We start from the raw sequence: 72,089 nt of genomic DNA, 5'->3' as shown, positions 1-72,089 counted from the left end.
CAATCAACGGCGACCAGCTAGCTAGCCAGTAGTACGGGCAGTGGTGCCGAGTGGTATTCGTGATCTCGAGCGCGAGAACAAGCTTTCACGCACGCACACGTGCATGTGGTGTCTGCATTATTTTCTCCATGAGAATCTCATTCCGTAATCACCGTATGAATGCATTGTGTCTTTATTAATTTCTGCTCTGTAGCGTTCAGTGAAATGTCAATGAATGTTTTGGGTGCGTCTCAAATTTTCATGGTTGGCGGTGTGTAACTTCAATAGTATTAACGTTATAACTTTCATAATGAATGAACATTTTGGAGACTTTTTTTTTCAGACAAACATTAATATTAACAAAGTAACACAAGATCCAAAGCCCTTTCTTTTCTGCCAATTTTGATAACAATTTGAAGTGGATTTTGAAAAGATTAGATAATCCTGAAAAGAGAAACCAGCAGCATACCACAATTGTAAGTCGATCTGAACTTTTACTTTTGATTTAAATTCTTTGTGTAACACCCCCTCCCCGTCTAGACTACTATAGGACAACAATATTATTAATTGCCAGGATGAGTGATTAATGCTGGTTGATGAGTCATGTTTATTGGAAATGTCTAGCAGAGAAGATGAGTAGCCAAACTATTGTCTGTTCGAAAATATTCTGTTAATCGATGCCAACGCTGTCTATGGGCACCTAGTCACCTCTAGATAAAGTTGTTGAATTTATGATTTAATTGTTTTAGTCTGCCTGTATACAGATTCCACCTTTCGTCTCCAGTTAAAATATTCAAAGTTAGTTACTGGAACTTTAACTTCTCGTAGAAAACCATGGATATGCCTTGTGAAAGTGAACTTGTAGGCCCTGCCATAATGCAATGACTCGGAAAACAACAACATGAATTCGCCAAGGAACCATTTACATGAATTAACTGCAAGTAAAGAGGCTAAGATGTCTTTAGACACAAAAGACAAAGGTTCTCTAGAACCATATTTTTCAAACCTTTAGGTTTGAAAATTATGGTTCTAAATCTTCCAATTTCCATATAGTATCAAAGTACAGTGTACCAATCTAAAGAATCCTGTTGATTGGTACACTGTACTTTGATACTATTATGGAAATTGGGAGATTATAGAACACAAGGCCAGAACGGCCACAATCGATCTACACACCACCACACACAATGACAAATATACAACTATAAAGCTCCAACAAACTGACCTTCACACGTATGCAGCAGTTGTAAAAACACAATTTTCTTAGACATCTCTTCATTCCAAGCAATTCAACAATAAAAGCACGTTTGAGTGCCTCTCATTTTGTACACAAGTGTACAATCATTTCAATTGTTAAAGAATAATATCAAGAGTAAGAACAGTACTTGCCTACTGATGGGGCTACCCTGTTGAAAAAAGACTGAATAAATAAATAAATAGATAAATAATATCATCAATGCAATGTCAAAACATAAAAAATAAGCAAATAAAATATCAACTTGAGAAAAACAAATTGTCCAGCCTTCAGTAAAACCATGCAAATTAAATTTCTATACATCATGCATACTGAAGAGCTGCTTACACATAACACTACGTCTAATATACTATAGATAGTCGTCAAGTATGTACAATTTAGTTATTACAGTAAAAATCCATGATCAATGACACATTTTAAAAAATCGCAAAAAAAATACGCTGATTAGTAATTTCCGTTTGATTGTTCATTGCAGGTGCTTTACAAAACCCAAACTGCCTTCTGTTTTACAACTAATGTACATATACTGCATTTTACCCTATTTTTCCTATGTATTTGTACGTGCTTTGTGGATACAAATACCCTTTTTTTCATAGACATTTGTGTAAATGCTCGTAGCTACAGAATAAGAATACACACAAGGTAAGCGATAACAATGACTACACACATGTGATTATCTCAAATGAGAGGGCTAATTTCTGGGGGCGTTTCATCAACGAGTTCGTCGGAGGTTTTCACCGACAAATTTGCTATCAGCCAATCAGACGCAAGGATTTCAGTAGCTTTTAACAGTTGTCAATGTATAAATCACTGACGAAAAGTTTCATGAAATGGTTCCCTGATCGACTCACCTACATATCTTCATAAGACTCAAGATACATCTCATATATCAAAGCAATCCATATTTGATATTTCCTATATGAGCTCCCTCGTGGAGACTTTATGAGCTCCTTCGAGGAGACATCATGGTCTATATAATGTTTTTGTTTAATGTCTATAAGATTTGTTACGTTTGTTTTAGATAGTATTGTCAGGGGCAAATCATTTGTTATATAGGGCCTCATTTTTTCCTCTCTTTTTCTTTCTTTACAACAACAACATAACAACACATTTGATTGGAACACTGAAAGTTTGACAGTATCACGTCAGAGAAACTGTTTAGAACAATGAACAGTATATAGCAGGTATGAACGTATACTTGAGTAATCAATTACATATCCATGCAATCTTCCAATCGTGACCTTGCACCATAAAACAACGCAAAGTCGCCACAAATGGCTTTTTAGTTAAGATCAGAGTTTGAAAGAGAAGACTCTCAGCTTTAGAATTGTCTACGACTCAATTCAAATGGACTCTCCTAATTCATCTAAATCTTGAAAAGAAAGCACATATATACTCTGGAAAAGTGTGAACTGAGAAAGAAAAAAGGGTCTGAAATGCAGGGTCTGTTTCAAGCGCTTAATTTTGATCAAGCCGAGCTAGCTGAGCGATGAATGGGGCAAAAACGGGATGTAAACCATCGTAGCAAGAACGAAGGGATTATCAGATTGCGTTGAAATTGAGCATGCTCTATCAACCTATTCCGTCCTTGATTCGATACCAACCTTCAAAGCAGCGGTGGCATTATCGTGTCAAAAAAGTTGATAGAGTTGAAAGTGGAGAGTGTATAAAGGATTCTCAAGAAATGAAAGGGGACCTGTATAAGACATACCTGATCACACATCTCTACCAAAAAAGGGTTGTAGAAAAACTGCTGAAAACCCACTTTCCCATACATCTTATTATCCCAAACTAGAAGAAAAGCTCTTTCAGAAAATACGGACAACTCAAAAACATGGTTGACCCATTTCACCCTTTTTTCTTTAGTTCTCACATAAAATCAAGGGGTGCGACTATTTCTTCGTTTTGTGATGCACGGTCACCTGTAAATAATTAATTTTGCTCATAGCAGGATGTAGAAAAGTCTAGATCAAGATTTTGTAAACTGTATAATTTCTAAAGAGCTGAGTGACTATATGGAGCCTATACCCTAAAATGTTCACTTTGGTTTGACTCCTTAAATCATATTCGTCTATGCAGAAGTGCATGAGAATCTATAAATGAAAACCAAAAAAAAAATACTCTGACGGAGCTTTTACTGATTCACTCACATTGAAAATGTAACACAGGAACAAGAATGACACAAATAATAATAAAAAAAAATGAAATCATTTATATTCACAAGTACAATATAATCGTATATCTGTACAAAAGCTTCATTCACAGTCCATCTGATCCTGACCGCCCCCTCTTTCCCTCGCTCTCTTGATTGCATATGCATTACAGCAAAGAAGTATGACCCACAAAATGGATTTGACTGGTATAGCACGTGTAATTAGTTAAATTTATTCTAAGTTCAAAATCCTATTCTTGTCCATGCGCAGCACAAGATGTACCATCCAGCAAAGCAACTTTAATACAACTTACTACATAGGCTATTATACAGCACTTGGCTTGGTACGTACATTCCGACAAAAAATCACAGTTTCCTTGCACTAACTTGAGACTGAAATACATGGATCACATACGCTTCACTTGAGCTATAATGTGGCTTAATTTCAGGAACATACGCTATAATGTACACGATTGTCAGAGACCAATGCAATATTTTCTTTGTCCTAATCAATATTTTCCGAGTAAGTCGACATGTTATTACTCATTTTCATTTACCAAAGATCACAGGCACGTATAGATTACTCGCTCAAATCGGATCAATTTAATTTAGGAAGGAAGTCTCATAATGTTTGATTTTTTTTGTTCAGTTTTCACTCAACCACTCCCTACAAACGAGTACCTGAGGCAAATTCGTTCTCGACTGCGCTGACCTTCATACAGCCGTAGTAGCATGATGCCATGAAATTCGAGATAGCCACGACAAAGGCACCTAGATCATGTAGATTGATGAAACAAAGAGAACAAAGATACTTTATACTCTGCAGTTTCTTAACTGTATATCAAGACCAAAAAATCAAGAACAGAACTGGCACTGATTTTAAACTGCTCACATAAAGTCACAGATACAGACACAAATACACAGAGACTGAGAAGCAAGAAGCAAGACACTTAACTTTGGACGAATGACCTATGAGAAAAAAAAAATATCACCAAGAAATGGGGGTATAAGACAGTCATAGACACACATACACAGATTAAGACATGGATAGTAACTACAGACACAGACACACAGATAGAGGCACGGACACACAGACACATGCATATATACAAACAAACAAACATGCATTCACAGACACAGATGATTAAGTCACAGATGTGGATATAGACACACACAGATCGTTGCAGTCACAAGGCATTTACACACATCCACATCTTGTCTCATACAGTCACAACTGGAATTTCTTGCTTGCAATGTTCTTCCTCTATACCCCATTTGCACTCATCTAAGCACATTTTGACGCATATGTACAAACAAGATCATCAAATAGAACAGAAGACATAGAGGCCATAGAACTGCATTACCGTATAACCGCTCATGTGACCACATATTGAGCAATATCTTGTCATGCTTTTTCATCATCCTTCAGATCATTCCTCTAAAATTGACCCTATTATGTGACGCCAAGCTCAAAATCCACTAAAAGTATGCCAAAATGATTTCCACTTTTCGACATAAAGAGTAAGCTCGTAAGCTTTAAAACGACATGTAACTTGTTAAAATTGGACCATCTCTACCCATTCAAAAAGTGCAAATGGAGAAAAGACAATCTAAAGATTAGAGTCACTTAGACATGCTTTGCAGATGTAGCAATGAAAAAACAATGAAAGGAGCACCTGTCCGAAAAATATGGTCTAGGAAGACTAATATCTCAATTTTGGTTTGTTTTAAGCCGCCCAATTTTGACAGCAGGTAAAGGGAAGATTCTCTTCCCGGGTCGGACAAACTTAAAAAAAAAATGAGTTGGTCATTCCAAATGACTTATTGTGTTAGAGAATCCTATAATCTGCAACTATTAATGAGGGTTTTGAGCTGGGAGGTCACATATTGTATTTGGTACAGCCAGCTCATTGGTATAACAATGCAGGTAACAGTCTAACAGGAAGGACATAGTGATACAATAGGGATTACTGGATTAGGTACCATAATCTCTATTTCCTGGCAATTTATTTTCAGACATCTCTGTGTAAGTTGGCAAAGAAGTGCTCTAGTGGACATGTCAATTGGTGAGCAAAGCACAGTAAAAGGATTGACACCATATCTCATCAAGAGTGGATGTACAAAGCAAGTAACTAGAAATCCTAGAAGCCAAAGGAAATGTTTATTTTCTTGATTATACTACTCAATATTAAGTCTATACTGCAGTAAGTCTTTTTCAGTATCTTTATACACAAAGGCCAAGCCAGTCTTGTACATCTCTCCAACACTTACATCCGCTGATAGCGAAGATAATTCTCACTTTAGGGGATAAGGACATTGCTCCAACCTAAATGATAAAATACAGACACAATATAATGTACTTAAGAAGTGACACTATTTTCCATGTAAACAAAAGCACAGCTGAGTTTTACAAGGAGTGACGAAGAAATCCAACAATTAATATAAACATAAAATGTACTAGAACTATTAGGGGTCCTATTATACTGAATACAGTATATGTGATACCAAAACCAAAACGGAGGGTGTTAGAACATTCCACAATCATATTTCTTGTATGTTTGTATTGAAAAATATGTTACCATGGCAATGATTGTTCAACATTGATTAAAGGTGTCTTTTGCTCATTTGAAAATTAGTCACATGTGCCAAATCTTAATTTAAATGCTCAAAACTAAGAAAGTGAGCAAAAATACACTGCTAATTTGTATAATTCTCATTTTAAAAATGATGTTATCATGGCAACACATTATTCGCCATTGACGAAAGTTGAAGTTTGCCTATCCACATAATAGTGAAGTAGTCACCTGCGTCAATTAAATCAATTTAGAATTAAATTAAATTAATCCTCATTTTTGTGGGATTTCTATAAAAGCTGCTGTTGCCATGGCAACAGGTTTCTTAGCACTCGTGAAAAAAAGATATTTTGCAAAATTACACACTACATTGATTACATGTGCCAAATTTCAGCTGAAGTGCCTTAAAACTGAGAGAGTAGTCGATCCACATTTTGTGATTTTTACGAAAATTTGCCGTTACCATGGCAATGCATTATGCGATCCTGACGAGAAAGGTGTTTTGTACATCTACCTATGACAGCAGTCACACTGTTACGATGCCAAATTTGGGGTCAGTTGCCCAAAAGCTGCGGAGTCGGGTCAATTTTCATGTACAATGGCTAAGAGAGTAGTTTGATCCACATCTGGTGATTTTTAACGAAATTTTGGCATTGATTGCCATGCAATGCATTATGCGATACTGATGAAAAAAACGGTGTCTTGCACATCTTCCTAAGATAGCGGTCACACACGCCAAATTTCAGGTCAATTGCTAAAAAATACGAAACTAAAGTATGCCCCTGTCACACTTTGCCGGACAAGGCTACCGTATGAGAAACATATGTCAATTTTTGGCGTTCAGATAAAATGCGTTTCATGTACTTCGTATCCTTTTGTCAATTTTTGGCGTTCCGTTAAAATGCGTTTCATGTACTTCTTATCCTTTTGATGGACATTTATCTTCCCGTGATTTCGTCAGAGCGGCCAGAAAATTTTGTGCAAGTTTTTTTCTCGCCAAAACCGAATAGCGCTATCCGACCCTTGTCCGGTAGTTGCACGTTCTCTCCTGTATCTGTAATGTACGTTGCCGTTTTCCACTCTTTTCCATCCGCTAGGCCTCCTTTAAAGTTCGTTGCTGCAAGAAATGGGACGGATGGAACGGCTAAGTAGAGCATATCAACGCATATTCACGGTATAACCACAGGACGACGAATGAGCAAAACGCGTAGTTACGGATGACACTAGAACGGACAGGACGGCCATTATAGTGATGGTTACAGCGTATCTACAGGATATCAACATCACATCCACAGAATATGAACAGGGCATATAGCTGATGTTTAACGAATACGTTCCGGCCTTGCTGCAACTGACTACTGCAAGGGCATGTAAAATGCCGTAGGAGCTATAGCCCTTCTCACTTAATGCCTCTCTTTCGCCATGAACTGTAATACATCGATACAGGGCAGCCTTACTGCAGGCAGTTCTAAATCTGCAGATTGCCTACATGGCCCTCAAGAAATAATTGTATTGCCTCCCTGGAGGAGACATTACAAGCAACAGAAAAGGCAGATGTGGTCCAAGAAGTGGCTTGGACCTGAGAGACGCAGGCAATTTGGTTTGTTGTCATAGACACAAGATTTGATTAAGGCGAAACAAGTTAAAACTACATTAAAATAAGTCTCGAATAAGCCATGCATATGTTGTGTTTTAGGTGAAAAGGTGAGATGCACATCAATGAGAAAGCAAAATGCATCATAATACAAAAAATGATAATATGTACTTTGACGAGGTCGGAAGGACAATGGATGAGGAAAGAACCTTCTCACCCCTCCGTGACAAGATAAAAAAAGTCTTTCGAAGAGCATGATTTTCTGTCAGTTTACTATCATGGCAGTTAGAAGAATGTTGTAAATAATGATGAACTGTAGAGATCTGAACAAGTTTTGGGAAGCATAATTATCACACAAATTGTACCACAAAAAGGGCAACCCTGATCAGATTCGTTATCATGGGGTGATGAAGCACATGAAGTGTGACTGGGCATCGACTTAGATAAACCGTTGGATAATCACAGGTGAAAGAAGTGGCGAACCTCCAGTTGAAAGTGAGACATTGAGTAGAAGATTTATGTCATCAAAATTAAAACCCATGCCGACTAGGTTCGAATAGCATTAGGAAACCTACAAGAGTCATCTTACTATGCTGCATTTGATTTGATGTTTCACAGAAACTATCTGAGAGAAAATAGAGAGTGCTTCTGAGTCCATGTCCAAAATTGAAAAATATATTCCTGACATTGATTCATTGTATTCTGAATGGAGTCACATGTTAATTTGACTTCAGAATCTTCCAATACCATGGCTGAGTTCAATAAAAAAATATATGCCTTTACTTGAGGTAATCAATGTCGATCTAGCTGCTAATCATCATAAAAAGCATCTGAAAAATATCAGAACTAGATATATCGCTACGGCTACTGATATGCCTCCGCCATAATGCATGGTTCTCCTAATAGGTCTATAGTACAATGTCTTGACAATGTGCGATGACAGTTTCACACAATTGGCAAAATATTAAAATGACAGGTTTGACACAAATGTGCTGAAAGTTCACTTTCCTAGAACTAGGTTCAATTGGATGAATGATTAAAATGTCAGAGTGCAGGTATTTGGGGAACTGATGATTTTTACTTGACTTTTGACCCTTTTATAAGTTTATGCATTGAGTAATTTTCAAGGTACTGAGAAAAAGTATAATTTCAGTATCAAATGGGAAAATAGCATTATCTAAACCTGGCCTTTGACCTTTGACCTCACAGTTCCAAAGAGAATCACTGTTAGGTTGAACATGCATAAATATGTAAGTTTCATGATGATACCTTGAGTTACTTTCGAGATATGGAGGAAAAAGTGCAATTTAGCACTTTCACTTGACCTTTTACCTTTTGACCTTTGACCTTTTGGCAAGAAACTTCCCCAAAAATATATATTGGGTAATACATGCCATACATCAAGTTAAAAAAAAAAAAAACTTTCAGGCATATTGCATTTTAAGGAAAGTAGTGATATTTTGAGGAGTTGACCTTGACCTTTGACCCCCTGACCTTTGACCCATGACCCCCAACTTCCCTAGATAATCACTGCCCATCGGTACAAGCATATATACTAAGTTCCATGAAGATACCTTGAACCATTTGTGAGATATGGAGAAAAACATGAAATTTCTTTTTTTTTTTCTTCACAAAATAACCTATGACCTTTGACCTTTGACCCTGTGACCCTAAAATCCACACAAAGTATTATCCCCCAAGGATATACCCTCATACCAAGTTTGATGTAAAACCACCACACGGTTCTTGAGATATCGACAAAAACAAAACGGGACGGACGGACGTACGGACGGACGTACGGACGGACGTACGGACGGACGTACGGACGTACGGACGGACGGACGGACGGACGGACGACCCGAAAACATAATGCCTCCGGCCACTTCGTTGCGGAGGCATAAAAAAGAGATAGCTAAATTTGTGAAGTAACACCGGGCATGTGTTAGAGTGACTTTGTGTAAAGCGAGAAACTTTTAGGTGAATCTACATGTAAGTGATATTTGGAACCAAAGTGAAGAAATTGGTGTCAAAGGTGTAACAAAAGTAGCCACCATATTTAGGAAAAAAATAAGTCTTGGCCTTCATCCCTTTGGCATATTGATGGAAGCCAATCAGCTGAAGTGAAGAGGTAATAGAGGCAGAACTGACAGAGTGGTGGACCCCCCCCCCCCCCCCAAGATGATGATGTCACGTGAACGGATCTCTGACGTTCGATGTATACGTCTCATGCGTCACCCATTTTTGTTCCTCGTGCCTTTTGTCCCTTGGGCATGCAGTTCATATTCGTTTCTCATGCGTTCGTGCACGTTCCACTGTCCTGTACACAATCACCCCAGGTGCGTTTTTTCTTCGTTTTGTTTGACCCCTAGACCGTGCATGACGCCCAGCTCAAACGGTACAACTTTACACTTTGTCCAGCTGATCGACGATTTAAACAACGGATAAGCAAAATATCGCCCGTTTCTTGTACGGTGGGCCTATCCGGCAAGGTGTGACAAGGGCTTAAATACTGTAAAACTAAGTGGAAATTTTCGCAGTTAAAACTTTCGCACATTTCTGCACGCAACCAGAAACCAGCACGAAAGTAAAATGACGCAAATATTTTTGCTCGCCACGTTCCAGTAAAAACATGCCAAACTCATCTTACTCGGCTGGGAGAAAAAAAAACCACGAAAATATCCACTTCTCCAGTACCTCCATACACACTTTGTGTGGGCGGAGGTATAGATGAAAAAAATAATGCAAAATAGACGTAAAATCATTGAATAATGTATCAGAGATAAAAGCCTGTAATATTTCCGTGAACTGAGCTTTTTTTACTATACAATAATGTAATGTATGAGCGTGTGTGTGTGTGTGTGTGCATGTATCACGGACATATCTCCTATGCTTCGCCACAATCTTAGCAAATGCAACCTTTCATATTCCCAACTGAAAAAAAAAAATTCTAAGTTATACTTTGAGCGGAAAGAGGATTATATATCAAAAGAATAAAATCCCAGAGTCACCATTCAATGATCTCTGGTTGATTGTAGGCCTACAGGGCTGGCATATTTTCTAGCATTGGAAGATCATCACAGATGTCTGCCAATAACAAATTACAGGAATTCTCGTTATTATACAAAGAATCCTTATTCAAACTCAAAGCTTCATGATTACATGGCTTATTGTAAAGGATAACAGTCATGATTCACTGCTTTGCCCCCTGAATAATAAACAATATTTGCAAGATGTTGGATATGAATTGGGTAAATTTAGGAAATGGTTTAAAGTCAATAAATTATTTGTGAATTATGATAAAACATATTTTGTTCCATTTCAAAATAGATGTAATAATATTTGTGATGTATCAGATGATGTTCTAACTGTTGATTTTAAGTTATTGAAGAAATATAATCATGTAATGTTCAAGAAGCAAGAAATCATTTTGAGTCTGAAACCGACAAGTTGCATTTCTGTAAACTACTCTCTCTTCAGCTTCATCTCAACTATCAAGAGCCCTATGAAATCAACTCGTCCTTTCAATGAAGAATCACTTCACAAAAAGCTATAAATTTTGTTTGGCTAGTTCGTGCAAATGCTTGTCTACTACATTCACATTTAAGGAGGGAATAAACTACTTTAAATGCACAAGAAGGAGTGTCTGTAGAATTTAACCACATGATCAAGATGCCAAACTTACGAAGACTCCAATGCCAGCGACCAGAAAGATGATTCCCACTACAGCGTGCACTTTGCGACGGTTTTTGGCGAAGCTGGGTCCATCCGCGTAACTATGTACAGATCTGGTGAAGAATATATAATTGATATGATAATATACTATGGACTGGCCTTACATCAAAACACAGAGACAAAATTCCCCAAAGAATAGGATACAAAAATGAAAAAGGGATAAGAATTATGGAAGATATGACCGTTTGAAATTTCCCTTTTTTTTCGGAAAACATATTTTCTTGACCAGTCCTTATGAATATGCAATTGAACGGGCTGATGATGTCATTCCGTGACAATTTTTTTATTTATGTTTTATTAAACTAAGAAAAATTGTGATTTTTAGCTAGTACAAGTGAAAGCATGTTCTCATACCAAATATATCAGAGATAATATTTGTCCTTATCTTTTGCGTGGTTTTAAGACAAGTTTTATATCTATGCAGCTGAAATATGAGATATTTATAGTTTCTGATGTATATGAAATAAATAAGAAATTGTGAGAGCATGACATCGTCAACTTGGTGATTTGAATACTCTAGAAACTGGTCAAGAAATCCTTTCCGAATAAAGAGAAATTTCAAAATGTCATATCTCTGGGGTTTTTTTATCCGATGTTTGTCATTTTTGTTTCTGTAGGGAATATTTTTCTCTTTCTTCTGAAGTTTATTTTTTGGGGATGGGTTTTCTCTTTTAAGTTAGGTTTGTATTGTGATCAGTCATATTCAGTCACGATGTCCATTTTCTTGTTGGTAATGATTAAATTAACATCACTATATGATTTGTATTTCTTTCATTTCATGGAGTTGATATTGATTATGACCGAAACTATTTTCATTTTTTACCTTCTTCTTTCAAAAGTTTAGCAATATGGACTTTCATGTCGACAACGAAATGGGCACTGATGAGGTCGACAAACTTAAAAGTCAACACATTTTTTTTGCAAGTTCTCATGCTAAAACATCTAGATATTCATTATTTGGGGGTTAATTCATTAAATGAATTTAAATCTATTCTAGATATTAGATAAATAGCCATCAAATGAATCAAACTCTACTCCAGATATTAGATAAATAGTCATCGTTAATCAATAAAAAAAGGCACTATTTTGATTTTGGCATCTTCCGTAGACATCAAAATCTAAAATTCAGCACATTTGTCTTTTTTATCTTAATTTGGGCATCTTCCGTAGACATGAAAATTTAAAATTCAGCACATTTGTCTTTTTCATTTTAATCAGCCAAGATGCCTTTGTATACAAAAATCACCCGGTGCACTTCACGAGTTCGACACTCGACAATCATACAGCCCATGAATCATAGAGCCCGCGAGTTATACAGCTCATGAGTTCGACACTAAGCAAATAATCCTCCTGAGTCTGGCACCAGACAAGTGAGTCCCACGAGTTCGACACTGAACAAACAAGACCAACGAGATCGACACATTTACGGCCCCGCGATGTAATGTCGAACTAGTGGATCGTTTTTGCCTAGTGTCGAACTCGTGAGTCTTTTTTGCTTAATGTCTAACTCGTGGGCCTTGTTTGCATACTATCGGACTCATGGGACTTATTTGCCTACTGTCGAAGTCAGGGGCTGTATGACTCGTGGACTGTATGATTCATGGGTGTCATGACCCCATATCACTTCGTTATCCTTTCAAAGTCTGACATTCATTTGCACATAAGCTCTGAATCAAATTCTGTAAAGTCACCATCATTGTCATTTTCTGAGTGTATCTGTTTGATGAATTTATTTTTAATCCTGCTCTTAATCCTGTCACTGTTGTTATGCCAGTATACTGTAGGGCTCTGATTCACCAGCCATAATGCCTTCCAGGATGTCCACAAGCTGACACGGCAGGACCTATCCTGGGTGAGGTCTACAGAGGTCGCATTAGATCTTCATCCTTCATCTATGTTCTTCATTTGGGTCAACCCAAGCAGTCCATTTTTTTCTGAGTTCATATTCTAAACTTAGCTCGCAGCATTTTGCAGCAACAAACCATGTCTTAAATATGAAAAGAAAAAATGGAAAATGGTTCGGCAAGTTATCGACAACATGGCCGTGTTGAAGGTTATGAACTATAAAACGTTAGAAGAAATCCTAAAACACGAATCTGCGGTCGTGCAAGCTGGCCTGATGATTTGACCACTTTCATTGACAAATCTGATCCATGCAGTGGAGATGTGCATTATTGCTTCACAATAACACGCAAATTTGGAAAAAGTGCAATTTGTCATTGTTGTCTTTAAAGTTCATGTGTTTAATCATAATAGTAATAACAAAGGACATTTATATTGCGCAGCTACTATAATAATATACTCTACTGCGCATTACAAAATGACATGCATACAAGAAATTCAAACAGAAAATACATTACTTCAAAAGATGACTTTTTAACCTGGCCTTAATCTCATGTATGATGTTTGTCAACATAATCAGGTATCAATGGAAAGAGGAAGAGTTCTCTTTTCTTCACAACCAATATTGCGCACTCCATAGCTGACAATTATAAATGAACAACCCTCCTGAAGTTGGATTACTTTTTTTTTGATACGCAATGTATAATTGGTACATGTTGACTGAGATACAAAGGCTAATTATATGTTCAAAGCTTCAGTTACGAAACCTGAGTAGACAAAAGAATACTCTTAAAAAAATAAAGGCTGTGGAAATTTGAGTATCTAAAATCAACCAACTTTAAGCAAAGAATGAACGTATTATATGCCTTATATAATCTATGAAATTTATCTTTATCTGCAGAATAAAAAACGTTTATACTGTGCATTTATTGATTACAAGAAAGCGTTTGACCTAATTGATAGATCATCTTTATGGTACAAAATGTTGAAGATGGGACTTACGGGTAAACTGTTTACAATCATGTGTGGCGGTTAGGGGGAGATGTCAGAGTTTTTTACTTGTAACACTGGTTTACGATAGGGTGAAAACCTTTCCCCGCTTTTATTTGCCATTTATCTGAATGATTTTCAAGAATACATTAGAAATTCATATGGTGGACTTTAATATTTGTAAAGTGAGATTTCTTACCACCTGGATTCTGATAATGTCAAAAACGCTTTAAATCTTTCTTGTTTACTTTATGCAGATGACACAATAATTTTAGCAGAAACTCCGGAGGAGTTACAAAAAGCTCTTGATGCTGTAGATAGTTATAGTCAGACATGGCGCTTGACTGTAAATGCAAGCAAGACTAAAATTATTATTTTCTCCCGTGGGAAGGTTAGAAGAATTCCTGAATTCGTTTATGCTGGTGATCCACTTGAGGTTGTAGATGACTTTGTGTACCTTGGAGTTGAATTCAATTATAATGGTAGTTTTAAAAAGGCAATTTCTAAACAAGTCACACAAGCTAGAAAAGCACTTTATAACATGTTGGTCAAGGCTAAAAAGTGCCATCTATTTGATCATCTTGTTTTACCTGTTTTACTCTATGGTTGTGAAGTCTGGGGTTATGACTACATAGTCCAAATTGAAATCTTCCACAGGAAATTCTTAAGAAAAAGTTTGCTTGTGAACAAAATGTACTCCTGATTGTATGGTTTATGGTGAAACTGGACGTGGAGTAATTTTGAACTATATTAAATGTCGAATGATTGGATTCTGGTTGAGATTAGTCAAGGGAAAAGAAACCAAACACTCATGTACAATTTTCAAATTTCTTCTGCATTTACAAGGAGACATACACTCCCCATCAAAATCACAATGGTTATTATTCATTGCAAATACTTTTCATTATGCAGGGCTAGGGAATGTGTGGTTAGCACAAGGGGGTGGATTTATAGTGCTGCATAGATTTCACACACCTCAAAAGTTAGACTTTGTGATATGTTTATTCAAGAGTGGAGAGCAGCAACATGGTCAAATAGAATCTGTACAAATTATAGAATGTTTAAGGATAATTTTATGTTAGAGAAGTATTTACAGGTCTTGTGTAAGAAAGATTACATTACATTAAGTAAATTTAGATGTAGATCTAATTGCATTGTTCTATATGTTCATCCGACGATATAGGGGATGGATTTCATTATATTTTTGTGTGTCCCTTTTTCAACAAAGAAAGACTATTGTATTTACCAAGTAGCTTGACGGCCAGTAGACCAAGCGCATTACATATGGCCAAATTATTCAATTCAACTAATGCTTGCCATTTGAAAAAAAAAACTAGCCAAATTTGTCAGAATTATTATGTTTCAGTTCTTCTCAATACAAATGAAGAAGGACAGTAGTTTTGTAGAAAGTAAAGTAGATGTGAATGTTTGTACATGTAGTGGTAGAGTAGTTAAACGTCCTTTACGCCTTGTTTTGTAAACATATTTATTTATATCTGTTATTTTCACATGTACATGTACATTATCACTTCTATTTTTGTATTCATATATTGTAAATATGTTTGTACTCTCATACCCCGAGAGGGGGTCGATAGAGTCAATAAAATCTTACAAATCTTACAAAATGAAATCAAGATCTTTATTAACTTCTGAACTATTGTCTAATAACAATCACAGAAAATGTCTCATTAATTGGGGAATTGCTTATAAGATAGTAGATTACATGACTTGGTATTCACATTGAATTATTTGTTGTGGTATAACTATCCAACTGATTATTGTCATGATTATCAGAACTGATGGCATGAGAACTATGGTTGAATTTAATTTCTCATTTGAAGTCAGATTTCTCTTAGTCATTTTCTTTAATACAAATGTTTAAGCAGATGTTTGCTGATTAAGATAAACTAATTAAAGTTCCGATTTTTAATTGAATTATACGAGTTAATAAATCAATTCACGAGACACCAATAAGGGCATTTTTGGTTCATATTGCCACCTGGAAGTCTAAAGAAGACACCAGGATTAAATAATGCCTCACTTGTTTCTTTTTTATCAAAGATGGCATTATTAGCCAGAATAAATTCCAATTCATAGAGTGAATTAATCACAAACTACGTGGATTTTGCAATGTTTTAGCATGAGAACTTGTGTTGACTTTTAAAGGGCGTAATTTACCATTTGCAGATGAAATAAAAACCCAGAATTAGTGCTTCAAAATGGTTTTAAAACATGATAGGGATAGAAACAACCAAAGTATGTTTAAATATACAAAATGTGAATGGTTGTAATAAAAATGTTTCCACTTTAAGCCGTGTACAGTTATGGTTTACGGGAAAATATAGTTATATCTCCTTATATTTTAGGTTTTATTGTAAAAATTTTATATGGTAGGACGTCTTAACGATACAACTGACCTACACATATACATCAAAAGTGATATCTTGGACATTTTCAAATCACTGCTCCCAAAGGTAAACGGGACCTTTAAGTTTGTCGACTTCATTCATGCCCATTTCGTTGTCAATGACCTGCAAGCCAAAATTGCCAAATTTTAGAAAGAAATGTTAATGAAATGAATATCAATTCAGTGAAATTAAAGAAATAAACAAACAATACAGAAAGTGATGTTAATAAAATCATTACCAACAAGAAAATGAACAAATTTGACTGACCAAATTACTAACCTGACTTAAAATATTTTGAGAAAGTTTTAAGGAAATTTTAAGATATTAAAAGAGATTTTCCCCTGCTATATGTCCTAATTCTAGTCTTTGACGTCTTTTTTTGTCTTCGATGTGGTCACCAACGTCATCAAGCACGATCACCTTTGATTTCTAATTTTACAGCAATTTTTATTCAAAAGGTGATTGCTGTATTGCAAAACACGATAAAGTTTTCATGATAAAGAGATGAGTTGAGACTCATTTTTGGTACTGTACATTAAAAAAGGGGGGGTATTGAGAGGCTTATTTCTAGACACCGCTTGTACAATTGGGGTTAGGGGGCACTCCTGAAGTGCCCTATAATGTGCTCCATGATATATGCCCCTCTCGGCCAGTTAGCATGTGGTCTCAGCATTCTCTTTATGAACAGACTCCAGTCGAAATGCTGCAGGCACGTTCCTGGGCCCAACATTGCGTATAAATGGGGTATTAAACTTGAATTTGAAAGAAAATAAATACCTGTGTGTTTCCTTTGATTTGAACACATGGAATGAGTATATTTCAACAGGCAGCCATCAACTCTCCCTTTCTATTTCTTTGAGTGTTGCTTTTCATCCCCAATGAAAGTTTGCACCTTCAAAAGGTTGTTAGCTCTTTCTTTCATAGTTACAGAGAGTAACAGTATACTTATCACTGGTTAACTTACGCTTTTCTGCAGAAGTGGCATTTGACGATCCGGGCATGGTGTGCAGGGATCAACTGTTGAGGTAAGAATGGCAAAGAAAGTGCTCAGTTTTTGTTTACCTACAGAACGTCTACTGCTAAAATCGTAATAATCCAATATATCTCACTTTAATTAGCAATATGTGCAACTACTGAATTCTGTTACCTATTTCTTGAACACTGCATGCCCCCATCCCAAAAGAACATTAAATTTCACATAAAGTTTCTTGTCTTTTTTTTTTCATTTTGAAAAGAGACCATAAGCATCACTGTAACCCCAGTAAATCAGCGAATTATATTAAAACACAAGATTCCTGATGTTTGTTCAAAAGTGGCATTTTTTTATTTGATCTTCTACATCATTCTGACCTTTGCACATGGTCAAGTTAATGTATATATGTTTGCAGGGTTGTCAGCAATCACATTACACAAAGGTTTGTGCAGCCATCATTAGTACCTCTCAAGCCACTGAGGTGTCGAGAAAATACTAAAATGGAACAAAACAAAAAACAAAAAACAAAAACACCGGCACGAGATAAAGTCTAAAACAATTTTGCTTCTAGCCAGTGGCTTTATGGCTATAAGATGCATTGATGTTGCGATAATCTAATACCAGTAAATGTAATCAATAAAGGTGAACATTCCGTGGATATACATTACTTCATGATAACGTTTCAGGTTCAGCAGGCCAAAGATGCAGTGTGGGATCCTTCAACTAAAACACGAAAAATAAAATCAACAAGTACCATAGCTGACATGATTAAACAAGGAGTGCTTGAAATGTTCTCAACTTGTCTACTCACAGGGAACCGCTTGTTGCAGTGGACACACACAATCCAGAAGCCGGATGTGGACGTCGGCGTTGTTGTGGTTGGGGTATCCTGGGGGACCATTTTAGCCTGCAGGTTGATGATGCGCTGTTTGCTGGAAGAATTAGGGATTTAATAAGTGTTTTAGTAGAAGTCACGTAGTACTGATGATAGTAACAGTTATAACACAAGATCAGTGATATTGATGATAATGCTAACAATAGCAATAATGGTCACAAGATCATTACTGCTATTATTATCTATAGTAGCAGTAGAAGTAGTAGAAGTAGAAGAAGTAGTAGTGGTATTAATAATAAAAAAGACAACAGAAGAAGAAGGAGAAGAAGAAGAAGAAGAAGAAGAAGAAGAACAACAACAACAACAACAAGCACCCACAAGAGTAGTGATAAGTAAATGTTCAAATTGTACTCTGGTTGACTTTACCCAAAAACCACTTAAAATGAACGATGCACACCTTGCTATTAAGGGCTGAGAAAAGTTTTCAAGTCTTACACTACCGCAGTCACTCACATGAAATGTACTGGAGCGATTGGCTACATTTATGTGACGCACAGATGAATGTTGGTGACGGAGCTGTCTTTTGTTTTATCTTTTTTTTTTTTCATTCAGTTGCTTCCTGGTGTACAGTCTTTGGATTCTACCATCACACTGTACATCTGTAAACTGAACAATCACAGCATATAGCTGGCATGTAGGCTTGTAGACATGGCAAGCTGGATTCTCATTTCATTGTTCACATCATACATGTAATAAGTGTTTCAAGGTAACAAGGAGTGGGTTACGCTTTATCTGCTGAAACTGAAAGTGTCTATACCATGGTAGATATACTGTAATACTTTGTTTTGTGAAACTGCCACTTTTTCCTCTTTTTGTCTTTTTTTTTTTGCTGGCAATCTGCCAATCTGTATGGGAACAAAACACTTTTGTGTGAAAAAAAATCCACTGCAGAAACATGACAGATTCGTGCCAGCTACACCAGTGCAGTTTACCCCCTGACCTTTGATCCATCTAATCAAGTAAGTGGGTGTACACTTGTAATAAAAGACACACCATCACAAGATCTCGTGTACTTTTACCCTGAACTGGCGCGCAGACTAAAAACACATCAACAATGCACTTCTGCACTAGGAGAGATTTCATTAAGTTATTGTTTAACGACATCTCGATCATCAGCATATCCGAAAACAGGGAGCCGTATCCCGCCTTTTCAGAAAATGAAACTACATTTACACTTATCAATTATTGATAATGTTTTCCAACCTCTTCCATAACCTTCAAGACATATATGAGATATTCTAATTTCAGTGGCATCTACTTCAGTCTTTACATATACAATATATGACCTGTCACTAAAAAGTGAACCACACACCTGTAATGCCAAGTGAAATCAAAGAAATCACGTATTTTTATCTTTCAGTGGTAAGCTGTCGAGAGTTATAATTCGCTTGAACTACATGTACAGAAGAAGAGTGCCTGTATTTAGTGTATGTAATAACAGGGAAAGGGGAAGAAAAACCAGACCTATCCAACTAATGCTGTGGCTGGCACCTAGGTTGGTACAGGTCCCCTTGCTTGCCAGACTACAGCCACATACAGGGATGATACTGAGATATCGAATGTACAAGTTGAAAAAAGAAATGCAAGCTATGCCTATTCAGCAGGTGAACACCAGGGCTCTGTTTTATGAAGAGTCATAATTGGTATGATTTCTATCATTAAAAAAAAAAATCTATATGGCAGCCTGTGTGTTAAGGAAATTTATAATCTATTTTATCTTTTGATAAAACGGGGGCCCAGGCTGTGTATTATGCTTACACGATGTACCATTCCCTTTTCGAGTATGTGTCGTCCAACTGTCCTTGAACAGCATCTCAACAATCTTTATGCAGGATTTTCATTCCTGATGAGTTGGCAATACTCGGAGTCGGAGTTTAAGGGAGGGGGGGGGGGAGGAGGGGAGGGAAGGGGCATAGCTATAACGACTGGTCAAGAAGTGCTTCCCGAAAAATTGTGAAATTTCAGAATGTCATGACTTCCTTATTTCCTATCCCATTTTGAATATTTTGCACTGTTCTGCAAGGAATATTTTCTCTTTCTAATGAAATTGAACAAATTTTGGAGTTGTTGTTGTTGTTGGTTTTATTCATGCACTAGTTAAAATACTGGCACTCAGGCGTTAGGCTGTTTTTAAGCAAGTACGTATATGATAGACAGAAAACATGCAGTGGTACGAACAGCGTATTAGACAATATACAATAATCATTACAATGCAAAAAAAAGAAAGGTGAGATACAAAAATACACAATACTCTTTGGCAAAGTCAAATACAAAAGCAGTAAATCGCAGAGAGAAAGAAATCTCGGAAATAAAGAAATCGAAACAAAACTTTATTTTACTAAAATGATATTTTACTGAACAAAACAATATTTTACTAAAATATAGCAGAAACTCATAAATCCAGAAAGAAGGCAGAATTGATATCCTTCGGATATTTGCTGTAGCCCCACGATTGTGCTAACCTGGTACATGTCCTCGTGGTTTCTGATGATTGGTTGAATAATTGAGTTGCTATATATTATATAGTGCTACTTTAACAGAAATTGGTTTTGGACTTTTGTAACCATACTTTAAATGCTGAGTTCCTGAGATTGTAATTAGTTACTTTTATATTAACTTGATAAGTCAGAAAATCAGGTAGGAGGTAATTCAAGACTTTGTAAATGAAAACAACAAGGTCTTTTTCCACTTTGGCACTGAGGCAGTCAATATGCAGCCTCCCATACAAATCTCGAGGATTTCTTCTTTAAGTGGATTTCTTCTTTTAAAGGAAAAAATATCAAGGTGTCTACTATTTCTATGTACTGGTCTACTCATACACATGTATTCCAATCCAGTATGGTGGTGTATACCAAACTGCAACGTCTATAGAAATCAGCACGCATATATTATAGACTGCATGTAGTGTACACATAGGTCTATTGGTATTCTTGCCAAAATGTCTGAACTTGTGTAACAGACACGAATGACGTAATGTACCGTGTTGCAATGATGCATGCCAAAAAGTAACAACTTAAATTCCTACCAATATGTAGTACTCTTTTGTACATTTGACTTGATTCCTATCGACGTACGCTTTTCCACATTTGAATTATGAATCATGATCTATAGATTCTGATCTGATAGTTTGAATAAATCCTATGGTTCAGTCTGTATGTGGCCTTTCTATATTCACACATCTATGAAGAGTTTGGATGAATTCCATATCTACCAAAGAGAGTGTCTAGTTGTAGTTATAGAAATCTATTCCTTAGTCAAAAGCAGTCCGCATCAAATGAAAAAACAAATCAAGGAGGATTGCTAAAAACAGTGCTTGTAGTGTGCATCCCCCCCCCCCCACACGTAATATAAGAAATAATATGATCTATTGACTGATATATATAAAAAGTGGAAGAAACTAAAGAAACTAAGACAAAAAGACTTATAACTACCCTAACTAATCCGAAATAAACAGCCTGGACAAATCCCTATATACACTAAATCGCTGTCATGCCGGAGGAGAGAGGAAAGAAAGGGAGAGAGAGTGTGTGTGTGTGTGTGTATGTGTGTTTGTGAGAAATTTATTATGTAGAGTGAAGATAAAAGACAAAAAAAAAAGATAGAAGACTATAACACGAGATATATAGTGGATGGATGGAGCCGCTTATAAAAAGTTTTATAAACTAGGATTTTCCAATTCTTTACAACCATTAAAGGATCAACACAATTTTAAGATCTCATAACATTAATTTACAAAATATCAATTTTCATAATGACATTTAGATAAATTCTTATAACTGTTCACCTTAGCACGCGTTCCTCGCCTGTCCCTCCTCGGATGCATGCTACAATATGAAAATAGATTACATGAAACAACAAAATATCATGTGAATGATCGTTGAATTTTCTAACAGTCCACAGTTTGGGCTAATACATTCTCCCTTCTCTGTCAGATATTTTAAATAAACTTGACTTATCTACCAGTATTGATCACTCATCCTGGCAGTCAATAACATAGTTGTACTAAACAAGACCAGATACATTAATTAATTGATATTTCACTGAAATGAACTCTACCCAGCAGAGATAATGAATTAAGACACACTCACGGTGATTACGAAGCGGGAGTCTCTTGAAGAAATGCAGAGGAATGAGTGAGTGAATTTAGCGTGAGTGTTTCCTCGAGAAGAGATTCTGGAGAAAAAAAAAAAGCGTCCAGGCCCGGACCGCTGATTGGTTGAAAGTACCGCAATACCAGTGCCGTATATTAAGAGAGTCTGGCCAACTGCTAATTTGGACGCCATGTCGTTACCGCGCGTATTACGCGTCACAGGATTAGCGTGTACGCTCAGACGTAACAAAATAACCAAGCCAAATAAGGGGCAGTTAACAATGGGCATTGCGTATGAGCTCACTTCAGTAACGACATGGCGCCTGTAGATCACGGGACCAGCTTTTGACCAATCACAGGCTTCAAAACACGTAAGCCAAAAACCGAGTTGGCCAGACTCTCTTAAAGGGGCATAGTCCCGGTAGTGTAGATGGCGCTGTTGATGATACTGCCGAAGATTACCGAAGTAGAGCTGTCATCAAGAGTAAAGTACGTAGGTGTTGCTAAGTAACGTTGCCTTTGTTGTCTTCTCTGCGCATCGCGCAGTCTGTAGTAATGCCAGGGTGCGTGCATATGTGCTTGTTATCATGACATCACAAAAGAAGTTTGCTAAAGCTGTCATCCCCCTCAGCCGAATCATGAGCCGAACTGTGATCGGACCACTGACTACAGTGAATCGGACTTCTTCGGACTCGGGAAAGTGGGCCAAAGCGTAAGCGCCAAAAGAAGTCGATAGCGTAGGTCTCTATAGGAAACTTGCGCCGTGCGCCCGCGTACGCATTTGACTAAAACACGGGGACCATGCACCTTTAATAGGGAGCTTTAGATTTTGACGCGCGGACGTTTGAGCCGACGCTTGCGCTGGACGTTCTCCTCTCCCTGCGTCGTGTAGAAAAGTAGCTTTAGATTACGCTGGGACGCAACGTATAAAAAATGAAATCGCGCCCCCATATCATCAGTGCATGAAGAAGCTCTCTACGTCGCAAACTGTGCGGACGTGAAAATAGCCCAGTACGCGTAGTAAACAACTCAGGCGACGCAAGCTAAAAATAGATTGACTTTACGCGCGCTACTGCGCAAGCTCAGAACATGTTTTTTTCCTTTGAACGTCCGCGCGTCTAAAATCTAAAGCTCCCTAATATACGGCACTGCGCAATACGCACTGCGTGAGCCCTCTACGGCCAAGTTCTTCTTCTTCTTCTTCTTCTTCTTCCTCCTCTTCCTCTGTTTAAGTCTACCTTCTTCAATAATCTGAAGATTCTCGCAGACTGTGTTATTTACATTATAATAATACAGTTTATTTACAGATATTTACAAGCACATAACAAATATGAAGAACAAAGACTATAGCCACTGTGATCAACCGTTATTCGGCTACACAGAATGCTCCCACAGATGGCGCTGCAACAATTTCCGAGGGCAGGGAATTCCAGCTTCTTAACTGTTCTCGGAAGGAAAGAATGGCGATGTGATTCAGTTCTCGAGTATGGTATCTGATTAGTGATAGGAATGCCATAGTTCAAGGTCGTCAAGACAACTGCCGGGATTACGTTACAGGGGAACCCGGGTAACAAATCTCCCTAAGTTTTTCCTAAGTTTGATCCTAAGTCAGAAAGTTAGGAAGTGCCTAGGAAAGACAGAATTGGCATTCTGAAATTTCTTCCTAGGAACTTCTTAATGCAAATTAGGTCATCCATATCCAGGCCCACTGTTCTTAATTTAACCAAAAAGAAATGCCCTATCATAAGGAACCAACCAAAGACAATCGCATATCATTATGAAGTAGGATAAAATCGATAAAATACACGTGTGCGCGCGACATGTCCCATTTTCATGCCCATTGTGCGCGTTTAAAGTATAGTTGGGGGTACCACGTATCGACACCCTAAGGATCTGTAGCTTGTTTATTCTAAAAATATAATACAAATCCGCCTAATTCTTACCTCAAATATGCCATAAATACTGCAGTTTTGAATGTCGTGACCGTCTCGTTGATTATGAATCTCCGTTTTAAAATAGCGCAATTTTAGTGCGTGCGTTCCGTTTTCTTCGCGCAGCTAAAAAGGGAACCTTGCGATCGACACCCCCTCTCCTCCATAGGTATACACGTGAATTTCACAGCATAGGTATACACGTGAATTTCACAGGCCATAGGTAATACACGTGAATTTCACAGCCATGCGTCGTTACTGATCGGATGTGTAATTTTTAGCTTGGTTTGTTTGAGTTTGATTTTCGTTTCTTCGTTTTTATTGTTTTTATAGCTAATGACACTTAATCCCGCGCGTACTTTTTTGTTCTATACGCAAACAGCCATGATACGCAGGGTGTCGATGGGAAGGTGCCCTGTCGATAGGTGGTGCCCCAACATACATATTGCGCGCAGTGCGTGACAAGCGCGTATCACATTTTTTCTGTACAATTCTGTACATTTTTCTTTTTTCTTTTCATCAATCGTACTTCACTCTTTTTTACTTTGCTACAGTTGTTTTGTATATTTCTAAAGTTATTTGCAACTCTGTATTATTGAATTAATAATGCGATATATATGTTTTTACGTTGGACTCCGATACCCAGAGTATGGGTTGTTGAGTAAAATAAACTTTCAAACTTTCAAACGATGGTTTACAGCTTATTATATCTTAACAACATACTTAGGACAGGGGTGGAGCTTTCCTAAATATCTTCCTAAAATTCTTTCCTAAGTGCATTCTAGAATACCAACTTCTTCCTAAGTCAGAAATTTGTATATCTTCCTAGGATTCATCCTCGTTAGCATATTTTCTTAAGTTTCTTCCTAAATTTAGGGAAAAAATTAGGAAGAAACTTGGAAAGAAACTTAGGAAGGATTTCAGAATACCACCCCTAGAATTCATCCTCATTGCATGAAGTTTCTTCCTAAGTAGGCCTACAGATTTGTAAAAACTTATAAAATTATGATTTCACTAAGGAGTATTCAACTCATATGTGAAGGAATTCCTCTGTTTTACACTATATCCTCGTCAAGTTTATAAATTTCAAAATTACACACATTTATTACGTAAAAACACATGTAATTGTGATAGTATGACTTTAATTCACAGTATTGTTATTGTATGTATCTATAGCATGTAAAATATGTTATTATTCAGACGGTTCCACATTTGCTCCTGCGACAATTACTCCCATGATATATCTGCATGCTAAGCCAAACGTAAATTCAACCCATAAACATAACCCTAACCCTAATCCTAATTCTCGCATCAAACTAAACCTAAAACCCTATGATCACAACCCTAACCCTAACCCTAAGTCCTTAAAGAAAATAAGACCGGAGCAATTGTCGCAGGAGCAAATGTCGTGTCACCTATTCAGACAGGTGCTGTCCAATGTCGACTCTAACCTGTTAAGGCCATAGAAAAAGACGGAAGATAATTCAAAGTAAAAGATGTACTTTGATCTTCATACAGTCAACATATCTCAGCTTCCATTTCATTGAGACATCTTTCTGTTGTATTTGGATTGTGCATAAGAAACATGCTTTAAATCCTTCTCGAATCTTGTTTTATTTATTTATTTATTTTTTAGTATTTAGATACATACATTTTGCATGCCCTCTCGGTATATCTCCATCGTTTGATTACTGCACGATAAACTGTTCTAAGAATTGATCACCTGTGAAAGCGCGAAAATCATGTAAACACAGAAACTTCACATACAGTGACGTAGATGGACATTTCAAGTCAAGCTTTTTGAGTTACATGCTAAGAACTCGAGGAAAGAAAAAACTTCAGACCGTGGCGTGGATAGGCAATGAACTCGATCTCTGTAAGAGTTACCGGTACCGAGGAATTGCAGAGATTATATAGTACTTTTCTTCCACATGTTTAAGCGTGTACCTCACCATATAATGGGTACAAGGGGTGATGTCATTGTGGGTGTGTTTTTTTTTTTTTCTTTATGTCCACGAGTTTCTTAAAGAAATCGTTGTATATTTTGTTTTGAGAAAGAGATTGGAAGTTATATTTAGCAGTATATTGTATGAAATAAAATATCAAACCTAGTTTGTGTTGTTATTCCTCCAAAGCAACACAGAGCAAGTAGTGCTTTATCTAAGAAATGATGGGTGCTGTTTTAACTTGGAAATGTGAGTGAATCTTTTCATTTTTAAATGTTCATCAAACCGCATCTTGATATCCCTGTGAAGGGTCATACAGTTGTTTTCGCAAGAGAAGAAAATAAACAAATATTAAGTGGTACCAGTGGGTGCAAGTTCCCCCCACTCCCCCCCCCCCCCAAACAAAACAAGTAAAAACAAAAATAACATGCTCAGTAATGATCAAATATCATTTGGTACCCAAAAGAGAGCCATCTGTAGACTAGCTCAATTTGTAATGACCAACTATCTCAACTTGTCTAATGTGGTAGGACCCTGGTAGTCACTGTTTCGAGAAACAAATATTTGTATTAAATGAGATAGGGAGCCCCCAAAAAGTAGTACTTATATTTGATTATCACAGCACCATACCAGTGTGTTTTGATATGTCTAGAATGATTTTACATGGATACCTTCTATATATTAAAGTATAACACAAGTGGCGTCATTTTTGCAAGAAATTTGATGTTTTAGTTAAAAGAGAGATAAGCAGTGAACTGACATGTGTCATTCTATTAATCATAGGAATTTATTGAATTAACATGCATTTTATGAAATGTACGAAATATGAAATGCAGAAATAAAAAGTTTTTTTTTTTCTCCAAGAATTCTTCATGTCTTCATATTAGCAAATATCAGTGTGTTGCAGTGTCCCATTGTTGTAACAAATCATGTTAAAAACTCATTGCAAACTGCTCCTGAAACATGTCAAATCCTATTGGAATATCTCTAGAATTCAGAATTTAGGACGACACTTGGAGCAGGGTAAATCTGACCAAATTGTGTACTGTAGGCCTACATTGAGGTAGATTGTTGCTGAAATGTTGTCGCAATATTCATTTGAAGGTTGTTCCTAATGTCAACAGATTTGACTAAAATTATATTCATCCGAATTTGTTTAAGAAGAGGGAAATTCAATTTTCCCTTTTCTCTCTGTTAATTAATGCCAAAGTTGCCTGTAGTTGCCTAAAGATAAAGTTGATGAATTTCTAACTTCATTGGTTTAGTCTGCCTGTAAAGAATCTATCATGATTCCACCTTTAGTCTCCAGTTCAAGATATGTAAAGTTATATTATAGAATTTCTTGTAGAAGACCAAGGATGCCTTGTGAAAGTAACCTAATACCATAATGTAACAACATAAATTCACAAGGAACCACTAGAGTGAATAATGGCTAATAATGAGGCTAAGATGTCTTTGGCCATCAAAGACTGAGAGGTTTTTCGAATCATAATTTTTTAAGCCTTCTGTCAATTGGCACACTGTACTCTGATACTACATACACCCGTATATGGAAATTGGGAGATTATAGATCACGTAGCCAGAATGGCTACAATCTACACACCAGCACACACAGTGATAAATATGTAACTGCTAAAAAGCTGCAACAAAATGACCTCCACATGTATGCACATGTACACTGTAGTTGTAAACATACTACTTTCTCACTTCCAGTATCTCTTCATTCTGAGCAGTTCATTAATGATGACAAGTTTGAGTGTCTTTCATTTTTCAATACGATCATTTTAATTGTTAAGTAATAGTACCAACAATGTGATGTTAAAACATAAAAATGAGCAAAAAAAAATATTTAGATTGAGAAAAAAAATTGTACTGCCCTCAGTAAAGCCATGCAAATCAAATATCTACATGCATACTGAAGAGCTGCTTAATACACATAATTATGCCTAATATCACAGATGGTTGTCACGTATGTACAATTACTATAGTAAGAATCTACGATTAATGACTTGAGTTTAAAAAATTGTACAAATTCTACACTAATTTTAACAATTACACTGATTAGTAATTTCAGTTTGATTGTTCTCAGCCACATTCGCAGGTGCTTTGCAAAAGCCAAAGTGCCTTTTTTACACTAAATGTATACTGCATTTTACCCTAGAGAAAAAAGTTTTAAAAAATGAAAAGATAAACCATCTTGATGACAGATTAAGTGGAGAAAGCAAAATACTTTTCATGCTTGTATACTTCCCACATTTATTTATTTATTTTTTGCATACACCTTGCATATAAAGTTGTATTCTATAATCTGACATCGAAATTTATGGAAATGTAGGTACACTTATTGGTATACATCATTGCAGCAGAGCCTACTCTTTTATTCACTGATTGACTGCATTTAAATTATAGACTTTCAAAAGAATCTTTAAAGACGGAAAAAATGTTGCACTGCATGTTATCGCATCGATATGGTTATTTCTACAATTTCATCACCTGATACGCATGAACATAAGCTTATAGATCATGTGACGTTTTCCTGCTGACCCTCGGAACCGAGCAAAAATGGTTACATGGAATGTGTGCGATGGAGCAAGCTTCTATGAGATGCACATGATACTAGGTGTTTCAAAAAACATTTCCCACTTTTGATCACAAATATTTCAAATACTGTTCATTCGATAAAACTGTCATTGATATGAGTAATAGCTGGATAGTTTACAATTTGGTTGGAGGCGATTTGCACGTGAAAGCATAAATCAGTTTCATTAAATCTAAGATTGATTTTGAAGTAAGGTTTCAGATTTTGGTCAAATTTTAACCCTCTGTACAAAAATTGAACTTGGCACAGGAACCAATGATGTGTATGTGAGTGTGTGCTGACAATGGCCCTGAACAATGGACATGCCTGAACCACCTGTGGCAGTCTGGCGCTCCCTGGCACATGAATGCTTAATCAATAATCCATGTGGATTGCCCTGGGCACTGCTAGTCTGAATTCATGCACGGTAAAGTGCTTGCAAACACCACATTTCATTCCAGCTGGCAATCATTTTCAAATTTTGCTTCACATATCACTAAATTTGGGATATAAATAAGCATAAATGATCTAAAGTTCCTCATTTTAATACAACTGTCTACTAATCAAATACTGTAAAACATGATATATTCGCGGCATGAAATTTTCGCGAATTGGAGCCGACAGCCTTTTTCATGGCATGAAATTTTCGCGAATTGCTACTGGCATTCAATGCATTTAGTGTAGACAAAAGCTTTCGCGTGCATTTTAATTTTGCGAATTTTGGCGCTCGCGAAATTCGTGAAATTAAAATGCACGCGAAAATTTCTCGTTTTACAGTAGTCTTTTTCGAGAAAAAGAGATCATTTTTGGTAAAGAGTTCAGCAGCATTTATCATTGGGGCAATTTGTTTCAGAGTAGATTATTTAAGGCTCCATATACACAAGTGTATTTATACTCTAATTGATTTTCTTTACTTCCTGTCGCCACGTTTACGATAGAACAGAAGGTATTCATTGAAATTTTGTTTTTCAGAAGTAGGGAGAGCACTGACGCGACTCAACGACAGTATCGACAGGCGTGTGACTTTACACAGATACTGCCAGAGGCTGAATAAAAACTAGCTGTGATAGTGGAATTTCTCATGAATGAATAATGAAGCATTCAAACCCTGGCCATTGTTCAGGACCATTGTCAGGGTGTTAACCACACACTCCCATACACACCCATTGCCCCCTGTGCAAAGTGAAATTTTGTACAGAGGGTTGAAAATAGAACAAAGTCTGGAACCTAACTGTGAAATTAATCATGGATTTCATGAAACTTATTTATGCTTTCATATTTAAACCACCTTCAACCAAATTGTACACTATTCAACTATCACTCATATCAATGACAGTGTTATCTGATATATAGTTTTTGAATTATTAAGAATCAAAAGTGGGAAATGTTTTTTGAAACACCTAGTACTACCATACTTGTACCAGGGAGGTGTTATACATGAAGCAGTAAGTAATTCTCCTTAGAGGTCATGCACGAAGCCACTGCAATACAATTGGTACATTGGTGCATTGATAAAAGAGTGCATCAGTAATTGTGAGTGGCGCTCTCACAGCAGAAAAGACCTTTCTTGCTTCAGTTCTTTCTTTGTGTGTGTGTGTGTGTGTTAGTAACAATGAATACTGTGCATTAAATTGGAAAAGGGAGTGAAAATGCAGCGTAAAAATTACGCTTTTACCTGAAAAAAGTAGGAATAAAAAAAAACATGCTAGAACACACTTAGGATAAAAAATGCCAGAGTAAAAGGTAGAAAACTTACATGTGCAAAGTAAAATCAAGGGAACATGTGTTTTTAAGAGGATCTAATTTTAATAAGGCGTATCACCTTACAATCTTTCCAAAAACTGTTCTTAGCATATTCTAATATTTCATTCAAAACTTTCCAGTGAAGTACAACTTGTATTTTAATGACATGAAAAATATTTTCTTTCTCTCAAAATAAAGTCTTGGAGAAAGAGTGGCGCCGAGCATGGCTTTATAGGAAAGAGGAATGTTAGAGATCCCATTGTAATGCTTTAAAACCTAAACATGTGTTAGCATGGATTACAAAAAGATGAAACTCCTTCTATAACACCTCCCTGCTTCTTCTCTAGCATTCCCTGACCCCCCCCCCCCCCACATAAATTTCACATCATCTTTCATTCACTACACTTCCCAGCAGTCCCAGTATATACACTGTCTCATGTAAACTGTAAGGCATATAATATACACGTCTATGTTGAAAGAATAATTTGTTTCTGTGGCCCGAGCTACATGGCACAAATGTCTCGATACAACAGCAATCTCACATTATATGCATAATTTCTGTAGCCCTTGCAGAACAGAGAAGTCAAGTACTCTTGCACGTCAGCAAAAACAAAACACTAATGCACTAGAAACAAAGACTCGACGAAGATGGACAGCTGCAATTGCAGCACAAGTGAAATGATAACGGATACACATGTGGTAATGGGAGATGAACTGAAAATGATATTAATCTAACTTTCTGCAACGCACAGCACTTTTCCAATATATCAATTTGTTCTGCTGACACAATTCTCTTACACAAGGGTATGAAATGTATCGTGTCTTGTCAGCTACAAGACTATTGCATTTCACAGCATGTTTTGATCAAGCTGCAATTGCATGTTTTGATTTTAAAAACAACCAAAAAAACAAACCAACAGAACGAAGTAAGCCCATGATAAAAAGACACAGCTTTCGGCTAGGAAAGACCCCTCAAACGAACACACAAACATAAGAAAACAAGAGAGTGATACAAATAGAAAAGCCTCTGATCCAATGCATTCTGCACAGAGACATAATAATCATCACACTCCAACAATTTTTTGACACCAAGTCTAATTCATTGTTTTCCAGTGAAGCTCCTCGTATCATTCGAAAAGGTCCCAAACCGCACCTTTAATCGATTACAATTACTGCAGCATACCATTCATACCCTCGTACATCAATTCACAACATCTTCAGTAGGGCTGCAAACTAACCCATTTTTTTCTACTGTTCTGACCTGTCTGTCGGACCAGTAGGTTCCCAGTTTTTCCATGTTTTACAGGTCCGTTCTTGAGAAAGTTACTGGTCCAACAAGGATTTTTACTGGTCTTGGACCGTCAGACCAGTGCCAGTGTGCAGTGTTGTCTCAGGTTTGTCTGGGAATCCTCCCAGTTCGACATCCGGGGCACCTGATTTAACTACTAAGTGGAGAACACTAGGCAATCAAAGTTGAAACAGTATGTATCCTCTTATTCATCATACCAAAAAGCCCCCCCCCCCCCCCATCCTTTTCTTTCAAGGAAACATTGGAGCAGGCTACAGAACACCACCCAGAATTCCTTAAGATCGATAATGCCTATCACCAAGAAAGAGAAAAGAGTGAAGGAGATAGAGAGAGAGAGAAAAAAAAAAAAGACCACTTAATGCAATGCATTCTTCCCAGTCTTCTCTACAGAACCTTTTAAAGAGTGCGACAAAGATCTAGATTAAATATGAGAACCATGTGATAGTGCAGCGTGGTTTGGCTGATTATGAAAATAAATTGAAAATGTTATGATAGTTCTGATATGTTAATACAGCTGTAGATAACTGTTAAGACACAAGGATACACAATAATATGAGTATGGACAATTATTTTCTAAACAAGACATTTAATGACACATACAGTCATCTCAATCTAATTGTGACCACTATTTAAAACATAAAATTCACTAATGACATTGCTTTTGATAAAAAAAAAAAATGAGTTTATCCATCTTAGAATAAATGGCTGATGTACACAACATACATTTAGTAGTGGAATTGACAATTAAGAAAACTGCTATGCATGTATGCATACTATGCATGTATGCATGGCACATGGCAGTACACAACACACTGCTGCACTTACTCTGCCCTTTTTTTCCCCAAATACATGTATGTATCTGTACCTGCTTTGTTAATGTCAATACTTTTTTCTTTATAGATATCTGTATAAATGCTCGTAGCTACGGTATAAAAGTACACACAAAGTAAGTGATAACAATACTACACAATCACTTCACGTGATTATCGCAAATGAGAGGAATAATTTAGATTCTGACTCGCCTATATATCTTCGTAAGACTCAAGATACAGCTTATATTACAATCAACATTTTACAGGGACATGTGAAAGTCATCATGTGTGTTACATCAGAGAAATTGTTAAGAACAATGAAGAGAAGCAGATATTGTTGTACATGAAAGTATAATCAATTACATATAAATGCAATCTTCTATAATCTTGCTACTGTAGCAGGATGTAGCAAAGTCTAGATCAAGATTTAGTGAACTGTATATTTTCCTAAGATCTGAGTGACTCTGGAGCCTACCCTAAAATCTTCACTTTGGTTCGGCTCCTTGAATTATATTCGTCTACGTTAGTGAATGAGAATCTATCAATGAAAAAGAAAAAAAAGCCCACTGTGAGGGAGCATTTACTGGTTCATTCACATTGAAAATGTAACAAAGAAGTATGAGACACAAAAATAAAAGAATGAAATCATTCATATTCAAAAGTGCAATATATATCTTTAGTATGTACAAAAGCTTCATTCACATTCTATCTGCCCCCCACCTTACTCTCTCCCTCTCTCTCTCTCTCTCTCTCTTTCCTGATTACAAATAATTATGTACATATGTATTACAGCAAAGGAATATGACCCATAAAAATAGATTTGACTGAAATGACACGTGCAGCTCGTTAAATGATTCAAAATTTAAAATCCTATTCTTGTCTCACGCAGCACAAGGTATTGTACATCATCCTGAAAAGCAACTTTAATTCAACTTAATACACAGGCCTACAGCGCATGGCATGGCAAATACATTCTGACAAAAATTACACTTTTCTTGCACAAACTTGAGACTGGGTGCACAGTTCATATTATGCATTACTTGAGCTAGTGTGGCTTAAACTTCAGGTGCTATGCTCTATGTACACACTTGTCAATGACCAATGTGATGCTCTCTTTGCCTAAGTCAATATCATATTTTGCAGAGTGAGTTGACATGTTATCACTCATTTTCATTCACCATACATTACAGGCGCATAGAGGACTCATTCAAATTGGGCCAATGTAAATTTGGAAGGAAGAGTCATATAGTTTGATATTGTTTTTATGCAGTTTGTACTCCATTAACCATTTGTCATTCATGCAAATTTAGTCTGATTGATCATTGTCTTTTTCTTCAAATATATATAGTTCCTCTTGGATCATGCAGAAGGTGCTAATAAATTAAGATACATCAAGTGTATGTAAGTCAAATCGGTTGGTATTGGGTAAATCTGAACTTGGCTGGGCTGAAATGGATTCTTTTCCACATTAGCCAAAAGTCAACCTCGACAATGTAGAAGTGTGCACACTGTAACTCATTCAGTAAAAGGAAAATACCAAAAAACCAAATCGTAAAACCAAACAGCCAATCTTATTCCATGGTGACATAAAACACAGTTAAAAAAAGAAATACACAACAACTTACTGACAATATTATCAGGAAATACATCACACATGATTTACAAGAGAGGAATGGATTCAGTGTTCCTTTAACAAGTAGATTAGGGCTCGAGGTGTCAAGAGTAAGTCAGTCCAAGTTCCAAACATGGAGATACAGCAGGCGTGGATACTGTAAAACACAATATTTTCACGGCATGAAATTTTTGCGCGAATGGGAGCCAACGGCCTCATTCGCAGCATGAAATTTTTACGAGTTGCCTCTCAACATTCAATGCATATAGTGTAGACAAGATTTTTGGCGTGTATTTAAATTTTGCGAAACTCGGCTCTCGCAGAATTCACGAAATTAAAATGCACGCGAACATTCCTCGTTTTACAGTAGTCTGTCGTGACTCATTTCATGTCAACCTCATGCAAATTTACATACAGAATACTCTCGCCTGCTGCTGAAATACCAAGCCAAAGAGTTACTCCACGCACGCGCCTACAAGTAGGACTATTTACATAATTGGTCCAATGAAAGTCAGTGATTATCATTTCAAAAAACCAAGAAGACAGAGAGAGAATCAACGAGAGAAATCAGCAGTATGCCGGCGATCGAAACTCAATGATTTGATCTTGAATAATCTCTGTGCAAAAAAAAAAAACAAAAAAAAAAAGCCCCACGAAATTTCACAATCGCACTTATACTCTCTGGTATCATGATCAAATCACTGATTTTATAAGTAGCTATACATACTATTTACAGTGTCATTCTATTTTTGTTTTCGTTAAAAGCAACGTAACTTACGACATACATGGTTTTTTTCTACTCAATCCTAGGACAGCTAAAATCTGGGAAATGATAACAAGCAACAAGATGATTCAGTCACAATGTTGCCGTGATCAAAGGTTTACTACATTTGTATGTCAGGAGATAACAAAAGTAGAGCAAATAGAAAGAAAATATATGAGCGTATATATTTATATATCTTACTTATCAATGCCCCCTATTAAATAAACTAAGAAGGGCAGTTTTGAACAGCATATATCTAAAGAGCCGTAGATACATATTTTTGTATTTGTGTTTGAATTTGTGGTTTTAACTGGACTAAAATATAGAAGTTGCTCCAGACTGCATCTAGTGATTGCCTGGTGTGCCAAAGGGTGGTGTGAAACACTTCTATGATTTTACTGATACATTAGGATGAACACTTGAGCTGCACGTTACTGCAGCGGCTGTCGTCACCTCACCAGGAAGGAGCAAACACCAGCAGACTTTTGATCACAGAGTTTGGAGGATGCGAGGGATGGTTGCCACGACATCGAGGAGGGCATCACTCCAGAGCTTGCGAATTTTGATCGTGGATGACGAAGAAGAAGGGTAGGAGGGGGCTTGGATGTTTGTGCAAAAGGGGTTGGGGGAGGGGGAGGGGAGAGGAGGGGACTTAATCCTGTGACCCTCATTCGTTCTCGACTGAGCTGACCTTCATGCTGCCGTAGTAGCATGACCTCATGAAATTCAGGATAGCCACGATAAAGGCACCTAGATTGAAGAAACAGAGAGGACAAGAAGGATATTTTATCTTGCTTGTCATCACAAGTTAAAAATCAAGGACAGAACTACCACTGATTTTAAACTGCTCACAGATAAAGTCACAGATACAGACACAAATACACAGAGACTGAGACACGAGGACACAGACAGAGTCACTGACATAGACAGTCCCAGAACGGGCATAGATACAGACACACACACAGTCACAGATACACACAAACATAATGCAGACACAGATAAGTCACAGACAGACATACACAAACATAACCACAGACACAGGCATAGATACCAAAGCATGCATACAGTCACACATAAAGATGAGTCACAGACATACATGTACATACACATACACACAGACAATTGCAGTCACAAAGGCAAACACAGGCACACGCATCCACATTATATCTTATAGAGTCACACTTGGAATTTCTTGCCTGCTATAATTCCTACCCATTTACACATATCCATGCAAATTTTGAGCAAACTTACAGCTCATATATCACACTTCTGATGCAAATGTACATACAGATAATTGTTTTTGGATATAAACTCCAAATTTTATTGTCCAAGAATGGAAATTCTTTTTGCCCAATTGATCGTGGGCCCGGTAGCCACTGAGCAGCGCCAGATCGACGTTGCTCTAACCTTTTCAACTGTTGAACGGCAAACAAGGTAGCAGCAACTCCCATCTTTTAACATCTTTTGGTATGACGCGGCCGGGGTTTGAACCCACGACCTCCCGATTGTGAGGGCAGCCGCTCTACTCACTGAGCCAACACATCGGTTATAGCCAATCGGTTATAGCCAACATCGGTTATCATCAAATCATCATCAGATCATCATCAGATCATCATCATCAGATCATCATCATCATCAGATCATCAAATAGAAGAGAAGACATACAAGACATAAAACTGCACTAACCCCTTAATGTGACCATGCACTTAGCAATAACTTGCCATGCTTTTTTATCAGCATTCAGATCAATACCCCAAAACTGAACCTGTATTGTGACTGCCAAGCTCAAAACCCACAAAAAAAATAGGCCAAAATGAATGTCCACTTACGGACATAGTTTCAAAGATTAAGTTGTAAGCTTTAAAATGGTATATAACTTGTTAAAATTGGACCATCCTAACCCATTGAGACTGTGATTGAAATATGAGTAAGGAGCTGCAGTTTCATAGAAAAGGGAGAAAAGAGGATTTAAGGATTAGGGTCACTCAGGCGTGCTGTGCAGAAGCATCAAAGAAAACATTGTCTGTCTTTAAAAAAAATGGTCTGGGAAAACTATTTATATCACAATTTTGGTTTTGTTTCCAACCCGTTGAGGATGGGCTGATTTTGCTACAACACGCATATCCCAGAGACACTTGCTCGAGTATACTCCAGACTCGTCCTCAACGGGTTAAGGCATGGTACAGTTTCGGTTGAGATAAAGCTTCAGGTTTCCAACAGTTTTTGTTGTTGTTGACATAATGAGAAACATCTTATAAAATATGAAAGAGCCAATAATTCTCTGAGGAATTCAAAGTTTATTTAATCAAAATTGGTTTTGAAATAGCAGAGCTATCCAAAACAAAGCAATCCTAATAAAATATGGGACCCACCTTTCATTACAATCGCCTTGTTTTACTTTGTTCTTGGATATCTCAGCCATTTCAAAATGGATTTTTATCAAATGAACTTTGAATTCCTCTTAAAATCATTTTGCTCTTTGACATTTCACAAAGTGGTTTCTAAGTATCTCTCAAGAAGTTAAAAGCTGAATCCTCACCTCAACCAATACTATAACATCCCTTTAAGCCATCAAAATTTGACAGTAGATAGAGAAAAGGTTACTCTCCCAGGTAAGGCGGACTTTAAAAAATTTGAGTCGGTCAATCCAAATGAAATACTGTATTTTGATTCATTACAGAGAATCCTAATCTGTGACTTTTTGTGGGTTTTGAGCTGGGCAGTAAGTTAGCAAGCTTGCACAGGCATAACAATGGCCTCAGTCTAACAGGAAGGGCATAGTGATACGATAGGAATTAACGGATTAGGTAATCTCCATTCAATAGCAATTAATTTCCACACATCTCTGTGCCAATTGGTGAAGAACCACTCTAGTGGACATGAACCATTGGTGAACAAAGCACATCAGGGCGAATACTGTATATGGCAAAAAACATCGCGAGGTTTTCATTTTCGCGAATTTCACAAGTTGGGTGCTTTACGCAAATTTAAAAACAAATGAAAATAGATCCCGAAATGAATGTAACGTGCATGCATACACTTGACTGGTCAGTACTGTACTCTACAATGGCAAATTTAACCAAAAGCTCGTGAAATTATCGGGAAGTCCTGATTCGCGAAAAATTAGACTCGCCAAATATATAGCGTATACAGTACCGTATCTTCTTATGGTTGGATGTACCATGCAAATAACTAGCAATCCTCAAAAGCCAATGGAATGTTCACTTTGTTAATCTCACTTGTCATGATTCTATATTTCAGTCTATATAAGTCTGTTGTACAGCAGGGCCTAACCCAGATCTTGCACACCTCTCCAAAAACTTACCTATCCAGACAAAGTAGATACCTCCCTGGCTCTGGGCAAGGGACAGTGTTCCAACCTAAAGGACAAAAGAAACACATAAATTTAAATGGCTACAACTAAATGTACAGGCAGAGACAATATGCATGCATTCAAACACCAATATTCAGAACTACAGAATTAAATATAAAAATCCAAATGAAATAGAAGTAAAAACACTGAAGCATCTATCAGAGATAAAAGCCTACAATACTTTCATCAAATGAATTGTTTTTGTTTTGTTTATATAATGTGTGTGTGAGAGAGAGAGAGAGAGAGAGAGGGAGAGAGAGTGTGTGTGCATGTATCACATACAAAATATATCTCCAATGCTTGGCTACTATTTCAGCAAATGCAACCCTTTTTATCTACAACCGTGAAAAACATTCTGAGTTATCTTGAGCAGAAAGAGGATTTTATGTCAAAGAGTAAAATCCCACAGCTACCTTTCAATGATCTTTATGGGAAAATATTGGCTGTAAAGGGTTGGCATAATGTTCTAACATTGGATGATCTTCACAGATGTTTGCCAAAAACAAACTAGAACTATCACTCATTGTGATTAATATACCCCCACCCACAACTGAGGAAATTAGCTGAACCAGGATTTTTTTAAAACTTTTTAATGAAAAAAAAAATTACCAAGGCAATGCACTGTCCAACAGTAAATAAATGTATTGCTCACTGTTAGTCAAATGTCCCACATCTCAAGTCAAATGCTCAAAAACTGAATGAGCAAGATAAATAAACTGACGATTTCTATGGTTTTTATTAAAAATTGTATAACCATGGCGCAACACAATTTGGATAATAAGAAAAAAAAATGTAGTTTTGCACAACTATATATCATAGCCATCACATGTGCCAAATTTTAAGCCAAATGCTAACAGGATGAGGGGCTTAGTTGAATTCACAATATTAGTGTATCATTTTCATTCAAAATATACTGCTACCATGGCAACACATTTTCAACACTGACAAAAGAGTTTTTGCACATCTAGGTAATGTAGAGGTAACATGTGCCAAATATGAAGCCAAAATGCTAGAGAGTAGAGAGTCAGGATCTAATTGAAATGTTTGTATAATTTTCATTCAAAATGCACTGTTACCATGGCAACATATTGTTCAACAATGATGAAATACAAAGTTTGCATATCTCTGTACTACAATGGTTGCATGTGCCAAATTTCAAGCCAAACGCTCAAAGACTGAGGGAGTTACCTGAATCCACAATATCTTTATATTGATTTTCATTCAAACTATGCTGTTACCATGGCAACACAATGATCAACAATGACGAAAGGTTAAGTTTGCACATCTACATACCATAGTGGTCAGGTGTGCCAAATTTCAAGCTAAATGCTCAAAGACTGAGGGAGTTGGTGGAATCCACATGCTTTTTGGTGAAAAAATGTTGTTACCATGGCAACGCATTGTTCAACAATAATGACAGATTAAGTTTGAACATCTATATGCTATAGTGGTCACCTGTCCCAAATTTCAAGCCAAATGCTCAAAGACTGAGGGAGTTAACTGAATCCAAAATATTTTTGCATGATTTTCATTAAAAATATACTGTTACCATGGCAACACATTGATCAACAATGACCAAAGACTATGTATGCTCATCTACGTACTATAGTGGTCACATGTGCCAAATTTCAAGCTTAATGCTCAAAGACTGAAGTAGTTACCTGAATTCACAATATTTTTGTATGCATTTTAGTGAAAAGCTGCTGTTACTATGGCAACCCATTGTTCACCACTGACGAAAGATTAAGTTTGCACATCTATATGCTATAGTGGTTGCATGTGCCAAATTTCAAGCCAAATGCTCAAAGAGTGAGGGACTTAACTGAATCCACGATATTTTTGTATGATTTGCATTCAAAATATGCCGTTACCATGGCAACGCGTTGATTACCACTGCCGAAAGATTACCTTTGCACATCTACGTACCACAGTGGTAATGTGTGCCAAATTTCTAGCTAAACGCTTGAAGACTAAAGAAAGTTAGCCGAATCCACAATATTTTTGTATGTTTTTTGGTTAAAAAAAGCTGTTACCATGGCAACGCATTGTTTATCACTGACGAAAGATTAAGTTTGCACATCTATATACTATAGTGGTCATGTGTGCCAAATTTCAAGTCAAATGCTCCAAGACTGAGGGAGTTAACTTCATCCACAATATTTCTGTATGACTTTCATTCAAACTATGCTGTTACCATGGCAACATATCGATAAAAAATGACGAAGTAGTAAGTATGCACATCTACATACAATAGTGGTCACATGTGCCAATTTTTAAGCCAAATGCTTGAAAACTGAAGGAGTTAGACTCATCCACACATTTTTGTATGATTGGTAAAAAAAAATTCTGTTGCCATGGCAACAGATTCATCACCACACACATCAAACGTGTTCTGCACAAATATACATTACATTGATCGCATATCCCAAATTCAAACAGAATTGCTACAAAACTAAGAGATTAGAGCAATCCACAAGATTTTATAAGATTTATATGAAAATCTTCCGTTGCCATGGCAACGCATTATGAAATACTCACGAAAAAGGTCTCTTGCACATCTGCCTGTGATAGCGGTCACACATGCCAAATTTCAAGTTGATTGCTCAAAAAATGAGAAAGTTGTTCGATCCACAAGTTTTTAATGAAAATATGCCGTTGCCATGGCAACGCATTAAGCGATACTAATAAAAAAGGTGTCTTGCACATCTACCTTTGATAGCAGTCACACATGCTAAATTTGGGGATAATTGCTCAAAAAATGAGAGAGTAGTTCGATCCACAAGTTTTTACGAAAATATGCCGTTTCCATGGCAACGCATTATGCAATACTAACGAAAAAGGTGTCTTGCACATCTACCTTTGATAGCGGTCACACATGCCAAATTTGGGGTCAATTGCTCAAAAAATGAGAGAGGAGTTCGATCCACAACATTTTGCTAGATTTTTTTAAAATTTGCCGTTGCCATGGCAACTCATTATGCAATACTAACGAAAAAGGTGTCTTGCACATCTCCCTTTGATAGCAGTCACACATGCTAAATTTGGGGATAATTGCTCAAAAAATGAGAGAGTAGTTCGATCCACAAGTTTTTACGAAAATATGCCGTTTCCATGGCAACGCATTATGCGATACTAACGAAAAAGGTGTCTTGCACATCTACCTTTGATAGCGGTCACACATGCCAAATTTGGGGTGAATTGCTCAAAAAATGAGAGAGGAGTTCGATCCACAACATTTTGCAACGGACCGACCGCCCGACCGCCCGCCCGACCGACCGACCGACCGACCGACCGGCCACCCGACCTCAGGATGATTCCTATATACCCCCCCTACACACTATGTGTGGGTGGGGGTATAATTACAGGAATTCTCATATCATACACAGAATCATTATTCAAACTCACAGCTCCATGATTACATGGCTTAACCAAATGAGGGTGAGCTGATTTTGCTCCAACACACATTTCCCACAGACACATGCGAGAGTATACTTGGTAACATGATTCACTGCTTTTTATTATTTTTTCTGAATAATAAACAATCTTTAAACTGTTTGACTCTGAAACTGACAATTATGTTTCTAAGTGTAGCAAGAAAAGAATGCTGAAAACCTGCTTATCCAATAGTGGCGAGCCCATGGAGTCAAAAGGGGCCTGAGCTTTCGTTCATTGAATTGAGGGCAGAGTTTACACACACACTCTCTCTCCCTCTCTCTCTCTCTCACACACACACATTGTATAAACAAAACAAAAACAATTCAGTTGATGAAATATCCAATAGTGTATCCAATAGTGGCGAGCCCATGGAGTAAAATGGAGTCAAAAGGGGCCTGAGCTTTCGTTCCTAGCAGAATCTTTGTCAGAGGCAAACAACTCTCTCTTTAGCTTCATCTTAAATGCATCACAAGAAGGAGCGTCGTAGCATTTTAAACTGCACAATCGAGATGTCAAACTTACGGTGACTCCGATGCCAGCAGCCAGAAAGACGATGCCCAGTACGGCGTACACGATGCAGCGGTTTTTGGCAAAGCTGGGTCCAACCGAGGATCTGCGTACGGAACATAACGAACACAAAACTGACATGCAGTCTCTGCATCCATGGGTATTGATACAGTCAAAAATAGCCGACTCAATAGGATATGTCAGTTTCAATGGATTGGGGAATTGACGACATGGCTAGGCACTCACAAGCCCAGCCCGAAACATTGAAACCAAAACTGGCTCTTGCTCATGTCACTTTTTTCCCCTCCTTGCAACTCTCTGTAATGTACATGTACTCATATCCTATCGCATAGCACTGCATTCTATTCTTCGTTAAATTGAGGGCAGAGTTTACACTGTTACAAGAGACAGTCAGCTCCTACTCACAACCATGTATACAGACAATGAGTTTGAGCCAGTGATGAGAATCATTGCTATTTCACTGTTCAGCTATGTATTCTCTACATTTTGCAGCAAAGGATAGTTCCCCCTTGTAATGCATGTACTCATTGTTCTTTACACTGGTATGAAGAGCGAGTGCTTGAGACACAGTGGAGTGTCAGAAAGACTTGTTGCTACAGCATGTCATGGACTCAATCAGTTTACTTGCTTGTCACAAACTTTAACCTATAGAATCCAAGAAAAAAAAAAACCAAACAAACAAACAAACAAACAAGCCTGCGGTATAATGCCATTTCTTTGAATCATAATCTTCACTCTTCTTTGTCAGCTTTTCATAAAGAGTTAAAAATTCTCTTTAATTTGAACCCTGTGTTTGTCAAAATATAATTGCTTGTTTCAGTTGAAAAATTGTCTAAACACTTTATAGCTAAACCTGTAACTACTTAAATTGTCAACAAGTTGTTTTAAGATAAAAATTATTGTCTCTCCCCCCAAAAGTCATGTTTTGTAAAGTTTTGTAAATTTCTTTCTAATTTTGTGCAGACTTGATGAACCTAACCACTTCCATTTGATCTTTCTCCAATGTGAAATATGCAGGGACATTCAGATTTGACAATTTGCTACAGAGAAGAAGATGTTTTCTGCAGTACAATTACATAACAATTTGCTGGGATAAATCACTCATAAGGCATGCAGCTGCATGAGTACGGTCACTGAAATGAAGTGCCCAAGTTATATATGATCCCTGGCTAATCTGGAATACTCTGTGACACTTAGCCAGAAAAGAATGACATGCCTTCCTCTGGTCTAGTGAACAAAGATTTATTGAAGGGTATTGTGCACTCCACACATCATAGGCACTCAGTGACAACTTTCTAAACAATGCCTGAAAGCATTCACTGCCAGTATCTCCCTGACGAAGCCTCCATACTCTCTACATGACAAAAAGGATTGGTTGAATGTCCCTCCTGTCCAGCGGACATCAAACTGTAAAACAACTTTACGAAATAATAATGAAAACTTGTGACTCCCACCAACTCTGAATCTTAAGCTTACACATCTTCAGAAGTTTGAGTTGCCTCGTGAGATTGGCGGAAACCCCATACCCCATTTATACAGGGCATTTACAGGGCTCATGAGGTGCTCTAAAACACTGTGTAAACGGTCACCAACGTTTTGAGCGCTCCGCGCTGTGGATACCGCTTTTATGTTAGAAGTTTCTGTGTACTCGAAAGTCACCATGACATATTTATGCCCCTCTCAGCCACTTTGCATGTGATCTTGGGAAGAGGTCATTCTGTGCTTTCAATGAAGAGACTTTAAGGAGCATGAGGGTCAAAGTGCTTCAGGAGTGCTCCTCGGCCAAAACTTTTTGTATAAATGGGGTATTAACTTTAATTTGTAAGAAAATGAATACCAGTGTGCTTCCTTTGATATTTCGACTTCTGGCATGGGTTAACTTCAACATACAACCATCAACTCCCATTTTCTATTTCTCAGAGTGTGTGCTTTTCATCCCCAATGAAAGTTTGTAACCTAAACAAACAAACAAACAAACAAACAAACAAACGAGCAAACAAAAAACATACATAGTTACAAAGAGTAACAGTAAATTGTTCACTGGTTAACTTACACTTTTCTGCAGTAAGGGCATCTGGCCAGGGCATAGTGATGAGGAAACTGTTGAAGTGAGAATGACAAGAAGAAAGTGTTCAGGTTCTATTTATCTCTAGAATGTCTACTGCCCAAATCACAACTCAGTTATACATTCAACTAACCCTACATGTGTGATTGAATTCTGTTACACACTTTTTTTTTTAACAGTAAGCACAGGAAATCAGTGATTCATATTGAAACTGAAGATTCCTGACCTAAATTTGACTAAAGTTTGTTAAAAAGTGGTGTATTTCTTTTTTCTTTTTGATCATGATTAGTGACCAACACCCTCCAAGCTGTTCTGACCTTTGCACATGATCAAATTAATGCATCCTATGTTTGCAGGGTTGTCCACAAATCACATTACACATAGGTTTGTGAAACCATCATTAGTAACTCTCAAGCAATTGAGGTATCAAACGATATTAAAGTGGACCATAAAGATGGCAGGACACAAAATCTAAAACTAATCTGCTTCTAGTCCCACTTCACGGCTAAGATGCAGGGCTCAATTACCAGTAAAAGTGATTATTTTGTGGATCTACAGTATGTCATAATAACATATCAAATTCTGCATGTCAAAGATGCATTCAAATGCAAACCTTCAACTCAGTTCGGAACAAAACTGACAACCAAGGCTGGTATGATAAACACAGAGAATGCTTGGAATGGCACTCTCCCTTGTAAAATCACCAGTTACACAACGGTAAACAATGCGTGACCTGTGGAGAGGTGTACGTCTACTCACGCGGAACCACTGGTTGCAGTGGGCGCAGACAATCCTGTAGCCAGATATCGTCGTCAGCGTTGTTGTGGTTGGGGCACCATGGGGGAACATTGCAGACTGCAGGTTGATGATGCGTTTGCTGCAATATTGAGGGATTGAATTGAAGAAGTAGTGTTGGTAGCAGTAGTAGTAACGGTGGTGGGAGCATATAGCACAAAAAGAATAGTGACACTGACAATGCTAAAAATAATAATGTTAATATGATCATGAATATTAATAATTGAACAGCAGTAATGACAAGAACAGTGATCTGTTTAGTCTTCAGAGTTGTATTTTGGTTAACTTTACCTTTTAAAACTGTACATTCATATCATCACTTAAAAGGACTCTACTGGATTACAAGAAAATATTATATGAACACACAAAATAATAAATATGAATAGCTGTTTCAGATGGTGTCCAGTTGTCAATTATGCTTGTTACCAGTGAATAACAGTATTAAAGTAGTAACTATTGTTTCTTTGTTCAATCAAATACAATTTTCCCTCTCCTCCACTCAAGTGAATGGTCATTTCTAAGTACATAGGACATGTACTTGTAGTTGGCAAGTCCACGTGCGTAAAACATGCCCCAACACTTAACAGTAAAAGTGGAATTTGCTTTCAGCTACAATACATAGCGTAGTGGCTGGCAAGGAGGTTTTTTAGGCAATGCAAGCTGGATCCTCATTTCACTCATCACATTGATTTGATTTGAATTTATTGCCACTTCATGGGGTGGAACACCCTGATCAGCAGAGCTGGTTTCCATAGGGGTCCACATAATACATACTGTACACATTTCCTGATAACAATGATTGGGTTATGATGTATCTGCTAAAATGTGTTTATATCTGGATTGTAATAATACAACATTTAGATTGCCACTTTGGCGTATTTCCCACACTGCAAAAACAGTGGTGTTAGATTTAACACCACTGGTGTTGAATCTAACACCGGCCGAACTTCAATAAAGGACCACACCATCTGGTGTTGAAGTAACACCGTCTCTGGTGTTAAAATATCCAACACCCATGGGTGTTAAAGGGTGTAAAAATATACCAACACCAGCCTCGGTGTTTTTTCAACACTTAAGAGAGTGTTAAGAAGTTGACACCATAATGGTGTTCATTTGACATCCCAACACCAGTTATGGTGTAAGTTCAACACCCGTGGTGTTAAAATATACCAACACCAGCTTTGGTGTTGCTTAGATTATTGATAAGTTGACACCACTTTGGTGTTCTTTTGACACCCTTTAACACCAATGACGGTGTAACTTCAACACTATTTGTTGTTAGAATCTATACCCCAACACCTGTCATGGTGTTATTCTAACACTTCAAAGTGTTATAAGTTTGCATTATTTGGTGTTTATTTGACACCACAGAAGTGTTGATTCAACGCTTCAGAGTGAGAAATAAATTCCAAGTGATGCCAACTTATTAACAATTTGAAGTGTCGATACCTCGACATCATTTCACACTCTCCACATTCAATCGCACAAAATAACACAGTAATGTAAGTAGGTGAAAGACAGTCACGTGCCACTAGGTTGATCAAAATATTTAATAAATTCTGTCTGTCACAACAAAACACAATAATTCTATTACATGTAATGAAAGCCTCATCTCTACAATGTAAGTATCAAAATGGAAAACCTTTGACCCTGTCAGTTGGTTCTTTGATTATCTATGCAAATGAGATACATTATGGCTATTGTAGGCTAAAATATCAAATTTAAATACTCACTCTGAATACCTTTGGCCTTCTTGGCACTATCAAGTTGAATTTTCAAATGAAATTGATACTAGTATTATATCTTCTTGGCTCTATCATTCAAATGTTCAAATTGAATTGCCTACTCAGCTGTATAATTCAAATATTCAACATAGATCATCCAGTCTGGTTGTAAAATGTTAACATAAAAAAAATTATACTCTTTCTTTTGATCAATGCTATTGCAAGTGACGATACAAGCATGTGAAATTGTGATCATTTAAATATTCAAATGACACACATAAGGCCTTCTTGGGCCAATATTTTCAACTCGAACTGGATGTAATTGATACCCCCACCTAAAACTTAGAGAGTTAGCTCAATTCATGATATTCTTGTATGCCTTTTGTTGAAAAAAAAAGTACAATGTAACAAAAGTTGTTACCATAGCAAGATTACTCAACAGTGAGATCAGTGTGTGACTCATTTTAAGATTACACTGGTTACATGAGCGAAACCTCAAGTCAAATGCTAGAAAACTGAGGGAGCTCACCCAATTCACAGTATTTTTTGTTTGATTTTCATTTTAAAAGATGGTTGCCATTACATTAGCACTCTGTGCAATATTTCAGGCCAGATGCTAAGAAACTGAGGGAGATTGCATAATCAACTGTTGTATAAGTTTTTAATTTGAAAATGTCACTGCCATGATAACACTTTCTTTGACCGATACAAAAGATGACATTTGCACATTAGCGCACTACAGTGGTCACTTGCCAAATTTCAAGTCAAATGCCTAAAACATGAGGGAGTTATGAGTCAATCACAATATCTTCGATTGCTTTGTATTAAAAAAAAAATAAGTTAGCATGGCAACGCATTGTTTAACATTGACGAGATAAGTGTTTTGCACATCTAGAATTTATCTTGTCACAATATATAGGTGTCATATCTCAAGGTTATTGCTAAAAATTGAGAGAGTAAGCTCAATCCACTTGTAGTTTATACGATTCTCATTACAAAATACCATTAACTTGACAACATACTATTTGACAATGACGAAAAATAAAATTTGCACAGGTACATAATACAGTGGTCACATGTGCCAAATTTAAAGTCAAATGCTCAAAATCTGAGGAAGTTAGCTGAATCCACATCGTACTTGTGGATGATTTGTATGAAGATGCTGTTGCCATGGAAACGGATTTATGACCCCCCACAAAAAGTGTCTTGCACGATAACATATTATCATAGTGACCATATGTATCAAATTCAGATTTAAATGCTAAAAAAAAAAAAGAAATTACGAGAGCAGCGTGATCCACACAATTTTGTATGATTTGTTTAAAAACTGCAATTGCCATGGCAACAGATTTCTGGACAATCGAATTTCAACAGAATTGATTTAAAACTAAGTAGCTTGATCCACATTCTGTATTTGTAATCTTTATGAAAATTTGATGTTACCATGGTAATGCATTACTCCATACTGACACATGTAAACTAGGACATGTAAAAATTACAAGGTCGTTGTTCAATGTCCCCTGGACTAAAGGTAATCACCTCCTCATCAAAAACTGTCATCGACTAATGAAGAGTACTGTTTCATCAACTGTATATCATCAGTCTCTATCTCGGTTCCTCCATAGAACTGGACTTGGAGTATCTTCACAGTTTCACTGTCACAATGATGATTCTTCAAGTGTCTTCTAAAACCATTGAACGAATCAAATTATGTCCGTACACAGGCCCCCTGGGCGCAATTTATTGTTTGTCCATCACTCAGTCCATGTTCGTATGGCAAACAATGAAAAAAAAAGCAGTTTCAGTGGGAACTCCTAAAGAATGCATCACTTCATTATCTATTTGAAAGTTTAGATCTCGGTTCACGAACTCGGGGTAATTCCAAATGTCCAAAGGTTGATGAGAGGTTTTGCATACCGTAGACAAAACACATATCTAATGTGCTTTGAACAATGTGTCGAAGGCACTCTGAATGATATCACCAGGGCAGGGCAGGGTAGTGGTCAACAATGAAGTAATATTGGTACACATGTATGTTATCCTTCTGACGTCCTCTGTCAAGCAAGCTGCATCTTCTGATCTTCAAGCAAGCAAGCTGCATCAAGAGCTGCATCTTCTTCTGCTTTCCCTCTTCAAGTGGTGATCAAAACTAGCATCAGGCTGAAAATGTAAGGAAACAATGAAAAACAAACAGACATTGTATGAATCTATTACAAATAAAAACTAGACAAATTTGACTGTGACATTTATTTCGATTCCATAATGCAATTTGATAGACTCAGTCACACATAGGCTTAACACATTTTATTCACATTTATGATTATTTTAACAGATTTCAAGCTATCACACACACGGAGGGATGGACTACTCAAAACCATAACAATTCAGGCACCACTTCTTGGCAGAGGATAATAAATGGATCTTATTCCATTTTACTTAAAGATCACTATAATTTCACAATTAAAACTCACTTACACTTGTATACCTATTTTTTCTTAAAGCTTTGAAATTTATCACTTTTCTCTTATTCGTGACTGATCAAAAAGCAACTTCAAAATTTTAGCCTACATATGGGGGAGACAATCTTTAAAGTTCAAGGATCGACTTTGAAGCATTCACGAGTAAAGTTCTCGTCGACATCAGGACATAACCCTGACAAAGGCAAGTGCGCAAAAATATTCACAACATCCAAAAAAAAAGTTAACCTATGAAACATTGAAAAGCAAGTGATCTTAATAAATTACATAGTCCAACAACACAAAAAACCCCAGAAAATTTCCCTTGACCTCTAATTTCTTTTCTAATACCAAAACAGATCATAGAAAGTAGAAAATGCAAAATCAATTAAACTCGTAAGAATCAATTTCATTTTCAGAATACCAAAGTACTGTGAGTTCTAATTGCCTGTCCAAAATGACTCATAAAGGCTTGTTCAGATATGATGAGTCAAACTCCGGCAACATTTTAGTGCACAAATCAATGCGATATGAGATGGTAAAAAACAAACAAATAAACAGATCAAAATGCAACAAAACAAAACAAAAACACTGAGGCAAGAGGAATATATTTTGCAACACAGTGGCAAGAAGTTATGGTGCAATCAAGCTCAAAAGTAAGTGAAGATACAATGTCATGAGTTTATCTTTATCTTATTTTTTTTTTGAGTCATGTGCATTCATTAACATAATGAAAGTGGCGTGGTTCGGCGCACCATATTTGAACAAACCTTATAGTCATGTAGACTTGCCTTTTGAAATCGGATAAGGTAGTCTATAGCCAAAGCCACAGAAATCTTGCACAATCCTTGTGCCCTGGTTCACAGGTGGAAGCAGATAGAGTACAAGAAGGATTTGCAGGTTACTTACATTCTATGCTGTGTTGTAAGAAATGCATGTTATATACAATATATTCTACGACTCATTAACAAAGTATCCAGGTATCAACAGAAATTATCAGTGAATTGCACTGCATAATCAGGGAGCATTAAGTAAAACATATGATCCTTCATGTAGGATGAACCCATGGGTTGTTGTGTGACTTCTTTAAAAAAAACAAGAAAAAAAAGTCTTCTTTATTTCATCAGCATCTCCAAAATAACAAAATTACATTACATATTGATTTGTGACTGTGAACTTTTATATTACAATTGAGTTTCGTGAAATCCATTCATCTGCCTTTGAAAAATCAAAGTCACAAGATATTTCCTGCATTTTTTTTTTTCATAATGAAGGGCTCCTGACCCTTGATTATTGACCTCACGACCCTCATCGACTCCAGGGAAACGTTTGATAAAATGTATTGTCAGATGCAAAGATTTCAGCTACTTATAACAGTTGTCACCAATGACAAGTTTTGTGGAACGCCCCCTGGATTTACATAGCCTTACCAAGTTTCATTCACAGATGATTGTTTTCAACTTGCGGCATGATACACAAGAAACGATATTGGATGGATAGACATCTAGAACATAAAAAAGGGGCTTTCAAAACCTATAGTATTGTGCATACCCTGACTGCTACCAGGTCTGGTGGTACACTATTTGATGATTGCTCCAAGTCTCATGAATCCACATCAGTTTTCCGCGTGTGTTCTCCCAGCAAACTCAACAGCTTGACTGTGGTTTCTGAAGGCTTTCCTCTTGCTAGCTTGACAAGACCTTCCACCAAAAACTGGCCACTGCTCAAAAAAGCTTGGCATCGTTGCCTGGGAGAAGGAGTGAGAAGTACTTTTCAACCTGCAAGTGTAAGGACCATGAACATACATAATTATCAAGTGGCTACAAGTCCGCAAACTGTCAAACTGGTGCGCAAGGTGTGATGCAGTGTATTTACTGTATACAAGTGCATGAAACAGATTTATCTTGTGTGCATGAAAGATTTGATCAGAACTGCAGAAAACAAAGGGTTTTGTTCAGGTGGCTTCAGATTAATTCAGTTGGTGATTCTATTATATATACCTACTTGAGATATGCTCATAATTTCAAGTTCGTTTTAATTAGCCACGGGGGGGGGGGGGGGGGGGGGGGGGGGGGCAATAATATCCTGCTTCCAGGTATTCATCATCTTTATGCAGTGTACATTTTTTATGCAAATATTATTTGAGGAGAACTGGAAAAATCAAATGCCATTTTGCAATTGATCTACTCTCATTTTCAAGGTTTTTTAGATAGATAATACAAGTAAAAGGTCTTTTTGCAATTCTGTCATTTTCAAGATTCTCAAGTGCACTATTGCCAATATCATTAAGTGTGGCAATAACATAAGTATGGGGAAGAGGCATATTCCAGAAGGGATTTTTTTTTTCAAGAGATTATTTCAACAAATACTATCATCAAAGTAGACGTATATTCCCTCACCTGAATCATGAAAAAAGCGATGATACATGTATTCCATTTTGACTCACTTGTGAAATTTAGGATCAGTTCTCAGACAGAGAACAACTGCCAGTTATTAATATGGGCTGTGACTCTGTTTCTCGCTACCCTTGAACTCGCACCTTACAATTAGATCTAGAGTCTAGAGTCTTAACATGGACTCGGTGGAAATACCGGTTTTACATGCATGTGACGTCATCAACTTTATAAGAGCATATTCTTAAATTTGTAAGCGGTTAGCAAACTCATAAATAGTAGTACAACGTACTCATATTAGAAACTAGTTAGTAGATTCTAACGTAAGATCCACGCGCAAACACTAGCGTCCTATATAGGCCCCTACGTTCCTACGTGTAGCTACTGAAAACATCACGTAACCTGTTGTGATAAACAAAAATCAGGTCGGGAGAACCCCCCACCCAGCCCCTTTAATCGGGTATTTACGCTCTTTTTAGAGCGATATTTGCTACTAGTACCTAGTACTAACTTAAACCTAACAGTTTGGACCTAGAACAGTTACAGTAGGCCCTACAAAAAATATAGTATACCTACGAACATGTACAAACCTACGAACATGTACACACAAACATTGATCGAACTTCGTCTTCGTGCACGTCAGTAGCGGGTAATGATTTGCGCGCTAACAAAGATCCGCACCAGAGCCTCAGAGGTAAGAAAACTACATCAATAACAATACAAAATGCCACGGAACCTTTTATATTTAAAATTTGATGATATTTTTAAAATGCAATTATTGGACAAAGGAACCCTCAGCGAAATTCGGACTCAATGCACCGCTGTATAGCGCGTTGGTGTTATGGCCTATTACTATATATGGCAAACACTATAGGCTACATGTACTTAGTATGCTGCGCTACATAGTATACTATAGTATTATGTGCGTGCTAAGACAAAGTTGTCTATAATATGCGATGAAATCCGTGAAAATCATGCACATCGTTTATGATAGAAAATAACTGGTACACGAAATAATTACCTTAAAAGATACTTATCCCCGCTGACAGACTTAGCAAAGTCACCATCATAGATTCAATGTCATTTTTAGCCCCAGACGACATCGAAAACCTGACTATTGCGATGACAGACGTTGACGACTCCGCGCCACAGCAACAAATTTCAGGCATTGGCATGTGTAACCAATGAGATCATCGGACTGCGAACACGTGACTTTCTCTGGTGGACAACTAACACCGATACGGTGTTACTAGTGAAAACCCCCTTTTCATGACAAAACTATAACACCACTTGGGTGTCATTTTAACACCGAGAATCTAACACCCAATGAATGAGAGAATGTTGGTGTTAAATCAACACCGAAGGGTGTCAGATTGTGTCAATTTAACACCAAATTTAACACCCACAGTTTGACACCCGGTTGGTGTTACACTTTTAACACCGCATTTTTTGCAGTGCAGCCTTCTGCCTGTCTGGGAACAAAACAAAGTTATATGAAAAAGATGCCCATGACAGAAACATGACAGATCAGTGCCAACTACACTAGTGGAGTTGCCCCCTGACCTTTGACCCATTAAATCAAGTAAGAGGGTGTGATAAAAGACACACCATCACAAGATCTCATGTACAAATGTACTTTGACCCTGAACTGACGTGCTGTATAAACACACAATCAACAATGCATTTGTCCACCTGGGGAGATTTCATTTGCTAGACGCCACCTTGTCAGTGCTTCCAGAAACATGAAGCTGTATCCCATCTTTTCAGAAAAGGAAACTAATTTCACTGTTATTTGTAATATTTCAATCCGGAAAAGAGCTCTTTTTCTTCACAGAAATCTACAATTCCCCGTATCAGATAGTGGGTGTGATATGCACTAAAATATCCACCAAGTGCTCCTAAAATTAGATGGCATTGCACGAATGTCTAATGTGCTCACATTATGGAAGAACTATTTTGGCCAGTACTGCCAGCACTAGTATTTACAAAATTAATGAAACATTTGGGAAAGAGTATTTTGAGGAGAAAGTATGCATTCCAGTACATGCAATGCTTGTGACGTTTGCAGTCAACTGGGGTGTCCACAACAAAAAGAGTGAATTACAAAATGTAAATCTACTGCTTCATCGTTGAGAGTGCATATTTACATATGAATATACAGTATAGTGAAACTGAAAACAAGTGCATCTGAAGTCTCTGCTGCTTCATAATCGGACATAAGGACGAGAATGAAAGCAAAAATCCTTGAATTCTTTTCATGCAAGTGTAAGCTTTCCAATACAAGCATTCTGCAAAGTCCCAATCAACTGCCGGATACGAACACTCTGGGTAGACAGCAGAATTGTCTGGATGAGTTAACTTAAAACAGACATGTAATGATGTATACACAGCAGGTCACAACTGGGGCTATTCATTACCAAGCAAATCTGCGAGCTATTTTCATATGTACTACGCAAGCACACAATGCAAACTTCTGTAGGTGACGTCATGGACATAAAGTAAGCATACATTACTTTGTGCCATTTTGCGATGGACTGCAATGTTTATTTTGTGGCCCAAGGTTTACGAATATCATGTACGAGAATCTACATCTGTCCATCAACAAGAATGACATTATTTGGAATGCAATTCGTGAAATCAAGAGAACATGTCAACTACACTGTAGGAGGTTCCGATTCAGTGATCTTGTTTAAGTTTATATTATTTCATTGTTCTCTATTCTTGTGGTGGTAATGATGGTGGTGATGAAAGTGTTGATAGTGGTGTATGTGTGTGTGTGTGTGTGTGGGAGGGAGGTTTATTATAGGTAAGCAGGATTCAGCCACACAGGTTACCTTCTACTGATGTAACCACTAGTGCAGTGCATTTCGTGCTGATGTGCACTAATCATCACAGGGCACAATAAACATTAAGCAAATGACTCAGATACATTTGATGCCTACAAACCCTTCGGGTTCAACTGCTCTATCTTCATATAATAATTTCTCCATCCCCCCCCCCCCCTCCTTCAAGTACTATTCATTGCAAGTATTTTATAAGGCAGAGTAAAAAAAAAACCTAAATTATTTAAAAGGATGGTATAGTTTTGGTTGGGATGAGGCTTCAGGTTTCCAACTGTTTTTGTGAGATGATGAGAAACCTCTTGAAAAAGTATACAATACTAGAGGAATTCAAAGTTTATCTGATGAAAACTGGATTTGAAAGGGCTGGAGATATATCCAAAGACAAAGAGGTCCTAATAAAAGGTGGGACCAACCTTTTATTAGGAGCACTTTGTTTGTTGTTTTTTATATCTCAGCAATGTAAAAACCAATTTGTTTGAATTTTGAACTCTTCTTAAGAATGGTATTTGTTTCATTTTTCAAAGGTGGTTTCCAATAATCTTGGAAAAGTTCAAATCTGAATTCCCCCCATCTCAACCAAAACTATACCATCCCTTAGAGCTCACTGTTATGCAGAATCGTTTCTTTCTATTGCTGATTGCATCCCTTTAAGCTCTTTGTTATGCAGAATTGTTTGTTCCTATTGCTGATCTTTGAAAAATCTCTTACCAGCTATTAAATTTCATAATGTATTCCTCAATATTTCCCTCTCATATTGGCATACAAAAAAAAAAAATCAATATTTTGATTTTGTAAAGATCTTATGAATTCCATCAAATTTTCTCTAATATCCAGTAGAATACACAGTAAAATTCAGTGGTGTCTATTCAATAAGATGAGAGTTTCGGCAACAAACATTCCCCAAGGCACAGTGGGCTATAAGGAGGACATTCAACCAAGCCATCCGCAAAAAAAAAGGAATTGAGACAGAGAAAGGGTATGCGGAAAGGAAATCATGAAATTGCTTTCAAGAGATGTCATGACCCTGACATTTCAAGCGCTTTGTTTTTCACATAAAATTGAAAGAAAATCAATGAAAATCAACCATTTTCTCTTTTCACAACAAGCTTTCTAGTGTACATGTGCAAAATGTACACCATACTTTTAGATAGGCATTGGATAAAATTCTAGTCATACACCATTTTGATATTCATGTTACATGGACAATACAAATTTGAGACATTTCAAACGGTAGTTGTAGTACTTATTATGTAGTGGCATCTTTAAAGTCCCTTTAAGTTCCCTTTGAAAAGCATAAAATGGATATTGCATGGCACAGTAAAATGGCTGAATCATTCTGACAATGTAGGCCCTACATACACTGCAGCTGATGTTCGAATAATATATTGTACAATACAGGGCAATCCATACAAGAGCAAGATGTGATGTTTTACCATTGGCTTTTACTTTTGTTCTCTTCATTTCCTTGTTTGCTTTTTGTTTTATGTTTGCATGGTAAAAGGATTCAGGTTGCTACATCGTAATAAGAGAGATATACTTGTATTGTACTGTAGGTCAATATTGTTTCCTACTGTAGTGGTAGTAGTACAGTGAAGCCATACAAAGTATATCACATAATTTCTGTTTGTGATCACTTCCAAGCAGATTCAAGTTCCTCCATTACATCATGGACTTTGTACTTCTTTTATTACTGGCAAACCATTGCATACTATAGCTGTCACTCCATGACTGTGGTGTTTCTGTCAGTATGCACAATGTATGATGCCCCCTGAAACATGGTCCAAGAAACAACAACCTCACTGACATCCATGAGTGATGATCAACTCATTCCCGTCAACACTCAAAACTAGAGGACACGGGGTTTGACATCCCCTGAACCTGAACACCACATCTGAGAGGGATAGTTTTCCCTGACATCATCTGCCTGTAGGAGAGCAGTTATCTTAGCTCAGAACTGTAAAGCAGTGCAAACACATTTTATTGAGGTTGAAGTTGTAATCATGCATTGCCCTTACGTTGCACACAAAAATAATTTTAAACTACTCCAAAGCATAAGTTCTACATTGGAGAAATTATCTACAAATTTGTCATGCTATGTATATCTCTATAAAGCCTGTACATATCAATAGATGTGTTGAGTAGCAGCTTATAGTCACATGTTCACATTCATTGTATGTTGTATCTACAGACAAAGAAACTGTACATTGTACATCCACGTGTTATACATGTATATCACGAGGACTGTGTGTGTGCAGCACATTCCTAATGCAACCAGTACTTGTGCATCAAACATGTCTTTTGGGAATTCCCTCCCCGTCCCTCCCCCTACAGGTAACTCTCATTCTTGCCCCTACATTATGTAAGTATTCAGAAACACTTGGTCATATGGCTGAAGTACATCCTGGCTGGCAATGGTATTGAAATTGAAATTGGTTTCCTCTTCTTGAATGACACAACTTCCATGGAACAGAACAGGAATTGTCGTGTCGTGGCAATTCAATCAAAATGGCCTTCTATAACTGCATGCCTACATTCCCACTAACTATGGTCACATGATAATCATGAGCTTCCAAGAAATGTATCTTAGGTTTGATATACTGTAAAAGTTGATATTTTCGCGCAACTAATTTTTGCACTCGACCAGGTAAGAAGAATTCTGCATGCTTTTAATTCCACGGAATCAAGACATCAAATACTGGAACATACGGCAAGCAAAAATATTTGCATGCTTTTATTTTCGTGCTAGTTTCTGGTTCCGCGAAATGCGCGAAAATTTCCACTTTTACAATACTGCATTAAACAGCTTCAAACTATTTATATTCAAAAGACAACTTTATAGCAGGTAATATTTCATGTGCATTTTTGTACCACACAATTCACATAGAGGAAGTACACAAATTTTTTTGATTTTGTTTTTTGTTTTTTGCCACAAATGCTATTTTTGTATTACTGTACTTCAGATGAAATAACTTGCATAGTTATAAATATACATTTTTGTGCATAATGTGAGTCTGTTTTATGAATAGCAATTGGGACCTTTTTCAAATTGTTGTTTACTGAGGCCCTACTGTACAAAAGATTTGTGTGACATACAACTTGTGTCAAATATTTTGTCCTTCTGTGTATTGAAATTTGAACCTGTATATTTTTTTTAATTTTTTACACTGAAATTTGTCAGAGGGAATACATACATGTGTTTCCACTGTTGATAAAGTTCAATAAATTGTAATCTCTAAATAGGGCTGAGTGTTAAATTCACATCTTTATGAATAATCAGATATATGTAGGCTTTTTGATATAATCTGCTTTATTGGTGTTACATTTTTTTTTTCATTGATTAATGCTGAGCTACATCTTAGTTAAGCACTGGATATCTTGTAAGTCATTGCCTTTATTTCACCCTCTTTACTCTTGTCCCTGTAACTGTGTGTTCAAGTCCAAGTAATTTTTTTCCTTCCCATTATTCAATCCCGTATTCTGTTTTAAATACATTTTTTTTTCTTTTAACATCCGTTAGTGTGCTTTCTCCCCCCCCCCCCCACAATTATCATTTCATTTTCGCATATTGTATGTATATATTGTACATAGTTTTCAGGCTGAATTTTCCAGTCTTGTGTATCTGGTGTTTTTTGTTTTGTTTTGTTTTGTATCTGTAAATAGGAGTTTCTGCAATTTACAAGCTTTGCTTCTCAGCAGGACTCCTATCTTTTCCACCTCGTGTACTAGTATATGTTAACTCTTTTTAGCTATCTGTCATGTTTGTGTAATCATTGATTTCTTGTCTTCACCCAATACTGAGGTATTACAATTTCTGTACTTTGTTTTCTTGGTGGAATTGAACAAATAAATTGAATTGAATTGAAATTGAATTGAATTGAATTGTATATGGTAACATACATACAAATGTAAACACATACGGAGTAGACAGGTACTAGTATACTGTATAACAGCATACACAACATATACACACATACTGTATACCACTCTAGACGTGTACACAAAACTAAATCAGGGCACGTGCCAATTACAGCATTAGCCGGTCATGTGAATAACCATGACGGTCTTTTATGGAAGCCAGTATTAATAAAAGGTCGAGATGAAGAAAGAAGCGGGGATTTCCACCGCGTTTTAGAATACCGGCCTCTACGTGCAATTCACATCACCAGACGGTACAAGGTTCGTCTCCATATCACACTGAGTCAACAATACCTCAGCAACCTTCACAGGTATGAAGTGAGACTCAAGCAAGATTACAGCGCAGCATCCATTTTACCTGTTAAGATTTTGCAGTGCTAAGCCCACACACTCACCAGCAGCTACTTGTATGGAGCCATTGTTGTCAAGAACAACAGTACAAGTATACAGCTGACAATGCCTGTTGTCAAGCACAGAGCCACAATGTCTCTCAGTAGGTAACCATATTAAAGTCACTTCCAAGATGGTATACCTATTCACAAACATGGTAATTACCAAGTGCTCCCTATCAAAAGTTGTATTACTCCTTTCTCTATCTTTCAAAATGATCTAATGATAAATGATGATTTAGCAAGTCTGCATCTACTCAAGAGGTAGAAACCTCTCTAAGTTCTGAAACATTTATTATGTTATATTATGAGATGTACTTGTATTACCAGGGTACACAAATATTCATGCATGTACAGAATATCATGCATTTATGCATATTAATAAGAACATGACTGGAAAGCAAAGTTTCCATAAACTAATAATACTGTTAGTGTAGCTTAACCTTCTATCATCAAATCATTTTGCCATACCCAGCTGAAAACAGCCAAGACCAAAGTTTCTATCATGTGTAAGTACAAGTCTACCAGTATTCAGCATAAACAGGTAGGTCTCCACTGCCTGTAATACAATATGAATATCTATTACTCATTTCTTTGAAGTTGATGTCACTGCGATGTCACACTACTAGCTGCATTAGTACGTCATTACCAGCAATAACAATGCTGCCCACACTCTCTTCCCCCCCCCCCCCCAAGTTCACAATTTCTGAGTAAGCCTTAGGCTTTATAGGCAGGCAATGTGCTTACCAATTAGACCTCGGGCATGCGATGCGCTTTGATGAGGCCTTGCAGATCAGCAGGCAGTTGCATGGGCAACGAACATATTTCTTTCCCTGAGGAGCTTCTTTGATGGGCTATAATAGAGAAGAAGAAAGAGTGGGGGGGGGGGGAGAGAAAAATGAAGGACGTGAAACTTATCATAGCTGGCCAAACCCTATACTGCTCATTGGTACTGCTGTCCAAACTTTGTTTTCAAACAAGGAGATTAACGCACATTATTGCCATTTCTGTCTCATTACAACATAAAACGAAGAGGGGGGGGGGGGGGGATAAAACACCCATGCTTACTTTTGGAAATTGATCAGAACAAGTGATTTTTCAGCAACAACAAATTAACCAATATGACGAGAAGGGTGTCACAGAACTGGATGTAGTAAAAGCACTGCGCATTCTCCCTCATTACCATTATTTCATTTATTTCTCATGAGGAATGAAAAATGACAACATAGTCCAGAAAAAAACATGATTATGAAGATATGCATCGCTATCAAATATTCATATTCAACAAAATTCTAAAAAGAAAACATTTTCACCACATATACTGAAAACATGAAAGGAGTGCTACATAAATACTTGAAGTCAGAGTCCAATCTTGTATAAATATAACACAGACTTCGATTCGTGTATTACATACCAAATTCACATGGAAGTACTTTGTGGTATTAGTTTGAATGTACATTGTAGGATCTTGTAGCTGTGAACTGCAGTGGTTGGTAATTTATATTCCACACAGCTGACAAGGAAGGATATAGACTTGCACAATTGCAAACATCCTCATATTTACTTTAACCACTCTACTGACACATATGTGAATACACACCATGTGATGTCTGACTAAAGTCTTTGTCACCGTAAACCAACAAACTCATGATCATTTGAGTAACAATAACATCCAATTCTAAAATACATCATCTTCCATTACGTACATAACCCTATGCCACAAATGAACACTTGAGACAACATGGCAGTAGTTGTATCAGCTCATCATTTTCAAACAGATGACCAGATACTTACTTCTGTTTTTGTTTATTTTTTTTTTGTCTTTAGCATGCTTACCAACTTGTAAGAATATTCCTTCCTGATAGAAATTGATGGTTACATAGTGCTCAGGTTCTTAGCAATTAGGTTATTTGTTCAGTCTGTAAATACTTAATACATGTTTCTCCAGTTGCTTTGCAAATCATGGGCAAATTTATTGCTTTCTGTTAATCTGTTTCAGAATCAATACAATGTGACAAAAGTTAGAGAGTTACTAATGAAAAGTTTTTAAAAACACTTCTGCTGGGAAAACAACTCTTCACCTCCGTTCCCATTCTCCCCTTCCCCTTCATATTTTTAGGTATTCCATATTGACACTCACTGTTGCTTCATGGCATACGCCACACTTGACGACATGCTGGTGCATCTTCCCTTCCAGGCTGATCATGGCTTGGCACACCCTGCAGTTGATCATGGGCATTGACCCAGGGAGCCCTGGGGTGTAGGGTGGGGGCTCCTCTCCCGGCATGATGGGTGGAGGGGGCTCTGCATCGAAGGGTGGCGGGGCAGAGGGCAATGCACCAGCATCTGGACATGAGAGAGAATAAGAAAATAAATCTTACTTTTATGCCGCACTAACCCGTCGAGCACGAGTCCTGAATATAGTTGGGCAAGTGTCTATAAATGGAAATGCAAGTTGTAGCAAAGTCAGCCTGTTCTCAATGATTTAAAGAGCAACCAATCTCTTACAAGTGCTGCCGTCACTACATACGAGTTAAATATAATACGTGACAGTGTGTCTCATAAGGTCGTATATCTTTTTTGCAAATGTCACAAAATTTTGCATACTAGTAGTTGAAGAATAATGTCTCCCAACATTGTCTATGATATCTTGCTGGAATATGCTTCAGAGTGTTTGAAAAAGAATAAAGGATATCTCCATGTCACTTGAGAATAGTTAATACTCTCCCTTTTGTATAAGAACAATGGTTGGAATTCTTCGGGGTTCGAATAAATTCACTGCAAATCTACAGTATTTATCCCCCCCTCCCCCCTCCCCCCCCCCCCCCCCCACATCATTACAAAGTTTCCAGTTTTATCATTCTGAGGATGGGTCTGAATTTCCTACCTCTATGATATACCAGCTCAAGAAATGAATCTAATGTTCAAAGTTGCAAAAGAACACACAAACACACAAATTTCAAGTGCACTTTAACCTGCTAAGGACATGCTAATTTTGCCATGAACATGCTTTTCCCATAGACTCCTGACCAAGTATACTAAGGATTAGTCTTCAATAGGTTAAAATGGCTGCTGGTTAATCCTGTTTAACCTTTCATGGGCCTGGGCAATCAGCTTAACTTGCTACGCTCTTTTACCAGCATTCACTAATCCAATTCAAACTGACCTTGTTGTAAAGTTAGCAAGCTCATTCAGGTGTAGCAATGTGTCTCCATCAGCCCAACAGGAAGGCTGATGGTGACACAATAGGGATTAGGGAGATTAGATTTTCTCTCTGTTTAATGGCAATTAGTGTCCAGACATCTTCACTGATTGGTGAAGACAGCACTCAAGTGGCCTTGCCATTTGATGAACAAAGCATATTAAGAATAAGAGTTAAGACAATGAACAAGTTAGTAAGGGGAAAAAGATATGGGTAAGATACTTCTCACCAATGGTTTTGCTCACCTACCAACAAAAAAAAAAAGAAAAAGAAAAAAAAAGAGGACATTTATACTTGCTAATCCACTGTACATAAATACACTGTATCACACATTTTTTCGGCATCCACTTCCTCACTTTATATGGTTTCACTTGAAGATTCCCTCCCTCATGCATCCCTACTACTTTTCTGTGAAGGCAGTTGACTTAGTACAACGTATATTGCACAGTTAAAAGGCAAGATTCTAAGGTACATTGTACTTGATTGCTGCAATGCCGAGATTTCGTTGCCACAGCCAAGTGCTTGTGGGCATGCCAATTTCTAGCGCCCTACATCAGTGCGCAGCTCTTCTTGTGTGTATGAAAAGCCATCCTGCCAACATACAGTAAGTTTGCCTTGGGCACCAAAAAGATTACCCTCCTGCTAGGCAAGCAAATTAATGAGAATGAATGTCAGCCTTTCAGACAGTGTAAGGGCCCTACGATCCTGGCACATAAGAGAAATACATGTACCTTTATGCATTTTGTAACAGCCTGAGCTGAAGGGGAACCCCCATACTCCTTTGCCACTTCCTTTTATATGCTACCTTCAGGGCTTTAAAGGGTGTGTACAGTTCTGGTCGAGGTGAAGATTTAGCTTTTAAAGTTTTCTGAGATATTCAGAAACCACTCTATGAGATGTCAAAGAGCATGCAATTCTAAGGGGTATCAAAAGTTTATTCGATGAAAATTGGTTTTGAAATGGCTGAGATATCCAAAAACAAGGTGAAACAAAGAGATACTAATAAAGTTGGGGCATGTCGCCTTTTATTATTAGCACTTTTTTGGATATCTCAGCCATTTGAAAACCAATTTTCATCAAATAAACGTTGAATCCTTCTTAAAATTACATGCTCTTTCATATTTCATAAGAGGCTTTTCATCATCTCACTTAGTAATGTTCAAAACATGAATCCCCAGCTCAACCAGTACTGTACAGTCCCTTTAACATGTTCAATGCATGACTTTACAATTTCTTCCCTCCTTTTTGACTCGTTCAACAATGGCTGCAAAACCCCAAGCACTGGCCTCAAAAATTCAGATTGATACTTAAAATGATGTGCATCATGTATTTCCTTAACATGCCGGTAGTCTCTACCCCTTATGGCTAAGTATCTCAAATTTCAGTCATTTATCAATTGATTCCATGGATCTTACCTTTGAAACACAGCACTTAGACCCCGTTTACAGTGCGGGGCCGGGCTCGACCGCGGCTCGGCCGCGGCCGAGCCCGGCCTCAATTGCACGGCCGAGCCTCGCAATTTTGTCCGTTTACACTGCTGGGCTCGGCCGCGCTTTTGATTCAAACCTTTCAATATTTTGTCGTAGTGGAGCTCTGCTTGTAAACAAATGCAATTTAGTATTGTCTGGTTTTCAGACCCTTTGCCAAATGAATTCCGTGGCGACGAAGTCGCCGTTCGGGCAAAGGCCTTTGCCGAAGGAAAGAATCCTTTGCAGGACAAAACCACCTTAAACTATACTAGTTTTCGACGTTGAGGGGGTTAATATCCTAAATAGCGAAAGATACAGGCAGAGAGTTTGGAAGCCAAACTAAAATTGGCCGCGCAATTGGCCGCGCATTTGGCCCAGTTTGCGTTTACACCAAGAAAAGGCCGGGCTCGGCCGCGGCTCGGCCGCGGCCGAGACCACCTCCAGAGCGAGGCCAAATGCGAGGCCGATTTTGGCCTCGCATTTGGCCTTTTGCGCGTTTACACTGAAGCGGGGCTTGGCACGGCCGCGGCCGAGCCGCGGCCGAGCCTCGCACTGTAAACGGGGTCTTACACTACTATAGCTAAGCTATGCATTTTATCTATGGGCAAGGAAAACATTCCAACAAATTCCTATCCTGTACAACATATGGAGTCCAGTATATAATGGCAGATACAAGTGTACATTTCATGAATTGTCTTTGAAATTGCAGTAAGTCCCTGTTGCATGATTCATGTTCGAAAGCAAGGTACCGGTATTTAGTTGTACTTTCTTTTTCTTGCTTCCTTCTCTCCCTACATGCTACTTGTCTTGTGTAATCACAAAGCAAAGAGCACTAACCACAGAGTACATTACGTACACATCACATACAATCACGCGTACTGCACACCCACAAACACTTTGAAGCTACAACATTCCCAGTGGTGGACTTCACCCTCTATGCGTGCATTATACAAAGTAATGAGTTCCAGTAAAGCAGAAGAGAGTGAACTTGTGCACTCGGACAAAACTGTTGAAACAATTCTGTGTCTACTGCCAAGGAAATGAGTTAATCTGTACAGGTGGAAATTAATGTGCATATAGATCCATTCTTTTTTTAATGGTCGATGTAGTATGCCAATTCTAAATTTCTTTAACTTTGATTACTGACATTTCCACAGCAATAATAATGCGGATAAAACACAAGACATTGCCACAAATTTTAAGTTCCAAAACTTATAAACTTTTTGCATCTCAAGATGGCTAGACCATTTCCTGTCAGATACAATTTTACACCAAAGTGAACACTGTTGCTTTTGTTTTGCTGAATTATACCCAACCCTTCATACTTCTTATCTGTGGAAATTAAGACAAAAATTATTCAAACTATTTCATGTTGAAAGATTTGTCCTTCACATGTCAAAACAGAATATAATTTCAAAATTAAAGGAACAAGGAAATGAAAGGAAAAATTAAATTTCATTTTTAATTTCAAATGATTGATTGGGCCACCAAAAGATAGCCTTTAGGAAACAAGGTGGCCCGGTATCAATTTTTAGTGGCCCCAGGCCACAGGGACACCACTAATGTCAAGCCCTGTTGAGGAAAAATCTTGTTTTCTTTTTGTTTGTTTTGCCTGATAACAAATGTGGATGCAATTGCTTCTTATGGTGTGTGGATGCACTCAATATGAAGCTGAATAAAAAATCTTCCAAAATAGAATATGTCCTTTATCTATTCAAAATTTAATAAGTCTTTCTAATCATACTCATTAGACTGGAAGTCCATTACACAGCAAACAAACAACAGCATTACAGTAATCAATTATGAGAATTTTTTTCAATGTACATTCCATAATTCCATACCACCCCCCGCTTTAAGAAAGATGGGTGTACATGTATGAGTGTGATACATGGTGAAGGGCATTGGCAGGTAATTACCATAAATAGTCTCACACCAAGCAAAACAGGATGGGGAACTTGCAGCAAATACCATACTTTGGGACAAATGCGACCTTGCATCACATAACCAACAAAAAGTCACCAGACATGGAATTTTAGGTTAAGGGCAGATTCTTAACTCTTTATGTGCAATGGTGGAAACCCCCTGTGTGCCACGTTTATTCTGAGACACGAAGGTAGTCATGCTTTGAGAAAGAATTCTGCTTTTCCAATTGGTATAACTTCTATAAATTTCTGTTAAGGTTGACATAATAGTAAGCAAAGTTAAAGAGGAATGCTAAACTTTGCTTAGATATAAATTGAATGACAAATCTATTTTCAATTTGCCTTTTGAATGACCAGTTGCTACATTACTTGAAAGGTATGACTTTTGCACATAAAACCGTGACAGAAACTTACAATGTACACACAAATCTAGTCGGGAACACCGCTTGATAGTCAATCACCACATAGAATGCAAGCCGTATGTGAGAGGAACAAAAGCGCGAGAAACGCTTTCATTGTTCTGCGGGATTAGCGATTTATCGATCGGTTTTGGTGGCTTTGTGTGTTGAGCAGAATATGCGAAGTTGGCACGCCGTCGACTGAGTCGGACGTGCGAACGTGGCACATAAAGAGTTAAAGAGCAGACTCTAAGCTTCAAATCCAGTAACTCAATTCAAATGGACTCCCCTAACCTACCTAAATACTAGGAAGAAAGCACACACTCTAGAAAAGTGTGAACTGAGAAAAGAGGCTCTGAAGTACAGGGAGCAACAACAATGTCAATGAAGGCATTGTCAGATTAAGCTGAAATTAAGCATGTTCTATTAACACATTCTGTCCATGATTAATGCCAACTTTCAAAGTAGTAGAGTTATCCTTACAAAAGTTATTATCCGTAGACTTGAAAGTGAAGAGTGTGTAAAGCATTTCAAGAAATGAGAAGGGGACTCGAAGACATGCCCAATCTTTCTATTCTCCCCCATAAAAGGGTTGTAGAAAAACTGCTGAAAACACACTTTCTCATCAATGTTAAGATCTCAAACTAAAGAATAATGTACACTAGAATAAGGATAGCTCTTTCAGAAAATATGAAAAACTCAATATTGACTCGGTTGACCCATTTCACCTTTTCCGAGTCATCACGTAAAATCAAGGGGTGCGCTTTTTTGTTTGTTTTGTGATACACGGTCACAAATATACCTTTTTCCTGGTTATACCGGTACACAACATGCATTTTCTCAGCAGAATCATGTTCAAGGCCCCATCAGTGTTTGGATAGACCTCCAACTCACATTTGTACGTCCCCTCCCCCACTAATTTCGCCTTACCATTCTACACTACCCTACCATTGATATTTTTATGTAATACGCACAAGATGTAAGCACTCAAGCACATTTGGCAAGTGGTTGGGTACGGGGGCATACAAAAGGAAGTCTTCCTTACAATGTTACATCATGGACTTACGTAGGTCCATGCTTACAAGTACAATGTAAGTATGTCCCCCTTCCCCATACCCCACCATTTGCTAATGTTTGTAGTACTGTGAGTGCGTACATCTGTGCGTAGGGTAACAAGGGTAGGGTAGGGTAGGGTAGGGTAGGGTAGAGTGGTATGGATAATTGTGGGGGAGGGGAGAACATAAGGAAGTCTTTCCCAAACACAGTTGATAACAAAATTCTCAATTCAACGAAGTAAAATTTCAGGATAATTCACCTGATTATTCATTACAGTACGGTAATATTGTTCTCTTTGAAATCAATGCATGTACTTTGCCAAGACAGCTCATGACCGATGTACATTTCTTTCAACTCTGATTTCTCATTTTTGTCTTTTCTTTTCTGCAGTCAAATTTCTTATGAAAACTCTCTGCCAAACCACATCACATGGTACAATTTAGCAAACTACCAACAGGTGCAAGTTTAGAATGGCTGTATGTACATCAACAAACGGTGCCGAGACAGCTCACGACTGATGTACATGCACTTTTTCACTCAAGATGATTTCTCATTTTTACTTCCGCCAAGGAAGGAGTTTAACATCTTTTCAGCAGTTTTTTCTTTTCATTTGCTTGTTTATTTGTCTGTGTGCAAAATAACTCAAAAAGTTGCAAATGGATATGAATGAAACTTCCAGGATTTTTAAAGGATTTTTAAAGGATTTTTTACCTTTTGGCAGGTAAGGTCAATGAACTTGAGACTTGAGAGTTCAAGTTGCACATATTTTTGAGGTTTGCATTACGCGATCTAAAGCATGTGCTCTGCTCGGAGGAGGTGCCGCGAAGCTGGAAGCTGATGACATAAACAAAAGGGTTTAGGAAATTGGGCTATTTTCAGCATGGATGTATGAGTGAAAATCACTTATTTCTGTGGAAGACCAAGATCAGTGGTGGAAATGAACTGCTTGGCAGAGGTCTGTGCTCTCATGCTGCCGTGCTCGGTTGGGATATTGCTTCTTCATTTGCCCAGAAAGCAATGCAATACAGCGAGAAGGCCTTGTGAAAAGGCTACATTACAATCCAGCTCCGGTTAGCGCATGCGCACAGGTTTCAAATCCGTTGAACAGCGCAGTTGTCATTCTCACAGATTTCTCTTGACTGGATCATTCAAAGTCTCCAATATTTACAGAAAGAGACTACTGGACGAGCCGCAGCAAAACGTACCCAGGCAAGTATTATCAACAACTGAACCAAATCTGTAACTTTAAGTATTCAAATTATTGAAGAAATTTGAAGTAGGGTAAGGGTACCAGTATTCCGTCAGCTACCGGTATTCGGTCACTTATCACTTGTCACCAGCCAGTAAGTTCAACTGTCACAACACATGCAAATCACAGCAATTCACATACACACTGTACTTGCACACTCATTCACAACAGGAAACTTCCTTAGCCCCCTCCAAAAATCCATCCAAAATCCCAAATTTTACCGTCAAAAGTGCAGAATTAGCACTACTTTCCAAAAGCGCGTGCAGATAGAGCCCAGTTTTAAGAGTACGGGTCGCCGAAAAAGCGCTAAAAATCAAGAAATACACCGTTCTCTCACAGGATTCTTTGCTTATCGCAAGCTTGGAGTGTGATGGTATCCTCAAAAACGCAAAAGAAAAACAAAATTTCTGTACGTGCCGATACAGTGTCTCAATCATGTACAAGGGCCAGGGTTGAATGCAAGTGCTGATTCCCAAGTATACGGTCACCAACGGGCACTGCAACGTCGCTGATGCAATTTTGCGCCAACAAGGTAGCGCGCAACGCATTTTTCACCTGCCTTGAACACGCATTGACTTTGATCGTGCAAATCGCGTGACCGAATACTGGTCGCGGTGACCATATTCTGGGGAATTTCCTAGGTGATATATTTTGAGATTTTGTGAAATTCTGTGTGATATTTAACAAAATGAAAATTGAGATTAAAGAAATCTGATATATTTCACATATAAGTTACTGTAGATATGATGTAGAATCTATGTATGTATTATTTTAGTTTGAAAAACATTGCAAAAAAGTGACCGAATACTGCCCGGGATGTTACCCTACATGTAGGCGTACCGTAGTTATGGGTAAACTCGGCCTAGCGGGTAAAGTCGGCCGCCAGCGCGCACAGTACAATTTTATGTACTTGTGCGCGCTGGCGGCCGACTTTACCCGCTAGGCCGAGTTTACCCATAACTACGGTACTTTGAGTTAGTTGGGAACTCATCCGCGATACTATGACCAAGCGTTGTGGGACCGGACGCGTATTTAAGTGCGTCTGTAATGAAAATGACGCACCCAGGTCCCCAGGAATAAAACCAACCCTGACATCGGCACCCTGCGTATCATGGCTGTGTGTTTGTCAGGGTTTTCACACGCAAACTTAAGTGTCCAGAAACACAACCCCCCATCATACCCCCTACTACCACAGTAGACAGAGAGATCCGTCTGTCCGGAGGACTCTTTTTATATTTTGCCATTAACGCTGTCCTCCGTAGACAGACGGAAGGTTGCAGTACCCATTGCTGTGTGGATGTTCTTAACCACTGTCTCTATGGAAAATTGGGTGAGGTACCTCACCCTTCTCGATTGCGTCTAATTCACGGCCCTAGGTCGGCAAATTTAAGCTTGTATAGTGAAATTAGCTTTTTAAGAATACATTAAACTCACCAGATTAATGAATAATCCAAAATTTTAGTAGAATTTTCAACGTAAAACACAGCCTGTCGCGTCGTCACGTTCAAACTGCAGAAACATACAGTATGAATCTATTAGCCAATCACATGCGAGGTAGTTTATACGCGTTTGTTTTACTAAAACACGTACCTCGCATGTGATTGGCTTACAGATTCAAAATGGCGACTTACAGCTTGCGAACGGCGATGTTGCGATATCGATAAAATGTCTGCGTTATAACCGAGTTTATGTGAGTATTTCGATTGCACAATTGAGAAATTTATCCCAAATATTGCTGCATAATGTGTCATGTCATGTCAAACTTGTTTGAATGTAAAAAAGCTGTCTGAAATTTGGTTTATCGTAACGTTTGATCTGTGCACGACTGCTCCACACAGGAGCCGCAATCATTGACTTCGGTCTGTATACGGAGGGGATCCGTGAAGCCAGACGCAGTCTCCGCGGAACATTCCCCGACGGACAGATACAGACCGATCTTTCGGTCAACTACCACAGTACCACCTACCAGACTACCGTGACTCAATATCGATCCTTCCCTACACAGCTCGAAAGCTTTGCATTTGGCGTTCGGGGTGTGTTTCAGAGTTAGCTAGGGTTCTATATGGGAAAGGTTCAATTTAGCATCTCCAAAATTTGAAGGAAATTTAATGTTAGACTGAGTCTAAAAGTTGGATCTCTGTAACAAAAGCGAACTGGTGTGCATTTCTACACAATTCCCAATTGTGGTAGGCAGGCCTAAGTAAAACAGTAACACGCGTAAAGTTTACCCAAATTGCCTTTTTATATTTACAATAGTTCTAATCTACTAGACCTACTTGATGTAAACACTTACGTTAGACCGATCTACCCCGATCTAGAGTAGACCTTGGATGGACTACTAGTAACGTTAGTACTCTAGTTACATAGGTCTAAGTAACAATTAGATTGAAAATACACTCCTTTTACACACAGATTTGTGACAGTGGTAGAAATCTTATTGTAAAGTGCGACGGTTGCGATCTTCTACTTACTCCCATCTTGGATAGCGACAAGCGGCGGAGGTTGTGACGATATACGTTCGTCCTCTTCATGATACTCTTCTTGACTACTACTCAACAAGGGTTCGTTTTCGTCCCTCCTGTCCGCCATGATTGTAGTATTCTCGACTGCAAAAATTCCTCACAAGTCGTAAGTTTCACATGACATTGGTCTCCAAAATCCTCCCTAGGCGTCTGGCATTTATCTCGAATGTAATCTGTGTGAGATAAAGTGTGTATATTTTGTGTAGTGTAGTTTACGTAGTCACAGTGCAGTGGTGTAATACACAGACACAGCTCGAGTTCAGCATGTCAATACTACAGTAGTAGCTGAACGCTACGCACATACTAGTACGTTTAATACGGCACCGAGCGCGCACGCAAAATCATTTCTCGGTAATGGAACTAGACTGTGCATTGGAATCGTGTGGACGCAACGTACACCGCATCAACCCGTGTGTTCAGCACTGCTATGCCAGTGATCGCGATTTTTTTTTTGTCTATGGTCAGCCAAACAGACCAATTTGAACATAGCTATATGCGGTAGCCAACACTTTTCTCGAAAAGAGAATTCCGGTTTCTTATTCCATCAGTGGTTCTCGATCGCTAATACAACCACTCAAGAATGTTCTTACAATTCCCTATTCGCAAAATATACTCATGAAATATATGGCGTATCATACAGAGTACATCTATGGGCCAGAGCAAGTTATGGGTAAAGTAACTTTTATACATGAAAAGGATGGTATAATATATCGTTTTCTTTGAGATGGGGTTTCCAGATTCCAACTTTTTAATGATTTTTTTAAGATGAGAAACCTTCTTGTGAAACAGGAATAGTTTTGAAATTGATGAGATATCCCAAACAAGGTGATCCTAATATCAGTGATAATAATAATGACAAAAGGTCCTAGTAAATAACACTTATATAGCACTTAATACTGACGGTTTTAGTAAAAGTGGGACCCACCTTTTATTGATATCACTTTGTTTTACTTTGTCTTTGGACATCTCAGCCATTTCAAAAGTGATTTTCATCAAATAAACTTTGATTTCCTTGTAGAATTGTTTGCTCTATAGCATTGATAAAGTGGTTTTTAAGTATTTCTCAAAAAGTTTAAAACTGAGTCCTTTCCTCATCTCAACCAATAGGGCCTACTATATTTTCCCTTGAAGTAAAATAGAACTATAGAAGTAAAAACAAACAAACAAGGAATTTATGG

The 72,089-nt window shown here is 37.6% G+C and overlaps 1 protein-coding gene across 1 annotated transcript; it reads right to left on the bottom strand.

Annotated features, from left to right (window-relative positions):
- Positions 1–35,515: 35,515 nt before the first annotated feature.
- On the bottom strand, positions 35,516–71,131 carry LOC139710022 (type 1 phosphatidylinositol 4,5-bisphosphate 4-phosphatase-like). The gene is made up of 8 exons (XM_071621973.1): positions 70,861–71,131; positions 61,234–61,439; positions 59,841–59,947; positions 45,338–45,455; positions 44,567–44,613; positions 42,508–42,598; positions 38,503–38,557; positions 35,516–35,927 (listed from the first exon to the last, which is right to left on the bottom strand). Exons 1-8 carry the CDS (start codon positions 70,976–70,978, stop codon positions 35,845–35,847), a joined length of 825 nt encoding a protein of 274 aa, XP_071478074.1. The 5' UTR covers positions 70,979–71,131; the 3' UTR covers positions 35,516–35,844.
- Between the last annotated feature and the right edge of the window lie 958 nt (positions 71,132–72,089).

This window comes from Diadema antillarum, unplaced genomic scaffold (genome assembly GCF_040938485.1).
Source record: "Diadema antillarum isolate AM-2024a unplaced genomic scaffold, OU_Dant_1.0 seq00001494_RagTag, whole genome shotgun sequence".
Lineage (NCBI taxonomy): Eukaryota > Metazoa > Echinodermata > Echinoidea > Diadematoida > Diadematidae > Diadema > Diadema antillarum.
The sequence above is the reverse complement of the archived record's forward strand: the minus strand, read 5'-3'. Positions and strand labels throughout refer to the sequence as shown.

What these genes read in the sequence shown, in the direction of transcription:
- LOC139710022 (XM_071621973.1), bottom strand. Translation starts at nt 70,978, where the DNA reads ATGGCGGACAGGAGGGACGAAAACGAACCCTTGTTGAGTAGTAGTCAA. An exon ending in TGCCCTTACTGCAGAAAAGT is followed by an intron (nt 42,599 to 44,566) that starts GTAAGTTAACCA and finishes TTCCGTACGCAG; the next exon opens with ATCCTCGGTTGGACCCAGCT. An exon ending in TATCTACTTTGTCTGGATAG is followed by an intron (nt 35,928 to 38,502) that starts GTAAGTTTTTGG and finishes TCTTCAATCTAG; the next exon opens with GTGCCTTTATCGTGGCTATC.